This window comes from Pleurodeles waltl, chromosome 4_2 (genome assembly GCF_031143425.1).
Source record: "Pleurodeles waltl isolate 20211129_DDA chromosome 4_2, aPleWal1.hap1.20221129, whole genome shotgun sequence".
Taxonomy (NCBI): domain Eukaryota; kingdom Metazoa; phylum Chordata; class Amphibia; order Caudata; family Salamandridae; genus Pleurodeles; species Pleurodeles waltl.
Genome location: NC_090443.1, coordinates 596,420,331 through 596,492,419, shown reverse-complemented (window position 1 = coordinate 596,492,419; position 72,089 = coordinate 596,420,331).

Genomic DNA, 72,089 nt, shown 5'->3' with positions numbered 1-72,089 from the left:
ATGAGACTTCCCTAACCCTACTCTGTCTTCTAAATGACAACCCTTATTCTTCTTCTGCTCTGGCCTAGATAGTCTTCTTAATTCTCTCTTCCAATCAATGTAAATGTCTTTAATGTCTCCACAAACTAAGTGCAGTGATGGCAGTCAAAATTTAAGATGCAGTTCAACCAAAACGTTCAGTCCATGGAGTTTCAGCTGAACATGGAGGTTCAGCCAAACCAGTATGTTGATTCTAATATTTCCAGAACTCTTTATCTGCTTTGTTTGCAAAGTAAATCCACTCACACGAAGAATGCCTATGACTAGGCACTCTTGTTCTTTTTGACGTACTTAGTGCCACACGTCTTCTTCACTTTCACTCAAGTCAGAGTTGTAAGCCTATTTAGCAATCGTCTGTGGCACACATTCTTTGGGCAGACTCACTTTCCACACTTCTTATCTACTGGGCCGACGGTCTCCAGTTTCCACTCGCTTTCATACAACAATAAATCCTTGGTTAGGGTCTGAGTCTGAGCTTGACTCATTCACCACAGGACAAGACGCATTTATTTCTGCTTCAGCTTCAATGGTGTCTTGCTCAAGACCCCTTTCAGAAGGATCAAGCGCTGTTTCAAGCTCAGTTTTGTCGCCAACAGTTTCACTAACCTGCTCCTGTCATCTTTCTCTTAGCACAGTTTTTTCTAGAACAGGTGCTTTTGTATCAAGGGAACGTTCAACTCTGCGAGTGTGGGGAGAGTGAATCCAGCTGGGGAGACCTCCACTCTCCAAAGCAGTCACTGTGATACAGATCACTTGGAATGGCTCATGCCAGAGAGTTCCAGGCATGTCTTCCTGAAATGTTTCTTCACCAAGACCCAATCGCCAGAACTGATGTCATGGCATTTTTCTTGATGCAGGGGGGCTGCAGCTGCTCTGACCTGATGAGACACAGAAAGCACCACATCACCTAGTACTTATAGTGCAATAATCTAGCATCATATCACCTGTAATATTCACTAGTGCATTTGCAAAAATCCCTAGCAATCTCCTCATCCTCCCCAGGGGGACATTCCAGTCTTTCAATCAGTTACACTCCGAAGTCTCATCGATACAAAAGGTAAAGCATCAGGCCATTTTAAAGATGTCGAAGCACATGCCTTTGACAACCAGGATATCAGCATGCCATTAACCTGCGCTACAAGCCCAAAGCCTCATGTCGATAGCTGCAGTGCAATCTCTCTTCTACTTGCAATGCTGCACACAACTATTTCAGCACCTCCTTCTTGAAATGAGTTCCTTGATCTGATTCCAAATTGGTCAGACAGCCAAATTTGGGGATGAGTTCTTTTAACCGCAGTTCGGATACATTTAGGCTATCATTCCATCAAGTTGGGTATGCCTTGTCCCAACAGGAAAAGATGCATACAATGACCAAAACATACCTTAAACCATTGTACATAGGCATCTTAAAGAAATCCATCTGTATCCCATTTAAAGGCCCTCCTGACCTTCCTGTTTGATTCAACATAACTACAGTTTCCTTCCCAACATTGTTCTGTTGACGCTCAACAAACCTGTGACACAACACTTCAGCCATCAATCTGAATTTAGGATTGAACCAAGTCTGTCTGAAAAATCTCACCATAGCGTCCCTATCATAATGAGTTGGACCGTGGAAGTGTTGAGACATAGAAGGTAAGAGACTATTTGGCAACACTGGTCTTCCATCGATTGAAACACAAATGTTATCAACTATTTTGACACAACCTGTTTTGATCCAACATTGATGTTCCTGCTCAGACACTATCTCTTGACTCCTTTTTACTTAATCCCAAGTATCAACTATCGTCAACAAAAAGTTAGTTAGTCCCATCCATTTCCTCATTTTTGAAATCGCCAGTAAATGTACACACCTTATCAGCACATCATTCTGCTACCTCATATGTGTACTTATTGCCCAAAGTCACATGATTGTCTCCAGAACAATGCACAGGACACTTGATCACTGGGATATGCTCAGGCAATTTTAATGCATCAAGATGGTTTCCCACTTGTTTGCCATTCCATATTGGAGATCCAGAGGATATCATAAAACCGCTCTAGGACCATAGTTGTCCAAAGTCATGGATAACATCAAAGACGTACTATAGATAAAGAGTATTATTTTCAATTGATTAGAGACATAGCATGCTTTAATGAGAGCAATCAATTCAGCTACTTGGGCAGAGAAAACTCCTTGAAGCCAAGAAGCTTCAACAACTCCAGACAAAATACAAACAGCATAAGCTGCTCTCCGACTTCCTCCATTGTCTCTTAAACATGAACCATCAACGTAGAGGATATAATCAGATTCTGGTAATGGTTCATCTTGTATGTCTGGTCTCTGTTTGGTTCACAGTTTAGTAACACCAGGACAATTATGGCCCCCTTCACAATCGTCATTCCTTCCTTGACCCAGCACTGGCAACAGAATAGCAGGATTCAAAATCCCACAATGTTTGAAAGTCACATTCTCTGAGGCCAGGATGATATTTTCATACTAAGTAAGTGGACCACTTGTGAGGTACTTTGTTCTTTTTCCTGTCAAAAAAAGCTCAATGGAATGGGGTATGTACACAGTCAATGGGTAATATATAACAATATTCTCACATCTCTCTATGCTAACACTGGCTGCAGCTACGGATTTAAGGCAGCATGACAATGCAGAAGCTACTAGATCTAACTGGGTGAAAAAATAAGCCAGAGGTCTCTTGGCATTTCTTGCGCTTGATTTAGCACTGAGAGAGAACAGCCCTCCCTCTCATTGCAGAAAAGTGCAAACAATTTGTAATAATTAGGTATTCCTAAAGCCAGGGCAGGGCAGAGACATTCTCTCAGCTCTAGAAATGCAAACAGGCAATCATTATCCCATGGTACGGGATCAGACACATCTTTGTGTGCCAGCCTCTGTAAAGGCTTGGCTACGTGGGAAAAGTTGGATATCCACTAACTACAGTAGCCCACCACTCCCAAAAACATCCTGACTTCCCTCTGTGTAATTGGTGGGCTCATTCTCAGTATAGCTGAAATCCTCTTGTGTGACACTTTTCTCACTCCTTTCTCAATGTGATGTCCAAGATATTGGCCCTCTTTTTCACAATACTGTAACTTTTCTGGGGATCCCTTATGTCCATTCTCAGCCAGGTGGTTCAGCAATGCAATAGTATCATGTTTGCAAGCTTCCTGAGTATTTGACGCGACCATTAGGTCGTCGATGTACTGGATCAGGACTGAAGCATGACTAAAGATTCCCGATTTTTCATTAGAATCTGATTAAAAATAGATAGAGACTCAGTATACCCCTGTGCAACTCGGCACCATAGCAACACCCTATTTCGAGGCTGAAATGCAAAGAGTAACTGGCTGTCCTCGTGCAACGTTATAAAAAAGAAGGCTTGACACAGATCAATGACAGTGAAACACTCTTTCTCACATGGAATCTGAAACAATATCACAGCTGGACCTGGTACACAGGGCAACAAAGAACAATGTTATTTATTTTCCTGAGATGCTTCACAATTCTGTTTTACCACTTGGTTTCTAAAAACCCATAATGAGGCAGTTACAAGGGCATTCCATTATCTCCTTCAGAATCCCCTGCTGTATCATGCACTCAATTACAGGAGATATCTCTGCAATCTTTTCAGGGGTTAAATGATATTTTGGGGTTCTCAGGAATGAATCATTAGATTTAACAGCAATTTTGACAGGTTCTACAACTTTCATCAGTCTGATGTCTTTCCCTGAAAAATCCCATACTTCATATTTAGCTATCTGTTTCATATCTGGAGGTAAATCATCAATTGTTAGCAGGGTGAATATCGTGCAGTGTGATTCATTTTTTACTAATTTAAAGACAGCATCTGCATTGTGGATGTGTACTTCTATTCCGGCTGGAGCACAAAAGATAACACAATTCATTTTAGAAAGCAAATCTCTTCCCACGCGATTCACCGAACTGTGATCACATTTTATGACCTTGAGTTTATCCTCTAAAGATCCTATCTTCACTGTGACTGGGGAAGTTTATTGAGTCATCATCTGTTTATTCTCTACACCCAAAACTTGGACTGTTTTTCCAGGGAGGGGTAGGTTTGGGACTTCTACTGTTCTCAGAGTAGAAAGGGTAGCACCAGTGTTGCAGAAGGATGACATACGATTGACATCCACTTCACTTTCTATGAATGATCTGCTCTGGTCTACCTCCAAGGTTGTGCCAAGTATGCAGTCTTTCTCCCCTACTTTGCATTGTCAGGCTGACTGATCTGAGCCATTTCTCTTATTTGAATCAAGCAAAGGAAACTGCTGGAAAAGGCTATTATCTTGTGTGACATTCAAATTTGTCCTCAAACCCCGATTCATATTCTGTCATTGCCCAACGGCATTCGGCTGTGGCATTGGCGGTTGTGGGACCTACATTATTGGAGCTTGGGGCACATTGAAATGTTGACTTTTGGGTCTTTGTGCACCTTGCATCCAATTGGAATTACAATTCTGAGAGGGTACAAATCCTGCATTTTGAGTCTGATTAGCTGGATTTAAACAACAGTCCCACTTCTAATGTTCAGTTTATTGAGGCGGTGACAAGGAGTTGATCTTTTTAGACTATTTACATCCATTCCTGTAACAAGAACTACAGGGACTTCTCAACCACATGCTTGAATTGTATTTGTGGATTTTGATATACACCTTGCATCATACCCACATCATTTATAGCTGTGAACATCTGATTAGTTCTGTGAGTTGCTTTCATCTGAGCAGGCATCAGCTTTTCCTTCGGCTTTTTCTGCTTTTTCTCTATCTCATCGTGACAGTACTTTGCAGATCGTAAAATCTTGCCAATCGCTTTGTTTTACCAGCAAATCAAATGCTGTTGTATTACCATGCTGATTTCAGGTCTTAATCCTGTCACAAATCTTGACACAATGGCCCTCATTCTGACCTTGGCGGGCGGCGGAGGCCGCCCGCCAAAGTCCCGCCGTCAGATTACCGTTCCGCGGTCGAAAGACCGCGGCGGTAATTCTGACTTTCCCGCTGGGCTGGCGGGCGGTCGCCTTCAGACCGCCCGCCAGCCCAGCGGGAAAGAGGCTTCCACGATGAAGCCGGCTCGGAATCGAGCCGGCGGAGTGGAAGCTGTGCGACGGGTGCAGTTGCACCCGTCGCGTATTTCACTGTCTGCGCAGCAGACAGTGAAATACATGTAGGGGCCCTCTTACGGGGGCCCCTGCAATGCCCATGCCAGTGGCATGGGCACTGCAGGGGCCCCCAGGGGCCCCGCGACCCCCCCTACCGCCATCCGGATCCCGGCGGTCCGACCGCCGGGATCTGGATGGCGGTAGGGGGGGTCGGAATCCCCGCGGCAGTGTAGCAAGCTGCGCCGCCGCGGAGGATTCAATGGGGCGGCGGTACACTGGCGGGACCCCGCCAGTGGTGCCGGTCCGACCGCGGCTTTACCGCCGCGGTCGGAATACCCATTGGAGCACCGCCGGCCTGTCGGCGGTGCTCCCGCGGTCCTCCGCCCTGGCGGTCAAAGACCGCCAGGGTCAGAATGACCACCAATGTGTCTGATATCCTTTGCCTCTAAGGACTCCATACCACTGTACTGTTTGAATGCATGTAACAACCTCTATATATAAGCATGGATTGACTCCTTTGACTCTTGAGTCATTCTGTCAGTTTTGAGCCAAACAGCATCTTGAGGAGGCACCTTTTTTTCAGGATTGTCATGACCTCCTGATAGTTCTTCATTACCAAGGTGAAGGACTTCTTTTTTGCCCATTTGTCTCCCCCTTGTCTAATTCATTCAATTTCTTGATATTATTAATTCATTCTTTCATCTGAGTTTTCAGTTCTGATGTTCTCATGTCAGCAATGTTTTTTTTTACTGAAGCACACTTGATAACTCCTCTGGAAAGTTTTTTAAGCCTACTAAGTACTTTTGAGCCAATTCTGCCACTTTATTGTGAACTCAGCCAGCTCACTTGGTGATATTCCTACACATAAATGAAAGCTCTTCTTCTTGATAAGTCCCTAATTGCTCAAGACCAAGATTTAAAATAATCTTGGTCTTAAAATAATTATTGGATCCGATCCTATTGTACGTTTTGCAACACCCAATGTTCTCTCTTTCGGTGTTGCTGGAATTGTTCCCTGACTCACTTCTGTATCCGTACTCTCTCTAGATGGAGTACCTCCATTAAAAAATTGTACTCCATCATGTATCTCCTTCACACTAATGGATCTAGTCACCACAGGAATCTTATGTGTGGAATTGTTTCCCTGAGCACCATTTCCTAAATTTAAAGGCAGTTCCCGATACAGGAGTAGTACAGATGGGTACCTTCTGATAAGTACTTATTGATGTAAATCCTGACATATTCAAAGTCGTGTCTGCACCTGCCCCACATGGAGCGCTAGTTTGTGTTGGAATTTAAAGGACAAAATCCCTAACATCTGGACTATTTGGACTCCACTCTGTCCTCCAACATTATTAGGTACAGCCAAATTGTAAGTATTTTTGCCAGAACTTTCTGACTTATACATGGGAACTACTGGGCCAATAGTTACTGGAACTGTAAAAGCATCAACAGTACTCACAGTAGGATCAATTGGGACACATTCTCTCACTCCTTCCAGCAGTTCCTCTTCTTTACAACCTGCATGCACACTTCCTCTACAATATCACGCACACGTATAAAATACAATATAATTTCCTTTGTCTGCTCCACTAAAGAATTAATAGTTTCAAACACCAAGAAAGTTTTCCAATCACTTCAGATGAAACCTCAGCCTGCGGGGTATCATCTTAATCAGTACAGCTTCTCTCTGTGCATTAAGATCCACAAAATCACAAATATTGTATTTTATCTCACATTCACACAAAGTATTTCCCTATCTTAACTATGCCATTGTCAACATCTCACAACAAACACAACCGCTTAGTAGACAATATAATATGGTGTCCTAAACACCTTTTAATCTATACCGGGATCTTAGGCCATGTTGGACCCGATAAGCATTTCAACTTCTTTATGAATCACCACACTCACATAACTTTCACAACATCTCCACAAGACACCATCCAACTTCACAATCACTGCAAACTAAATATGCACTGCTGCAATCCACAGCCCTACTAATACTCACACTATGGCTGCTAATACAACATCCTTTCAGTTCTCAGTGACTTCACCGATTCTCCAACTCTGGAGATGAGCACTAGGGGTTGGACTCTGGAGGCTAACTGCTCTAGAATATGTTTCCAGTTTCCCTTGCTTCAGAAAAAAGAACCATCTGTATCAGCTACCATCTGATCTGGCTCTCACTCTATCTCTAGATCTGCGGTCCAATGAATCTATTCTTTCGCAGTTTCAAGGGGTGAGGAGAAACATAAAAATTATTCAAATTAATTACAGTGTAACTTAATGAGCCACACATTGAATCCGGAGACCAAATTCAAGTTTCAAAGGGCTTAATTACAGACATAAATGAGTCTGAAAACCCTTGCATAGATGTGCTAAATTACAAAAGGAGAATTAGAGCGTCACACAACATTGAATTTAATCAGCATGTGCAGAACCAATATTTCAATACCGATAATGCAGGAAATCAGAAAATATGCCTGATGCTTAAAATCCAAAATCAAATTCTACTGCCTAACCACAGAATCTAGATTCCTAAGTACTCTAACTAGAGAGATTTCAGAGAAAAGGTCAGCATAACAGAACTTCTGTAGAAAGCTCTTTCACGAGAGGTGAGAATAGCACAAAACTTCTTAGAAATTAAAGTGTGAGGTGTGTACCTCAGAGAGGTCTACTCTGTTCAAGGGACGAGGAGAATCTGAAACTACCACCAGCTAAACCAAACTTAAATCTCAATTCCCCCATGGGGGGACATCACCGTCAGAACTTTCCAATGAAAAACAAAGTTACACAATTTAATTGGTATATGAAAAGCCTTTCGTACATGTTTCCATATGAAAAGAATCACTCCTTTGCTTCATATTTTATTAAACATAATATCACAGGCAAGTTATGCTATCTCAATGGCCATGAAGTAAGATTATGCTGCATGGCCTTGAAAGCATTTCTGAGAAGCCACTCCATAAGGTACTCACAGTGCAGCATGACCTAAACAACGCGCACAGTCACTAAAGCTCGCAGCAAGTTTTTGTGGTGAAGATGCAGCACCTGACTAATGCAGGAGCTTGTGGCAAGGGGCAGAGTACCTCCAAATGCCCAAAGGAGTACCTTCAAATTCCAGAATAATGCAGCCGGTGGCTCTAGTGTCTTTTTTGGTTTCACTAACAACATGGAAGGCTGCTTCACTAACCACCAGCTTTAGAAATGCTTCCAACCCCCTAGAAGTCCATCGGAGGATCCTTTGAGGTACATAACAAAGCACATAAAAGTTCTTGTCACCAATTTATAGTGACAACAGGGCACATCTAAAGTTAAATCAATATTTGTTGGAGAGCATGCATCCACCTGCACACTGAGAGCAGTTTAAGCTTGACATTCTGTTTTTCCACCTTGAAATCCCCATCCCATTTACAACTGTAATTTCAGATCGCACATTAACCATGCTGTTTAATGAGGTAGTTCTTTTTTGATTAAAAAAATCACGTGTGTTGTACATAATTTTCGAGAGACAAAATAGCAATTGTGTGTTTTGAAGACACATGGAGGAACCGGTTTTCACTAGACAACATCATAGTTGACAAAACATAAGTAGTTTCTAATTTTTATATTCACACTGACTAAGCACAGTTTCCGGAATGCATAGATGTCTTCTGGGTCACAATCACCAGTGCCATTCATACACCTTCCAAAGATTGTTTGCAGTCTACCACAAGAACATTCCTTTCATGATCAGCAGCTTGGATCTCATCATGGTATAAGCATACATATCGCACAGAAATGACATCATACCCATGTGGTAGTTTCTGTATTTTGTAGAAGTTACAACCTTCCTATGAAATACTGCATCTGTCCAAAGTGAGGACTTGTCTCATTTCCAAGTATGGTTTCTTAAGACAACTTCAAGCATTCTGCTAGGCTTTATCAATATCCATTGCTTAATCTGATTTATCTTCTTGAATTGAAAAAAATTATTCTAAGTTCAGCTTGCAACTAGGGCCCTCATTAGCTACAAAAGCCTGAGTTGTGCAGACAGAATCCATATTCTAATACACTAAATCATTTATTTTTGGAATCTAAACATTCATGACTACATGTTTAAAATTGTTCTCTTGCTTATCCCAAAGGCAACCAAACAGGTTTATCTCAGTATTTCTTTCACTGTTTTAAATAAACATTTATTTTGAAAACACATTTTTTAAACTAACCACTACAAAATAAAAAAATAATAAATGATTAATGAGTAATTCAGTCCTATATTATCAGCTCTCTGTTCTAAAAACTGTTAATGGTTATTGATTTGTTAATAACGTTGACACTATTTAATAACAGTGAATGAACTTTGAAATCCACCATATTTGAATATCTTTGGGCAAGTCAAGATCATGAAGATGTCTCTGTGGGTATGTGGTGTTCAGTGGGACTGCCCAAATTTATGTGTTTTCCATTTTTGATCCAGTATGAATATTTGTTTTTTTAATGCATTTAAATGTTTTGAAAGAATTACACAAACCGCTACACAATATAGACCTTCTTTGGCTTGGTATAAATCAATTCAGTGTTTTTTGAGATATTAAGCTTCAAAGGTTACAATATAGAGATTGCTTGACTTAATTTATGTATGGTAGAATGTTTTAAATCAATGTAAAATGTACTATGTGACAAGAACATGTTGTCCTTAGCATTTAAGTGATTTACCCCCCCCCCCTTTTCATGCATATAAGTCAACCCTAAGGTAGGTCTTAGGTAGCCTGTAGGAAAGCATGCATTGTAATTAAAAGTTTGGAAATGTTCTTTGTAGTTTTACATGTCCAGGTTGTGAAGAATTCCTAAATGTGTTACTATGAGGCCTACCTGTCCAATAGGATAACATTGAGTTGCCCTATTACATTTTATAAGTGCTAACTTTTGATTGGGAACAGGTAAGCTCTTCATGTTTCATATCTATGAAATTGTAATTTAAAATCCTCATTAATGGAAAAGTTGGATTTTAAATTACAATTTTAAAAATCCCAAGTTTAGAAAGTTAGCATTTTTCTGCCCTAACTATTAGGCCACTGCAGTCTTTTCCTGGGTCACATGACTAGTAATAGCTGACAGTTTGACTTTGTATATTCCTTCCAGAAAGCCATATAATTGAGGAATTAGCTGTGCCTGTTTGCACCATCAACTGACAAGATGGGGGAGGCAGAGTTGGGCAAAGCCCATTTGCAACTGAATAGACTATGCTCTACCTTCACACAAAGGACTTGTCACGCCTGTGTTGTTCATGCAGCCAGCTTGAAGCCAGGGCAGGGGAGTCAGGAAACTTCTATTACTTAAAAGCAAATTCTCTAGAAATGCCTCCTACTTCAAAGGAGGCATGAGGTATAAAAAGGGGACCCTCAGACCCACTCCTCAGTTCACTTTCTGAACCTGTGGAAAGATTGTCAGAAGACTGCCTGCTGCTGTGGCCTGCTGTTTATTTCACAAGACTGCTTTCCTGAATCTGGAAGGACTGCTTTGCTGCCTGACACCTTCCTTGAACTCTCAGAGGCCTGCCCTGCTGCTTGAACCCTGCTTCACCACTTGAACCCAGGATCACCAGAGGGGCTCCAAGGGCTAATGTGCTGGCCTCCTGAGCAGAGCCTCTGGAACATAAAAGGCTTCAAACATCTTGAATTCATACTTGGGCCCACCCTAAATGAGTCCTGAACCCCCAAGTGGTGCTCCTCCTGGTGTTAAAGGTGCCCAGATAGCCAAAATCTGGTCGTCTGCAGACTCCAGCCACCTCCTGCTGAAGATTTCTGACTTCCAAAAATGGGACTCAGTCCAAATATAGAAATCTTCACCACGACCTTGTCCAGTTGATCCTCCACGATGACGCTCCCTCCTCAGACACTGCCTTCAGCCTTGCCCCACTGAACTATACCTTCTTGGAACATTTTCTCCATGATGTCTACTATGTCTGAAGATAAGTGCTCTATCGCGGTCGGCCATATTTGTTGACTTTGGCCTGGTCTTGCGCGACTAGATTTCCGTGGTTGGCATTTTAATCTTTCAGGCGCTAGTTTTTACTTTAAACTTTAAAAATTCAGTACTCTGGTTCTACTGATTGATTTTTTTTGTTTTGTTGTCAAAAAATGTATCAAGAGTTACTCTATTTTCCTAAAATTGTTGTGAGATTTTTCTTGCATTGTGTTCTCACTTTATTACTGTTTGTGTGCTGTATAAAAACTCACATGTTGCATCTAAGTTAAGCCTGACTGCTTCTCTGCCAAACTACCAGAGGTCAAAGCACAGGTTAATTTAGTGACTTTTGTTGTTCACTCTGGAAGGGATTGTGGTAGTTGCTTGTATAGGGGTCACTCTCTCACACTGCATTCAATCAATAGTCCAATTACTCTAAAGTTCAAATCTTCATACTTCAGAGAGAAAGGCAGTCCTTCTTTTGAATCTTCCACTAGCCCAGGATTGTTCTAATGATAGACTCTGAGGCCCATATTTATACTTTTTGACGCACAACTGCGCCAACGCAGTTGTGCGTCAAAAATTTTACCGCCGGCTAACGCCATTCCAAAGCGCCATGCGGGCGCCTTATTTATTGAATGACGTTAGCCGGCGCTGCGGACTGGTGTGCGTCAAAAAAAATGACTCACACCAGGCAGCGCCGGCGTAGGGGAAAATGGAGGTTGGGCGTCAAAAAATGGGGCAAGTCAGGTCTGAGGCAAAATTCAGGCCTCGACCCGATTTGCGCCATTTTTTTTTTTACGCCCAACCTCCATTGACATGACTCCTGTCTTAGCAAAGACAGGAGTCATGCCCCCTTGCCCAATGGCCATGCCCAGGAGACCTATGTCCCCTGGGCATGGTCATTGGGCATAGTGGCATGTAGGGGGGCCCAAATGAGGCCCCCCTATGCCACAAAGAAAACGAAAAAAAATACTTACCCCAACTTACCTCAACTTCCCTGGGATGGGTCCCTCCATCCTTGGGTGTCCTCCTGGGGTGGGCAAGGGTGGCAGGGGGTGTCCCTGGGGGCATGGGAGGGCACCTCTGGGCTCCTTCTGAGCCCACAGGTCCCTTAACGCCTGCCCTGACCCAGGCGTTAAAAAACGGCGCCCATCAGGCTGGGCGCCGTTTTGCCGTTTTTTAAGGCCTGCCCCCTCCTGTGCGTCAAAATGACGTCAGAGTATAAATATGGGGCACAGGCCTTAAAGTAATTTTTTGGAAGGGAACGCCTACCTTGCATATAATTAACGCAAGGCTGGTTCCCCCTTCCAAAAAATGACGCACATGGTGGAACTTTGACGCCCGCTGGGTCGGACGTCAAAGTATAAATATGGGGCAGGGTTTGCGCCGATTGTGCGTCAAAAATGTTGACGCACATTTGGCGCAAACAGAGTATAAATATGCCCCTGAATGTGCCACATTTATACCTAGTACCAGCCTGTATGTGGGAATTTTCTGGTCCCCCAGAAAACTGGTTCTGATCACTTCTTCTTCCTCTGGTTTTGGTTCCAAATTCTCTAGGATGACAAAAGCAAGGGAAGACCTGGTGTCAGTTCCTTTGTGTGTGCTGCAGGCAGGGTCCTTAGAAGTGAAAAACAACAAGGTACAACCTCTCCCCAGCTATTCTGTGAGGAAGACCCTCTCTCTTCACACTTAGGCCTTTTTCATCTTTGTGACTGGAAGCAATACACAAACACCACAAGAGAGCAATTCACAGTCACGTGACCATGGATGCATGCAGCAAAGGTACATTTTGTTTAGGACAGAAACTGGTATTATGCTAGAAGTGGCATTTTCAGAGCAGTAACTTGAAATCCAACTTTACCATGGTTTTAAATTGCTATTTGGTTGAGTATAAACAGCATTTCTTTGCCGGGTTCCAAACTGAAGTTAGCACTTACTAAGTGTAATAAGTAACCCCTTTTTAGTCTACCAGGAGAGATTGCCTTACAGCAGTAGAAAATAACTTTATGAGTTTCTGCCTGCCACGACGTGTAGAGCTTAAACCTATATGCCCTACTTTTTCAAAGCCATGAAACTTGCCCTATGCACCATTAATGCCTACATTAGGAGTAACAGAAGTATTACAAAAGAAGGTTTAGGCCTGAAAAAATGTTTATTTTCCCAGGTCAAAATGTCAGGTTAAAGCTGCAGTAGCAATGCTGAGCCCTTTTCCCAGTACTACTTTAGTGGATAGTACAAGTGCTGCAGCCTACTAGTAGCATTTAATTCATAGGCCCTGGTTACAGTTAGTACAACATACTAGAGAATTATAAGTAAATTAAGTGTTCCAATCAGGTGTGAGTCAATTTTACCATATTTTGCATGAGAGACTACAAACACCTTACCACCTGTTATCAGGGGTGAAACACAGAGTCCTAATGCCAGCAAAAATGGATTCCTCAGGAACAGGAGGAGTCAAGGCAAAATGCCTGGTGGAATACCACACCATGGATGTCAGGTCTAACAGAAATCATTAGAACCTTCCGTTCTCACCAGGATAATTACATATTGAGTGCAAGTGACAACATTTGAGCAATAATCCTGGATTTCTTTTATGAACTCATCTTTACTAAATCACAAAATTACACATGCACATTTTTGCATTTGCTGACGTTTTTCTTCCCAGTGAAAAATATATTTCCTGTAGAGAGCCCCTTTACTGGAAAGCCCAGAGATGTTGGCTTGGGGGTTTCACCTTCACTTGGCAGGAACAAATCTTGAAAATGTCCAGGGTTGAAAATGGTTTGTCTGTACCTCCCAGTGCTTCATTTGTAAATAAAAAGGTGCCTGTGCTCAAAGCCCTCCTCTTAAACCCGCGGCTGCTGAAATTAAATGTGTGAACATGGAATACTGAGGCGGCGCAATCCTGAAGCCATCTCGGCCTCTTCAATCCATATAAAGCCACTTCCTGCCCCTTTAGCTCACTCTTGCAGCTTTATACTTTCTCCCTTTGTGACGCTTTTTCATTTTTCCACTCATCCATCTTTCTCATATGTGTCTTTTGCTCGCAGCAAATGCTTGAGACAGAAGAGTAAGCCCCGGCCCTCAAAAATAAGTGCAGGTGCTCAGCACCGGACACAACAAGCACAAATTAAGATCTGGTACCTACATTCGTGTGTGTTCACAAACACTCGAGACATAACTGCACTTGAACACCCATTCCCCACCTGCACAAGGGATTTTTTTTTCACATGGAAACCTCTGTTTCAGTAAATTATTTTATGAGAGCAAACATGGCTTAAAATATATAGGAAATGTTATTTGCTCGCATAAACTAGACTAATAAGCAAATAGCTTTATGATATGAGACCATTTTCCTGATTGGGCCGCCATCTCTATAGTGTAAAGGGGCATTTGTTCACATGGAAACCTCTGTTTCGGTAAATTATTTTATGAGAGCAAACATGGCTTGAAATATATAGGGTGTGTTATTGCTCGGCACATATATCTGAATCATTATCACTACACGCACAAGTGCAAAGATCAGTGCAGTTTGCTCAGTTTTTGTAGCCTTACTCTGAAATGTTGGGAATTTATTTTGCCACCAAAGGTCACTAAGTGTGGCCCTTTATATAATCCAAATAATGATGCGGCAAGCAAAAAATGACGATGGTTCATTGTAGTATTCCTGAGTCTACTAAACATTTGAAATGAATGAAACAGGCAGCTGAAGTAATTTTGGCTCTGTTTCTCCTGCCAAGCCTCCGTGGTGAGAATAATGTTTATATCAAAGGGCCTTGACTAAATGAATTAGGAAACTCGAACCAGCCTTGTAAATTATGATACATTAGATAATAATAGAGATCATATTCCACAGTCAAAATAGTATTCTAACATGAAAAGATTGCATATTATGATCAATCAATTTTATTGCTTTGATTTTTGTCCGAGTCATTCTGTGCCGTGGATTTATAAAGAACGGACAGGAGGCACATGGAAATATGTCATTATTTCTTAATGGAATCAGTTTCACTTTACTCTAGGAAGCGCTTTCAAAAAATTACTGTTCGGAATTTTACATCATGAAATCTGATCATCAGGTACAGCGCAGGCACTTTTGTGATAATTACCGGATAATTATCGCCGTTCAAGCTTTATGAAATGAACATATGTTATCCATTGTCATTAATGATTTTCTATTCCTCCTGAAGCTTTTTTCGCTGCAGTTTAAAGGTAGCCATTGCATTTCGGAGAAATACACCAATTTACAAATCGTAACCCTTTGATTCTTTTTAAGCAATTAAAGATTGCAGAAGCCTAAAAATTCAATATGGAATGCACTCAGGGAGTGGTAGGCGAGGACAGATCTTAAATTGCTTCAAGTTGTATCACTAAAGTGTATGCAATAAAGGCGTTAAACATTTAGGACCTCATTAGGAGTCAGGCAGACCAGAATTACAGCATGGAATGCCGATTTCCCGGTGGATGGATTTGTCCACCCCAGGTTTTTCTGGATGTGAGAGAACCAGACCCGATTTTACCATGCTGTAATTCTAAAGGCAAAATCACAGAAGGTTTAGTCAATGGTAGCAGTCAGTCTTCTTCGCCATGATCTTATGGAGGGGAGCATGCCCTTCAACAAAACACCTTCCTTTCTTAGTTAGCAATCCCGCCAATATTTACCACCTGCTACACAGATTTGGGATTAATCAATCCCACATGGTAATTCACCCTTCCGTGAAGTGAAGCTTGTAGCTTGTAATTGCGCAGTACCTGGTCAGACTTAACTATGGAAATATATATGCAAATTTACAATGCGGCAAATCCTCCACAGTACCATGCAACTTGCAAGTAGGACCAAAGAAGCAAGTGACTATGAAGGCAGTGTGGGACATCAGCAAAAATAAAAACAAAGTTGAAATTTGTAATCATAATACAACATTGTTTCAAAGGCGCACAATTTCAGCATCAGTTACTACACAGTGTTTTTACCCTGCTTCTGCAGGCAGGTCGCTCCCCGCTCCGCCTTCCGCTCCACCTCCTTCCCGTTTCCTTGTTGCCTTCGTCTTCCCGCCGCTGCGTCCTCTGTGGCCCCTCCCGCCTCCCCCCTCCTTCTTCTCACTGTTTTCCTTGTTGCCTTTCTTTTTCCCGCCGCTGCGTCACCTGCGGCCCCTCCCGCCTCCCCCCTCCTTCTTCTCACCGTTTTCCTTGTTGCCTTTCTTTTTCCCGCCGCTGCGTCCCCTGCGGCCCCTCCCCCCAGCCCTCTCATTCGCCAGGCCCTCCCGCCTCCCAGCTGCCACTCCCACCCTCCCCTCCTCTTATGGCAGCCGCGGCACCAAAGGCAAGCCCATCTGCGCCCATCCGCGCCTGGACCGCGCCCAGTGCCAGAACCCCTGGCCCTGGCAACAGCCACCCCGCCAGCATTTGCTACAACACCGACACCCTTCACGCACTCAACACCAGCCGAGACACCACCTGCTTCCATGCCTCTCCAAAGAGCACGCACTGACCCTTCTCCTGCCACAACTGCAGCTTCACCTGCAATAGAGTCCACATACCTCCAAGGATCAAGACCAACCACCTCCATTGCATACTCCTCAACACCCGCTCAGCACGCAAGCATGCCATCGTAGTCTGGGTCCTGCTCGACTCCACCTCCCCGGACGTGGCCTTCCTAACAGAAACCTGGTGGAACGACTCCTCAGCACCTGACATCGCCATAGCCATCCCGAACGGATACAAAGTCGCTCGCCGAGACCACACCAACAGAACCGGAGGAGGCATAGCCATCGTCCACAAAGCCAACCTCGAAGTCAAAAACACCCCGGACGACTCCTTCAGTGCCGCCAAACTCCTTCACTTCCAAATCCGCACCGACCCCAACACCACGCTCAGAAAAACACTCATCTATAGACCCCCAGGACCCAGGGCACCCTTCAGCAACGCCATCGCCGACCTGGCCAGCACCCGTGCACTCACCTCCACGGACTACATCCTCCTCAGGGACCTGAACTTTCACCTCGAAAACAACAATGACACCAACTCAACCACCCTGACCGAAAACCTCGCCAACCTAGGCATCACACAGCTCGTCAACACACCCAACCACACAGCCGGTCACACCCTTGACCCCATCTTCTCCACAAGCAACCATGTCACCCTCAACCATACCACCGAACTCTACTGGACCGACCACCACTGCATCCACTTCACCTGCAAGAAACAGACAAAACTCCACCTCACCGAACAACCACCACGTCGCCGATGGGGCAAAGTCACCGAACTTTAACTAATCAACGCCTTAGCCCAGAAACCGCCCGTCAACCCCACCGACCCTGACATCGCGGCACACAACCTCAAGCTATGGATCACCGACTGCGCCGACCGCCTTGATCCACTCAGAAAACCCTCCAACAACCACATCAACAAAAAAGCCACCTGGTTCACCGACAACCTCCAAGCCTCCAAACGCCACTGCCGAAAACTCAAGCAAATATGGCTACTCGAACGCACTCCAGACAACCACACGGCCCTCAAGGATGCCACATGCAAACACCACCAACTCATCAGGCTAGCAAAAAGATCCTCCTTCAAAACCCACCTAGAAAACAACGCCCACGACTGCAAAGAACTTTTCAGCATCGTAAAAGAACTCTCCAACCCAAACGCCACCATCAACGACATCACCCCCTCCCAAGAACTATACGACGCCCTAGCCACCGCTTTCCACCGAAAAATCACGGATATCCACGACAGCTTCAACTCCCCTCACACTCCAGACGCTCCTACCCCACCCACCATGAACTCCACCGCTCCAGCCGACTGACCTCCTGGACCAACATCAGCTACGAAGAAACCCGCAAGACCATGAACTCCATCCACTCTGGATCACCATCAGACCCCTGCCCACACCACATCTTCAACAAAGCAGATACGCCCATCGCATCACACCTACGGAAAGCCATCAACATCTCCTTAGAAACTGCAAGATTCCCAGACAGCTGGAAACACGCCGAAATCAACACCCTTCTCAAGAAACCAAAGGCGGACCCCAAGGACCTGAAAAACATCCGGCTCATCTCTCTGTTCCCGTTCCCGGCGAAGGTCATCGAGAAAATTGTCAACACTCAGCTCACTCGGTACCTCGAAGAAAACAAAATCCTCGACCCCTCCAAGTCCGGCTTCAGACGCAACCACAGCACCGAAACCGCCCTCCTCGCCACCACAGACGACATCAGAAGCCACCTCGACAATGGAGAAACATCAGCCCTCATCCTCCTAGACCTATCAGCCGCCTTTGACACCGTATGTCACCACACCCTAAAATCCCGCCTCCATGCAGCAGGAATACAGGACCAGGCCCTCGAATGGACCGCATCCTTCCTCGCCGGCAGAACCCAAAGAGTCCGCCTCCCCCGTACCAATCCAAAGCGTTCAACATCATCTGCGGCGTACCCCAGGGCTCATCCCTCAGCCTGATGCTGTTCAACATCTACATGGCCCCCCTCGCACAAGTGGCCCGTCAGCACAACCTCAACATCATCACCTATGCCGACGACACCCAACTCATCCTCTCCCTCACCAAGGACCCGCACACCGCCAAAACTAACCTCCACGAGGGACTGAAAGCCATTGCCGACTGGATGAGAGACAGCCGGCTAAAACTGAACTCGGACAAAACAGAGGTCCTCATCCTTGGGCGCACCCCCTCCGCCTGGGACAACTCATGGTGGCTGTCCACGCTGGGTCCGAAACCGACGCCCACCGACAGCGCATGAAACATCGGCTTCACCCTTGACTCCTCACTCTCCATGTCAAAGCAGGTCAGCGCCATCTCCTCCTCCTGCTACAACACCCTCCGCCCGCTTCGCAGAATTTACAAATGGATCCCAACAGAAACAAGAAAAACAGTAACCCAGGCCCTTGTCAGCAGCAGACTCGACTACGGCAACGCCCTCTACACCGGTATCTCATCCAAACTCCTCCAACGCCTCCAACGCATCCAAAACGCCTCCGCCCGACTCATCCTCAACATCCCTCGCCACTACCACATCACCCCCCACCTAAGAGACCTTCACTGGCTCCCCGTCAACAAGAGGATCACCTTCAAGCTCCTCACCCACGCACACAAGGCACTCCACAACACCAGACCATCATACCTGAACAACAGACTCATCTTCTACACCCCCACCTGGCATCTCCGCTAACCTCGCCCTCGCCTCCGTCCTCCGCATCTGACGCAAATCTTCCGGCGGCAGATCATTCTCGTACCTCGCTGCCAAGACCTGGAACACCCTCCCGCCGGATCTACGAAAGACCCAGGACCTTCTTTCCTTCTGAAAACTACTCAAGACTTGGCTCTTCGAGCAGTAGCAGCACCCCCGCCCAGCGCCTTGAAACCCTCACAAGTATGTAGCGCCCTTTACAAATTAATTGATTGATTGATTGATTTATAATTCAGCTTAATTACACTAGTTCTCAGTGCCAAACACTGTCTGTTTAAGGGAACGTTTAAAACTATCTGGTGGTTGCTTCATATAAACTGAGTACTTCAAGTGCTAAATTAAGATGTGAGGCTATATCACATACATAGAGTGTAAGAAAATGGTCCCTTTTTTGCATGGGCACCCCCATTTTTTGCAGTGTTTATTGCTGATTTTCAGACTTGGCACACTGGGGCACTGCTGTTTAGTGCCAATTGAATGTGCTCTGATCCTTAAAACATGTAAACATTGGCTATTCCCTGATTCTCCTATTTACACTTTCTATAAGCAATGGCATATGGTGGAAATATAACCATGGGATGAAAAGTAAAAAAAAGTAGCCTGTGACACTTATTTTGCCATCATTTAGCGTGACAGCACAAATCATGGCTTCAGGCAGTGCATTGTAGCATGGCAGCTAACATATAAAACTTGGAGTGACCTGTTAAAAAAAACCTTTTTTACAGGTTAAACCTGCCTTTTCAATATTAGTATGCTAGCCCTATGTAAAGCATGTAACCTAAAAGGTAGGATGCATGGTACTTGAAAGTAGGGCATGAAAAAAAATAATATTACCATCTCCCTACACTGACAAGACTCTAAAAGCTATCTGCACTATGGCAGGCTTTAGTGCCCCATGTAGAAAACCAGAGTACAGATTAAAGTACTAACACTGCTATATTGGGAATGGCACAAGCTAGAAAAATAACTATACTAATATTTTGAATAGTTATTCATAGTTAGTAACAATACACCTCCATATTTAAGTTGTTTTTTATAAAATATCAAGAGAAACTAAGGGGCATATTTATACTCCGTTTGCGCCGAATTTGCGTTGTTTTTTTCGACGCAAATTCGACGCAAAACTAACTCCATATTTATACTTTGGCGTTAGACGCGTCTAGCGCCAAAGTTCATGGAGTCAGCGTCATTTTTTTGCGTGATCACCTTCCTTGCGTTAATGATATGCAAGGTAGGCGTTCCCGTCTTAAAAAATGACTCCGATGCATATGCGTCGGATTTATACTCCCGGGCAAAAATGACGCCCGGGAGTGGGCGGGTCTAAAAAACCTGCATTAGCGCCGGATTTTAGCGCCTGGGTCAGGGCAGGCGTTAAGGGACCTGTGGGCTCAGAATGAGCCTAGAGGTGCCCTCCCCTGCCCCCAGGGACACCCCCTGCCACCCTTGCCCACCCCAGGAGGACACCCAAGGATGGAGGGACCCACCCCAGGGACATTAAGGTAAGTCCAGGTAAGTTTTTTTTTTTTTTTTTTTTTTTTGTGGCATATGGGGGCCTGATTTGTGCCCCCCTACATGCCACTATGCCCAATGACCATGCCCAGGGGACAGAAGTCCCCTGGGCATGGCCATTGGGCAAGGGGTCATGACTCCTGTCTGTGCTAAGACAGGAGTCATTTCAATGGGGGATGGGCGTCGTAAAAAAATGGCGCAAATCGGGTTGTGGCGATTTTTTTGCCTCAGCCTGACTTGCACCATTTGTGGACGCCCATACGCCATTTTCCCCCTACGCCGGCGCTGCCTGGTGTACGTTGTTTTTTTAAACGCACACCAGACAGCGCCGGCGGCTAACGCCGGCTAACGTCATTCAATAAATACGGCGCCCGCATGGCGCTTCAGAATGGCGTTAGCCGGCGCTAATTTTTTTGACGCAAAACTGCGTTGGCGCAGTTTTACGTCAAAAAGTATAAATATGGGCCTAACTTTTCAAAACTTAGGGGCATATTTATACTCCGTTTGCGCCGAATTTGCGTAGTTTTTTTCGACGCAAATTCGACGCAAAACTAACTCCATATTTATACTTTGGCGTTAGACGCGTCTAGCGCCAAAGTTCATGGAGTCAGCGTCATTTTTTTGCGTGAACACCTTCCTTGCGTTAATGATATGCAAGGTAGGCGTTCCCGTCTTAAAAAATTACTCCGATGCATATGCGTCGGATTTATACTCCCGGGCAAAAATGACGCCCGGGAGTGGGCGGGTCTAAAAAACCTGCATTAGCGCCAGATTTTAGCGCCTGGGTCAGGGCAGGTGTTAAGGGACCTGTGGGCTCAGAATGAGCCTAGAGGTGCCCTCCCCTGCCCCCAGGGACACCCCCTGCCACCCTTGCCCACCCCAGGAGGACACCCAAGGATGGAGGGACCCACCCCAGGGACATTAAGGTAAGTCCAGGTAATTTTTTTTTTTTTTTTTTTTTTGTGGCATAGGGGGGCCTGATTTGTGCCCCGCTACATGCCACTATGCCCAATGACCATTCCCAGGGGACAGAAGTCCCCTGGGCATGGCCATTGGGCAAGGGGTCATGACTCCTGTCTGTGCTAAGACAGGAGTCATTTCAATGGGGGATGGGCGTCGTAAAAAAATGGCGCAAATCGGGTTGTGGCGATTTTTTTGCCTCAGCCTGACTTGCACCATTTGTGGACGCCCATACGCCATTTTCCCCCTACGCCGGCGCTGCCTGGTGTACGTTGTTTTTTTTAACGCACACCAGACAGCGCCGGCGGCTAACGCCGGCTAACGTCATTCAATAAATACGGCACCCGCATGGCGCTTCAGAATGGCGTTAGCCGGCGCTAATTTTTTTGACGCAAAACTGCGTTGGCGCAGTTTTACGTCAAAAAGTATAAATATGGGCCTTACTCTTTACCTGGCTGAACTGTTAGAGGCTAATTAACAGAAATATCTGCCTGTTCCCAGCCTGTGCTCAAGTTCAAGAAAAGGTGTAAAAGACGTGTGAAAGGCCTCCCAGGAGAAAATGTTAGTCTGACCTGAATAGAGAGAGATGATTCCTCTAAACTTCACAGAATATTCAGAATGGGGGCTGTGGGCATCCTGTTGATACCACAGTGTCAACTATTGCCTGGTCTGTTGAGCCACATGTAACGCTTAGGGCACACTTGAAAGGGAGAGAACAGGATGTCAAATTAATTCTTGTGTATCGCTTACCTGGCTGCTGAAAAACCCTGCATTTTCCCTTACAAGACATCTGTCTCTGTGTTTTTGTGGGTACAGTGCCAGGTTCAAAATGGATTTTAGAGTCAGATGTGGGAAGAGACTGGTGATTTTCCTATGAAAATCCCATACACTGGCCCAGCACCAGGAGCCCATATGTAGTGTGGCAGGAGACTTTTGCCATCTTGAAAATATCTTGCCAATGGCACTTTGTGCCTGTCTGCGGTAAAACAAAGAGGAACTACAGAAAAACTTGGTTATGGTTCCCCCTGTGAAATTGTACCCATCTGGTTGGGGAGTGCATTTGTGCCACCCCCCATCCACTAGCTAGTGCCAGGCATAAATGTGGCAGCCAAAGTCACCCCACAAGAACACTGATGAACGTGCAACAGGATAGATTGTACCTGTTGTTGTTTGCATATTCAACCCATGATAAGCACCATAGAAGGATTGATCCCCTTCCGCTAAAAATTAAAGTCACAAGTATCTCCCAGGATCATGAGGCTGATATCGTGGGTGGTTCCAGCACGATAAAAGAGCTGACATTGAAACTTCTGTGAAGAATCTCAGCTGCCTCATGGCAAATGGACCTGTGCTAATTTTGCTGTTGCCATCTGCCTGACAAGCTGATAGCCTCTAAGTGCTCACCCTGAAGTCCTGCAGTCTTCAAAGTGTACTCCTGGGTCTGTTAGGCACCATCAGATGCTTTAAAAAAAATTGAAAACTTTTGTTCCAGAGACTCAAGAGTGTGAAAAGTATCTGGCTTGCAGGTCCTTGGCATCAGATCAAACTTCAGGTTAGTCCTACATGAAGAAGAGTTTTTCATTGGAAAAATGACAAAGTCCCCAAGAGAAACTGTGTGTTTTTGGGGGGTCAGCCTCATGTTTTGTGGAATGTCTCTGCTGATTTTTTTATTCTGTGCACTGGAACACTATTAACTAGGGGCTGGAAAAAATATTCGGTTCTGCCACCGGACTTGGCAGAATTTTGGTGACTCGACGTTACTCTTACTAAATTCCACAAATCGCTGTGTGGTCATGTTTTTTATCAAGCACACACCAAAACAGTAAGTTGGTAAGCAAAACTTTGGTATCCCTAGCGCAATTTTCAGTTTCTAGGAGGACATTCGGCAAAATGTTTCCAACGCAAGCAGTCACAGGCTGTCACTACCATTTGCAGTCTGAAGCTGCTGCTCGAGTAGAACATCTACTTGAGCAGCAGCAAAATCAAATTGAGCAGCTGTACCCTTTGGCACACCATGTGGTGCAGTTAGCACTGATTTTTCAGTGCAGAACATACTTCCGGCACTAAATCACAGCACACTCTTTGCAACATGCCTTTTCCACGAGTTGGCAGAACTCTGTAGAATGTCTCAGAGTTTTTTGGTAACTCTGTGGAATTCTGCACAGTCAAATCCACGTGTTCCACCTACCCCTACTGCTAACCAGGCCCCAGTGTATGTGCTCTGACTCCTAAAAGAAGGTAACATTGTCCAACTCCTAATCACATATTTATCTTTCCTTTAAGAACTTAACACAGTTCCCACTCATGGCAAGGAATGGAAATGTCACCTATGGACACCAACACTACTGTGCCATCCACAAGTGTGACCAGGTAAACATGACTCCAGACATACCGTTGTAGGCTGGTTGCAACAGTTTTAAAACCGTAGCCTGACTATCAAAATAGCCTATCTTCGTTTTAAATATTATTAAGTCATCCCTTGCAGCAAACAAAACAGGGTGCATAGTATTTAATATTAGAACCTGTAGAAATGCAATGCTCACATGTCCCTACAGTGTGGCACCCACAAGCTATTTTCACTGTATCAAAGGCTGTCTGGCTCATAGAAAAACAAAGGAAAGCATGAGCAAATAATGATTTTACTACACCTGAATTAGGACCAGCTACAAATGTAGTTAAACCACTCTTTCTAATTTTTATTAAAAGCCCAACCTAATGATGAAGTTGGGGTTTTTAATAGATATTAAGGAAAATAATTTCTTAGAAAGTTACATTTTCCATCATTGAAGCGCCTTGAGTATAATTTGCATTAGCTCTCAAGCAACAGCCCAGTGAGTGCTTAGCCCTGATGAAGAGTGAAACCTGCTCTAGAGTAGAGACAATGGCTTAAAGTGCACCAATGAACTTAGGGCCAGATGTAGGTAGGCTTTTGCACCTCGCAAACGGCGAAAAACGCCGTTTGCGAGGTGCAAAAGCCCTCAAGCGATGCAGAAACACATTTTGCGAGTCGGAACCGACTCGCAAAATGTGTTTCCGACTCGCAAATAGGAAGGGGTGTTCCCTTCCTATTTGCGACTCGCACCGCGATTTAAGTTGATTTGTGACCGCGAAAGCGGTCGCAAATCAACTCGCAGTTACCATCCACTTGAAGTGGATGGTAACTCATTCGCAAAGGGGAAGGGGTCCCCACGGGACCCCTTCCCCTTTGTGAATGCTCACAAAATTATTTTTTCAGAGCAGGCAGTGGTCCTATGGACCACTGCCTACTCTGAAAAAAACCGAAACAAAAGGTTTCGGTATTTTTTTCTATTTGCAGCTCGTTTTCCTTTAAGGAAAACGGGCTGCAAAGAGGAAAAAAAAAAACTGCTTTATTTAAAAGCAGTCACGGAGATGGTGGTTTGCTGTCTCCAGCAGGCCACCATCCCCGTGAGTGCCTAGACTCGCTATGGGGTCGCAAACTGCGACCCACCTCATAAATATTTATGAGGTGGGTCTTTGCGACCCCATAGCGAGTTGCAGAAGGTGTCTGAGACACCTTTCTGCATTCCAAATTGTGACTTGCAATTTGCGAGTCGCAGGGACTCGCAAATTGCAAATCACAATTTGGAATCTTTCTACATCTGGCCCTTAATTCACTTAATTTCAACAGGTTCTTCCCTGTGACTAGCAAATGTTAGGTGACACCTGAAAAGACTCCAGTCTTTTATCCTCCTTCCACCAGTCAGGTAGTCACCACACCCAGTGGGAGAAGTAGAGTGTGGGGAAACTAGTTCAGAACTGGGTTACAGTGAAGAAGGAGGAGGGTACTGAACATTACCTTGGCCATACCTCTGGTTAGATACACAGGTTCTACACAAAGAGAGAAAAGTTTCTCCATGTTGGCTTTTTAAACTGAGGAGCATTGTGGGATTGCTCACAGTAGGGCAAACAGGGACTGCTGTAAATAAAGGTAGGGTTACCTCTTGGAAAATGTATGCCCAGTGGTTGGGGAGGGGCCAGGATTGACCCTCATCCACTAACTAGAGTCAGTCTTGAATGTGGCATCCTCAGGCACCCTCTTCTGAACACTTTCTGAAGCTATGGAACAATAGATTAGGACAGGACTTGCTGCGAACTGAGAGGAGCCGTGAATGACTTAGCATGCTCTCTATTGTACCCAAGACGAGGAATTGGACTCCAGGGGTCAGTTGGCTGACCTCATAAGTGACTACAGGGCTGCAAAAGGTGCACAAGGCCTTTGTCCTGAAAAGTCCAGCTGACCAATTTCAACTGGGCGTGACCTAGACCCTGAAAGTGACCTATGCTGTTCCTGAGGTCCTGGGACCCTTAGCTTTGTCTAACTGGACTTTTCCTATCATATCTGAAAACCTGAGGCTTGGGAAATTTTTGGGCTTCCACATTTTTGGAGGATAAGGACAAACCCCCTTAGCGTATCTGACCAAGTTGTGATCTTCCTGGGCCACGAAAACTGTTTTCTCTTGCTTGGAGCTTCTCCTCTGCAGCAAATCTAATTCAGAAGACAATCAGTGAGATGGTACCCTGCACCGTGGAACTCAACATTGAGAACTGCTGCAGCCTTACACAAATGAATGATTCTGAGCACCAACATTTCTTGCCTGGGCAAATGTGGCAAAATAATTCAACTGGAAATATGACTTCCATGGATGCGAAATTTGGGTTTCAACCACTTTGAGTTTTTCCTGACTAAAAGCAATGGCTTCTGGGGTACCTCACCCAATACCTATCTGACTTTTTGAATACGTCCTTGGATTCAGCTGTCTGCTTTACCATGCTGTAGGATTTTCACTTCAAGAAAAAAGAATAGGTTGCAAGGTTAAACCTTGCACCACATCGAATAAGGTTGGTGCACCTGACCTGTGATCCACTGCGGTCAGCCTAAAATTGTGCCTACGTTCCGGTCTACTACGAATATGTACTTCCATTCGTGCTTTGTGCTTTTTGGCTCAATTTTTCCTTAAATCTTAAAAAATCGTTTCTCTAGTTCCCCCTATTGGAATTTGGTTGTTTTGGCGTCATGTTGTTCATTAATGTTTACTCTATCTTCATAAACTGGAGAGAGATTTTATAGTGTTTTGTTTTTGACGATTTAACTAGTTTGGTACTTCTAAATGGTTTACACATTTTCTCTAAGTTAAGCCTCTCTGTTCTGTGCAATATATATCAGGGTCTGAGCTCAGCTTTAAATTACTGAAACATTTAGCTGGATCTAACATGATAGTGCCTTAATCACTTGTGGTGGACCTCAATCCACCGCTGCTAACAAACCACTTTCTTACAATCCCTATTGAGACTGGTATTCATTTTTTTTCAAACTTTCCTACTTCTGAGCTCTAGTGGGGCCAAACTATGAAACCCAGTTCCTGGTGTACCCCGACCATTGACTACCTTTGGCATTTAGCACCTTTTGGAACTATTTTCACTTAACTCTTGAAAAAATCATAACATCTGTTCTGGTATTGGATTTTGTTGTTTTGGTGTTTTATTGTTCTTTGAATTTCACTTTTTTTTTTATAGATTCAGGAGGAATGTTTTTGTTATATCGTGTTTTGGCTTTTTAATTATTTTAGTACTTCTAAAGGTTTTATACATTTTCTCTATGCTAAATCTGTCTCCTCTGTGCCATAGCGACAAGAGATAGAGGGTAGGTTTAAGTGACTGAAACCTTTGACTGACCCTAATAAGTTAATGACATTATTAGTTGCGGTAGATCGCTATCCACCCCAATTAATAATTCACTTTTTCGCATTGATCACTGGGGCCCAGATCACAAAACATATTTCACTGATGCTAGTTCATGGTCCATGATAATAAGTTAGGGCAGAGTGTGGGGCAAACTCTTTTGATCACTATATTATTAAAGATGTCTTATAAGGATGGTAATATAAGACAAAATGTGTGTGCATGTTTTAGTGTGGTAACTTGTTGTACTTATGATGTATTCTGTTGCTTTTTGTTCTGCTTTAATGCAATGGAATGCTGTGTCTATTGTCATTATTGTGCTGCATTCGATTTGTTTTACAAAGTTCTGTTATGTTGTTGTTCTGTATGTCAATGCGTGTCAATGCGTGTATGTTATTGTATTGTGTTCTGTTGTTTACTTTCATAATGTCAACAAATACAGCTACAATTACAGCCAAGAGCAAGACATGCCTTTCACCTTCCTGTGAGAAGCACCCATTTCATACCGTTTATGTTGTCAAAAAAACATTGCTCCAGCCTGTCAACTATTCCTAAAACAGTGAGCCCAAAACTTTGAGACAAACTCTCTTAAGTCAGTGCTCCCACTGCTCACTTTATGCGATTTGCTTTGGAAGTCACACAGGGGGTTATTCTAACTTTGGAGGAGTGTTAATCCGTCCCAAAAGTGACGGTAAAGTGACGGATATACCACCAGCCGTATTACGAGTTCCATAGGATATAATGGACTCGTAATACGGCTGGTGGTAAATCCGTCACTTTTCCGTCACTTTTGGGACGGATTAACACCTCCTCCAAAGTTAGAATAACCCCCACAGTCTTTGTCACAGATTTTGGATGCCTGTTGTCTTAACTAATTGAAGAGCAGGAACAGTGGCATTACATTACCCTAGACTGCGGGAAATAGTTGTGTGTCATGGAAACGTTAAATGCTTGTGCTGCTTTCAGCTGAAAATATGACTGTAGTTTCTGATACCCATAAGGTGAGCAACAGAACATGACAGAATAACATATGCAAAGCAACAGAACATCAAGTTTAAAACACAGCAGGGCTCAACACAACAAAACAGTTCAACAGAATTAAATCCCCAGTACAAAAGAACATCACATAGTATTGTTGCAGTACAAAATACATCAGCACAAAAGAAACAGAACACATCACTGCCACAGCAAATGCTACACAACAAATATGTGCAACTAGTAGTGTCACAAGTTACCAACTCAAGAAGCCAGCATTCATAATAATGTGGTAAATATGTTTGCAGCAAGTTCTGTTTTATTTTCCAACGAGGGTATGCAATGATACCATTCAAAATGTTTTGTGATCTCCCCCTTCATTTCAGTCAGGGGCATAAAACAATTTGGTACATGTGACTTTGCTTTCTCAATATAAGTCCGAACCTACAGGGCTAGTTCTGTCCTTTGGAAGCTCATCAAAAAAGACATGGTTGCTTCATGTTCTAACCATTGATTTATGGAGGGTCTCTTAAGAAAACAAGTTAATAAAATGGTCTGTGCCTCAGTGCTGTGAATTAGAAGCAATTTATATATTGTACTCTGATATACTGTCATCAGATTGTGAGCGGGCATATTTACCTTTAACTAAGATGTCAAAACATGTTTTGGTGTTTTTCTTCCATAGAAAGCCATTAGCAAGAATCCCATTTCAGAAACTCAGTTAGTGTTTGCTGTGACTTCAGAGAAGTGAAAATGAGTGGCTCTATTGTCTGAAGCTCTGGTGGATGCCGATCCACTGCCTCCACAGAATCCAGGGATTTGATGGAAGAAATGTAATGGTGCATGGTTGACCGTGGTCCCATTTGCCTTGTCTCTTATTTCTCACATCTCTACAAACTGTAGTGTCAACCTCACTCTATGTCATCATGAACAGTTTTGTGGCATCTAATTTTACTCACAAATCATTGCTCTTAGGTGTGTTATTTTAATTAATCAATGAAAGCAGTCCAAAACGTTTACACCCAGAATGCATTAGGGTCTCATGTGAAAGCCCAAGAATTAAGTCACTGAGGAAGATGATATTGAAGTAGATGGCTATCTTTTCACAGTCCCAAGCAAATCAGAGAACACTCTCCCATGCCTCCAAATGCCATATTCTCTGTCAGCTGTGGGTATCTGCAAGCTCTTGGTAGTAAGTATCCACTTACCACAAACCTATAAATCTGAAAGTTGCTGCTGGAATGACATGGGATATACCAGTTTCTTTCCCCCTCGACAGTGCCAAACGTGAGGATAGGGAAATGATAAAAAGGCATATAAGATGCATCATTGTGTTGCAGTCACATAGCTCAGCTCCTCAAATGGATAATTCCTCTGGTGTACTACATTCTGTCACCACTGATCACTATTTTGCAATAAACTACTGTTAGTTTGCACGTACATCAATTTCAACTTTCTGTTACATGGATTTCACGTGATCGGTTACATGCTACAGAAACTTACAAAATGCCCAATAATCACTGTAGTAACATTTCCAATAGAGTAAATAATCATTGTTAGGCTTGGCCCTCTCTGCAGGGTCACCCCAAACATTTTGCCTTTACTACTCCTATTATTGCTAAATTTGTTTTTGTTGGGCTTAAGACTCTTCGCACTTTACCAATGCTAACCAGTGTTAAAGAGCTTATGATCACTCACTAACAGGTGTGCAATACCCATAGGGCTGAAAGGGCGTTAGCCCTCCCCCGTCATTTGCCTTAGCCTGGGCTGATGCAGCTTCCAGGACATACATCCAATACTAGAGCTGCTGTGGGCTCAGTTGGGCAGTAGCTGGTGCCTTATCTCAGCCTCATCTGAGTATTTCATAGGTTTTTATGAGACTATTTAAGGGTTAACAAGGCTTTGCCTGTTTCGTTTTCACTGGTTCCCATACCCCCTTCGATCCCCACACTGCCTATTCCTTCTATTTTCAAATTACTTTTGCTGCCACAGCAGGAAAATGCATTTCGTGAAAAGCAACATTAAGAATATCAAGAGTCTGAATGTTTGTTGCAGAATCAAAAGATCATTTATTTCCTCCATCCTCCATCCCTGTGTGATGCCATGTTAGCAATAGTTTAAATTATATCTGAAACCCCAACAACCTTTGATAATCTTCAGAGTTACTCAAAGTTTATGGGAATACATACATACATTCAGATGACTCACCCATCATTCTCACTCTTCACTTTCATGCCCACTGAGGAAATTCGATTTTTAATACGATCGTATCGACCCGCCATTTTGTGGCCCGCCGCCATTTTATGTTGCCTTCACTCAGGCAGCACAGCGAACGAAGTCCATTCTGCCTTTTCTGCTTATTCTGCAACATGGTGTTCAAAACAGCCTTCTGCCTCTATCTTTACAAGGCTGGTATTAAGGTCTGACCGAGTACACTAATCCCTGTCTGGTTTTCTAATCCTTGTTTCAACTATCTGTAGGCTCACACTATTCTCCGCCGATCTTATCTTATCGTCTGGCCTTCGCTGTCCTTTGCTAGTATTCTCTCATTTCACAACTGTCCTCCAAACGCACACAAACTTATCACACCACATGCAACTTCGTTGTGGATCGGTTAATGAATTAGTTCAAGGGAGGGGTGACAAACACAGCTGGAGGGGAGGCAACCTTAAGTCACTTGATACTTTGTTTTCCAATTCCTTCTATTGGTGCTGTCTTGTTTTCCGACATTTCTATTGGCTCTGTTCTATCTTTACATTATTCTTACTGGCTCCTTTCTATGTGTTCTGGGAGTGTATGTAGTTAATAAATGGTTTTTATACGGTATATAAGATTGTGCGCCACAAAGTAAAGTGGCAGTCTCCTGAGAACATACCTTGTGTACTTCTTGGACAACTGTACTAGCTGCAGCTAATAAAATCTGATCTTTTACGCCTGACAGAGTGTCCCGTGTCTCTGTTAGTTGAGGCAGGTGAATCCAAGGAGATTTCAGGCGTACCCTGCGCCGCCAGGCCCATAAGGTTCTGGTTCTTCAACTGGCGCACAACGTGGGGCGGCTTCAGCGGTACCGGTTCTGCCTGAAGGTCGTGAGGAACCCCGCAAGAAAATTCTGGAGGAATCGCGAGCCACGTCAAGCGACCCCTGTATGTCGAAGTGGTCCGAAGGTCTTTTTCAGCGCGGTTACTCCTTCCTGACGGCTACTGACGACTGCTGCCCTGACTGCCGCCCTGCCTTGGCCCTTTCTTTGATGATGTATGGTAAAGCGAGCCGATAGACGGGCCTCTGTTGGTGTAAGAAGACATCCTTAGTTAAGTATTTGGTGGGTCGCGCCCACAAATTTTGGTCTTTGTTTTGTCCTTAGGTCCTTAGATTTGGCCATTGCAGTGGCCAAAGCCGAGGGGTAAGTGCATTTGTGCTGTGTTAACTGAAAGTTTTACCCCCTTGATGTTTGTGAACAGCCAGTAAAAATCGTGAGATGTCTGGTCTGACTAAGTTTGGAAAACTTTGTTGCTTTGGTTGTAATAGGGACTCCCAGCTTGAGGACTCCTGTCCGATTCCTTCGGTTGGAACTCCCACATATGAGCTCTATTCTAAACATGGTGTTGGTCCTATTGCCTTTAATAAGACATGGACCCGATATACAAAGAAAGATGGTGTTTTAAAATGGCCAGAAAATGGTAGTTTCGAAACTGATGTGCTAGATAATTTAGAAGCAATGTTATTTAAAAGAAAAGCCCGGCCGGCAATGTTTGACTCTTTTCGCCTTTGGCGTAAGGAAGCCAAACAGAGAGAAATTAAACAAGCGAAACGAGATAGGAAAACACAGGGAATGACGATTATACAGGCTGCTCAGCAATTCAAAGATGATTAAATAGATAATGCAATGGAAATTTCAGACAGACAGCATCGAATGGCAATAGATAAATGCTATCCGACGTTGCCTATCTCTTCCCTTGATAAGAGAAAAGATTTTGAGGAAGTTTCCTTAATGTCCCACTTATTGAAATTGCCTCCGCCCTATGTACAAGGTGCTAATGCACCCCCGATGTTACAGCCTGTTCAGCCGCCAGTTGTGCTTCCGCCTGCTCCAGCTTTTCCACATTTGCCTCCTCAAGTATTGCCTATGCCAGCTTTGCCTTTAACTCCTTTGCCTTCTGCTCCTTTGGCAATTCCTAATGCTCCTTTAGTTAATTCACCTAATACCTTGTCCCCTATCCTTATGTCAAATTCTCCATCTATGCGTAAGCGATTTGCAGATACTGTCTCTGGTCTCTTATCACCTTTCTTTGAAGCTTTAAACGTGTCTCCAGCTTTTTCTCGAAGACAGTCTCGTAGTCAATTCCCAGACTCCGAAGAGCGAGAAAAATTGGACTCACTTGCTTGTAGATGGATCAAGAAGGGTCCCCAATATAGTACGTCTGATATTATGTCCACCTTTCTGCAATGGAATGCACCTACGCAGAGATATGTTTTTAAAGTTATGTGCGATACTCTCGCTAAAGAATGGGAGGATATGAATTTGGGTTCGGTCCCACAGGATCTGTTAGATGTTCAGGCTGACTTTGACAAAGGACTTATTGTGGGTCCTAAGGTTGAAAACGCTGTCAGAACACTTATTTCTTTCAGATCCCTATTGTTCTCACAGACTTTTCCTGATTCTGATCCTTCAGTTAGGACAGCACTGAAAAACTATCCCATGAGAGAGGTTTCTCCAATATGGAAGGAAGAAGTTGCAGCAGCAGGTGCTAATCCAGCTATTCCTGCGCATTTTCAGCGCATATGGATACATGTCCCCTGGAAAAGGTCTGAAGTTTTAGCACTTAAACAGTCACTACCAGATCCACGCAAAAATCCTGCTGGTTACTATAAAGAGTTGTCGCAAACAGTTGATGCATGTACTATGAATCTAGCAGATATTGACATGTTGATGGGAAATGTAGTTCCACAGACAATATGGGCTAAAATTCGTAGAGAGGATCACGCTCAAGAATTAGGCGGCGATTGGAACGCTATTATTGCCGCAGATAGAGGTCAAGTAGGTGGTGCAAAGCCCGACGCTTTGATCTCAGAACTCCCTGGTAGGATTATTACATTAATGAAAACAATGATGCCTGCTTTGAGAGTTAATTGGGATAAGCTAGCAGTATGTAAACAAAAGAAAGATGAAAGTGTTTCCGATTTCTTTACCCGATTCGAGGAGACATTCATTGATCACAGTGGTCAAGATATGGCTACAGAAGGGGGACAGCGATTATTTGTGGATAAGTTCGTATATAACTTGCTTCCTGAACTATCACACAAGCTAAAAGACTCCGAGAGTTCATGGGCAGTTTCTTCTTCCGCCCAGATATTGGCTACTGCACAATATTATGAAAATAGAGACAAAGAAGAAAGGGAAAAACAAGAGAAAAAGACGAAAGAATTAAAAACTAAAGTTCTCTTGCAACAGGCTTATCCTCCTCGTTATGTTCAGCCTCAGTTTCAACAGCCTCCGCAGTTTCAGAGGTTGTATCAAAAGCCTGAACCATTCATTCCAAGACCTTTGCTAGGTCCCAATCAATGTGCTTACTGTAGGGAGGAAGGTCATTTTAAGAACAGTTGTCCGGCATTGTTGCAGCGTAATGGAGCAACATCTGCTTCACGAGGTCGTGGTGGTCTTCAGTCAGCAAATAGAGGTAGAGGTCGAGGTGTGTTAACCCAAGAGCAGCGTTCTTTTGTTCCTCCAAATTCCGGAAATTACTTTGACCAGCAAAATGTTAGGTCTACACAGTATTACAGTGAGGATCAGTATATTGAAGGAGGGAATGAAAGTCTTCATTTTGAATAGGACAGCCATGGACAAAGTAAGGGGGTTACGTCAATTCCAGTGGATCAGAATGGACCTTATGTTAATGTCACTACAATGGGTGTTTCAGAGCCATTTCTTTTAGATACTGGTGCCATGAGAAGCTCTATCATTCATTCTAAACTCCCTGGCGCACCTTTGTCTGGCTTAACGAATGTATCTGTAGGATTTTCTGGCGCCCCTGTTCGCAATCCAGTTTCTTGCCCTTTGCCTGTTTCAATAGGCCCTTATGATTTAGAAGCTCCGCTTCTTCTGACGAATGGTTGTGGTGAAAATCTGTTGGGTTTAGATCTATTAAAAAGAATGCATGCTACGATATATTGTTCACCTTCTGGTGTATACCTCACTCTAGGACAGAAAATGACTAGTCCAATGTACTTATCAAAAGATCAATTCCCACCTGAATTGCTTTCTCTTCCCGAAACGCTTTGGGCTACGGGTCCGAATGACGTTGGTTGTCTTGAGATCCCACCTTATGTTGTTACTCTTAAGCCCAATGCTGAAATGCCACGTATTCCGCAATACAGAATCTCTACTGAAGGTGAGAAAGCACTTCTGGAAATTGTCCATGATTTGATTCAGAAGGGTGTGGTTGAGGAAACGAGAGGAAATACATGTAACAGTCCTGTTCTTCCGGTTCTTAAACGCACTGATCCTTCTCAGCCTCCTGTTTATCGTTTTGTAATTGATCTTCGGGAGGTAAACAAGATTGTCGTACCGCAGTTTCCTGTAGTCCCAGATATCACTGCTCTGTTGACGATGATACCTTCTACAGCGACTTGGTTTTCAGTTATTGATCTAAAGAATGCTTTCTTTAGTATTCCCATCGCCGAAGAGAGTAGAGATATTTTTGGTTTTTCCCTCGGAGGCCGAAGCTTCCGGTTTAAACGCGCACCTCAAGGTTATTGTGAAAGTCCCTCTATTTACAGTCAAGCTCTAAAATGTCATCTTGATGCCTTTTCCTTACCGTCCGGTGCCGCTCTCATTCAGTACATGGATGACTTATTAGTTGCCGCTGATTCAGAGGAGATTTGCAAAAACGTGACCGTTGCACTGTTGCGTCATTTGTTTGATCTGAATCACAAGGTTTCTCCTTCTAAATTACAATATGTCTGTCGCGAGGTGACTTATTTGGGTCATCTCTTGTCAAAGGAGGGACGACGATTGACCCCCGAACGAATTCAGGCAATTGCACAAATGTCAGTGCCATCCACACAAAGAGAGGTACGTGCTTTTTTGGGCATTACTTCTTATTGTAGACAGTGGATTCCGAGTTTCTCTTTATTGGCTAAACCGCTGTTGGCGCTAACTTTAAAAGATACGCCTCAGCCTCTTCCGTGGACTGACGAATGTCAGAAGAGTTTTACTGATTTGCGTATTGCTTTGTGTTCTGCTCCTGTATTGGGTACTCCTGATTACAGTAAGCCCTTTACGCTCTATGTCCACGAAAGAGAGGGTTGTGCATTGTCAGTCTTAACGCAGCGTTTTGGAGATCAACAGCGACCATGCGCATATTTCTCAGCTACGTTAGATCCAGTAGCTAAAGCATTGCCTAGTTGTCTTAAGGCGACAGCGGCAGCAGCAATTTCTATTCGACAGTCTGCTGGAGTAGTGCTAGATAATACTCTCATTGTTATGGTGCCACATGCAGTGGATACTTTACTAAATAGGACAAAAACGCAGCATCTTACGAGTGCTCGGTTGTCCGGATATGAGCTGACGCTTTTGGCTAGTCACATACACATCAAACGATGTAATACCCTGAATCCAGCTACTTTGTTGCCTCTTCCAGAAGAGAGAGATGTCTCTGAACAGCATGATTGTTTTCTCCGTACTGAAGAAGAGACTAAGGGTAGAATTGACCTAAAAGACACGCCATTAGTGAATCCAGATGGAACACTATGGGTAGATGGTTCTTGTTTCAAGCTCCCGAATGGAGATACAGTTTCAGCCTACGCTATTACTACTTTGCATACGATTGTGGAGACAGCACGCATTAGACATAATTCAGCTCAGGCAGCTGAATTGATAGCCTTAACTAGAGCGTGTGTGTTATCCAAAGGAAAAAGAGTAAACGTGTACACTGATAGCCAATACGCTTTTGGTGTAGCGTTTAACTTTGGGCGTTTATGGAAGGAAAGAGGATTCTTTACTTCCCATGGTACTAAGATACAACATGGTCAATTAGTGACTGAACTTCTTGAGTCACTTACAATGCCTACTCAGATAGCGATCGTGAAGTGTAGTGCACACAAAAAGATTGTGGACGATGTTGGTCGAGGAAATACATTTGCAGATGAGGTAGCGAAAAAGACAGCCAGAGACAACACAAGTCGAATGTATGTTGCAGGTCCCGCAAACTGCGTAAGAGAAAAGGGAATGTGTGAAGATACAGTAGAGAGTGTGAAATCAATTCAAGGAGAGGCTACGGAGAATGAGTTGAGAAAGTGGAAGGAAAGTACAGGAATGTTAGATGAGATGGGATGTTGGGTTGAATTATCAGAACATCAACGTTGGCTGTTACCAGATGCTTATGTACTACCTGTAGTTACTATGGCACATGGTCCAGCTCACCTAAGTGCAAAAGGAATATGTAGACTTCTGGCTCCAGTGTGGCAAAATGAGGGGATCCCAAAGTGTGCAAATAATGTAGTAAAACATTGTATTGTTTGCTTGATGTACAATCCGGGAAAGGGAACCCCAACTCCAGCAGGTCATTTTGCTCCTCCAACATATCCATTTGAGGTGTTGCAGATCGATTATATTCACATGGAACGATGCAACAACCTCAAATATGTTCTGGTGGTAGTATGTGCTTTTTCTAGATGGGTAGAAGCCTACCCTCTGAAGGACAATACTGCTTTATCAACTGCCAAAATACTTTTGAAAGAATTCTTTCCTAGGTTTGGTTTGCCGCGCATTGTCTGGAGTGACAATGGGAGCGAATTTGTGGGTCAAGTCATGCAAAAAGTTTGTGCAGGTCTTGGCATAAAACAGAAGTTCCACGCGGCGAATCACCCACAGTCGGCTGGTTTAGTAGAATGCTACAATGGAACCTTGAAGCTTAAAATTGCTAAGGTGCAAGCTAGCACAGGACTTAATTGGCCTGATGCTTTACCATTGGCTCTTCTGTCCACCAGAACAGCAGTACACTCTCGTTTGGGGCTTAGCCCTTACGAAGTGATATTTGGTCGCCAAGCTAATGTATGGGGAGTTCCTCGCCCTAAGAAATACTCAGACTTGCCATACCCGATGTTGATTGACTACTTGCATGACCTTACAACTAAATTGCGTGTTCTTCATCAACAGGTTCAGAGTGCTCTACCAGAGGCTTCCACAGACCCAGGTCATTCCATCCGACCAGGTGACTGGGTCTGCACGAAAAATTTCCAACGACAGAGAAATTTGGAGCCCAGATGGAGAGAGCCACGCCTGGTTCTTTTGACCACAAGAACAGCAGTTAAAGTCGAAGGAAAGAAAAACTGGGTGCATGCCGTGCACTGCAAGAAAGTGCCTTTGCCCTTGCCTTTCGATCAGTGGGTCCGTAGAGGCATCAGTGACTCTGAAAGTGAGAAAGTTCCGCAATTTGTACCATTCAGTGATGCGCGTCTAATTGGAACACTTTCTGAGAAAGAGGACGACGACATCCTTCAAGAAGCAATACCATTGCATCGTCGCTTGAACACGACAAATCCAGGAACATTGTTTCAAAACCAGACTGCCTCTGGACAGGAACGCTATAATTTGAGACCAAGACCAAAGAACCTGTAAATTTCTCTCCTATGTAGTACTCTATCCCGGTTGCAGGGTCACGGTAGGAGTCTTAGTTACGACCTGAGTAAGTGGCAATAGGCCTGCAGGACCTCACAGTGTCATAGGACGGTAGATAATCGTGACTACAGTGATTGAGGAAGATTGCCGTGAGCATCCACTTAGAAAGATGGAGGCTACATTAGATAAAAGAGAAAGTAAAAATGTAAAGAATAATTGTAAAGAAATATATAGTCGTTGTAGTATTGCTCTATGCGTCATTATATTGTCGTGTATTCTTTTGGCATCTGTAAACTGGATCATTATTACTCTGCAGCAAAAAGTTGTCTCTTCTCCTACCTCTACATCTTCTTCTACTATCTCTCCGCACCTATTTCACACTCTTCCCCAGCATGAACTCATCAGAAGAACTGAATACTTTAACAATTCCTTCGTCCAGTTGTTACATCAACATCAGTTAGTGATCAATACAACTGACTGTTGGGTGTGTGGACTCATACCACATACGGTAGAAAAAGGAATGCCATATTTAGTTCTTCCATTCTCCTATGAAGGTTCCGCTTGGGCTTATTTTGTCATTTTCAATAATGCATATCAAAGTAAAATTAAACAACCTGTCAGTTCACATAGTGTTGGTTCAGATTTCAGTCATAGTTTATTGATAAAGGGAATGGTAGCTATGGCTAAAATCATGGAAAAAAGTGAAGCTTCCATAGATGAAAGAAAAGCATATACCAATTGGAACATAACTAATTACATTTCCAGCCTCAATGATAAGGTTGAGCAAGGAAAATCTCCTCCGATACGGGTCATACCCCAACAAGGAAATTTCTGTCTGCAAATAAATGGTAGAACTCCAAACACCGGACAAAGAGAAAGTTTATGTTCCCATACATATGTTTATTCAGCCCTGAATTCACTGCCGTTAGTACCATCTCAAGGTACATACTTCGTTTGCCACGATAGGGCTTATACATGGTTGCCAGCTGATTTCTCTGGTACTTGTTATATAGCCTTTCTTCTTCCCCCTACATACACCGCTCCTGCGAACCATCATAAAAATAGATATGGCAGAGGGATTGTGGATTCGAAAGACACAGCAGGACAAGAGGGAGGAGATTTCCTCAAAGGATTTCTTCCCTTCTGGGGTCCAATGGCCAACAGCAGAAATATAAGGCAATTGGTTCGTGTCGTAGAAACCACCATAGACATCACTGTAGGAGCTTTAAGTAACATTACAGCTGAACTACAGGCTGATCGTCTTATGACCTTGCAGAACCGTGTTGCCTTAGACTTTGTTCTTGCGGACCGTGGTGGAGTATGCAAATTGATCGGATCAAGTTGCTGTATTTTCATACCTAATGACGCTCCGACAGTATACCAAGCTATCTCTAAGTTACACATAATCTCCGAGTCGATTCATCAGGACGAAGGAGATTGGTCCTTTTCAGAGTGGTTTTGGGGATTACTGTCCAAATGGGGTTGGAAGGTATTGACATTCTTTGGAGTAATTTTAGCTTTTATATTCTCTTGTTGTCTTTGTATGCACTGCGGTCCTGCCATCTGCAACCTATGTGCTACTGCATGTATTCCCAAACCCAAGTCACAAAGAGCAGAGAATATCAAAATGATGGTACAGCAACAGCTTGATGACCTCATGGCCATAGACATCGACTCAGATTAACATGAGTTTGTGTATCTTGCCTGAGTTCTGGCAAAAGGAGGGTCTGAGGAAATTCGATTTTTAATACGATCGTATCGACCCGCCATTTTGTGGCCCGCCGCCATTTTATGTTGCCTTCACTCAGGCAGCACAGCGAACGAAGTCCATTCTGCCTTTTCTGCTTATTCTGCAACATGGTGTTCAAAACAGCCTTCTGCCTCTATCTTTACAAGGCTGGTATTAAGGTCTGACCGAGTACACTAATCCCTGTCTGGTTTTCTAATCCTTGTTTCAACTATCTGTAGGCTCACACTATTCTCCGCCGATCTTATCTTATCGTCTGGCCTTCGCTGTCCTTTGCTAGTATTCTCTCATTTCACAACTGTCCTCCAAACGCACACAAACTTATCACACCACATGCAACTTCGTTGTGGATCGGTTAATGAATTAGTTCAAGGGAGGGGTGACAAACACAGCTGGAGGGGAGGCAACCTTAAGTCACTTGATACTTTGTTTTCCAATTCCTTCTATTGGTGCTGTCTTGTTTTCCGACATTTCTATTGGCTCTGTTCTATCTTTACATTATTCTTACTGGCTCCTTTCTATGTGTTCTGGGAGTGTATGTAGTTAATAAATGGTTTTTATACGGTATATAAGATTGTGCGCCACAAAGTAAAGTGGCAGTCTCCTGAGAACATACCTTGTGTACTTCTTGGACAACTGTACTAGCTGCAGCTAATAAAATCTGATCTTTTACGCCTGACAGAGTGTCCCGTGTCTCTGTTAGTTGAGGCAGGTGAATCCAAGGAGATTTCAGGCGCACCCTGCGCCGCCAGGCCCATAAGGTTCTGGTTCTTCACCACCCTGCACTCAAAGCGATCACTCTGCATCACACGACTCACCATCCACTCCGACCATTCACCCAGCACTCACGCCGTTCACCTCCACTCACCCCGCTCACCCGGAGCTCACATGAGCACACCACTCACCATGCACTCACATGATAATCCACTCACCTGTCACTCTCGATGCTCACCTTTCAATCTCCCTACTCACCCTGTACTCAGTCCTAAAAAAGCACATCACTCACCATGCATTCACACCACACATCTATTCTGCACTTTCACCCACACCCAAACTCAAAAGCTCATCACTCATCGTGCACTCACTCCTTTCACCCTACTTTCACACAGGCACATCACTCACCACACACTCACATAGGCACTGCTGTCACTCACACAGCTCAACCTTCACTCATGTGGGCACACAAATACCTCTACATGCCGTCTTCTCAACCTGCACTGACATGGGTACACCCTGCACTCACAACAATAACACTGCACCAACATTGCTCACCATGTGCTCACATAGGAAGTCCCGTCACTTACCCAGCTCTCCCTTCACTCAGATGGGCACATCTTTAACCCTGCACTCACACCAATTAAACAGGGACATCATTTACTCTAGACTCATATCACTCACCCCCAGTCCCCATGCTCACTCTGAGCTCACAAATGCACACGGTTCACCCATTACTCATGCAGCTCACCCTACCTGCACACAGGCAGAGCAGCTTGCCAGAACTTGCAAGGACACACCACTCACCCTGCAATAACTCCTCTCACCATGCAATCACCAGTCACTCCTGCTGCTCTCCGTGCACTCATTCAGGCACACTGGTCACCCAACACTCACCCTACAATTACACCACTCTCCCTGCATGCGCCACTTTCACCCATCAGTCACATGGGTCCTCCTCTCACCTTGCACTCATGCAGCTCACCCTGCAGTCCACTAAAAGAGGTAGTAGTAATGAGAACCGCAAATAGGAGATATTGTATCTGTGGTAATTAAAAGTGATACAATCTGCGACTGCTTAGAAAATTAAATAATGTTAACAGATTAGGTCCCAAGTTTACAGTAATGTCTCAGTGGGGGTCCCTGAATTCCAATAATGATTCAGTGGGGGTCCACAGGTTCCAATAATGATAAAGTGGGGGTCCACAGAAGTCAAAAGGTTGAGAACCACTGCCTTAGAGTGCTTCGAGTGCGTCTTTTGGCGGGCAGGGAATGTTTGGTGTTTTGGAACTTTGATATTTGCTTTTTCGGCTCATCTCCTATTGTATCTGAGAGTGGTGATGGGAAAAACAGAGGGGCCACTTCCTGTAGCCTAACTACCCACCGTTGTGGGGCCCAGCATCGATCTGCAGGTAATTCATGACAGACAAGCTGAATTTTGCTTTGCCAAATTAGGGCGAGATCATTTCTTCCGCATTCACAATCGGCAAACTGTCTCAAGTTTAAGAGAGAAGTTTAAAGTTGCACTGCACCCTCGAAGTCATGTAAAGCACTGCAGTACACCATAAGAAGTGTTGTTGCGGATTAGAATATATTGTGCTTCTCAACTCAAAATGTTGCAAAGACAGAGTATCACGAAAGTTCACGATAATGTGATTTTACTTTAAGTCACTTTTCTTGTTTTTGAGTGCTGCTGGTAGCCTCGATTGAAAGTGCAGCTATGTGAGGTTCTGTGATATGGGATTCTCCTATTGTGACTTGTACTGTGCATTGTTCCAGTGGAATTAATTATTTGTTTCATCTTGCCAATTTCAATGTTTTATGGCTTTATTAACGTTCTGTTACTTGATCCGGGGCTTAGCATTGTAGTTTCAGAGATTAGAGGTGACTGTTTTTCTGTTAAGGTAATTTGTTAGTTTCCAACTCTTTCTCATTTGAAGCTAATTTACATTTTGCGTGGTTTTACCGAAGTTTGGCTGACGTTTTGATTCCCGACATGATGAAAAAGAACGTTTTAATTCAGTCCCCCCTTCTTTATTGAACATTTGGAGTCAGTTTTGAATGGTTTGCCTACTCCTATAACAAGACTGTTTTCTCTTACCCATGTCAATATGAAAATTGTAATGTCCAGCTGAAGGCAGCCTTTATTTATTGAAAAGCCAAAATATCGACGACAACAAAAATGGTTCTGACTGAAAACGTTGCATCAAAAATACTTTTGTGAGCCGTTTTGGGGTTTCTACATCTCACTAGATTCACCAAGGTACAGCATTCATTAATTTTGGCTTGATGCCTTAACCTTATGAAGCTAATTGATTTCTATTCAGTTTCGTATTACAGTAGAGCGAACTTAAGTTACATGTCGACTTTTATTTAAATGATAAATTATTAAATTCTACTTGTATTTATTGTTTGTTTTGTTTGGCCCTGTCTTTGATACATATGTTGTTTTAGTTGCCGCACAAAACACTTGCAAGCTATTTTCTAAGTTAACTTTGTTAACCTAGAAAGAACTTTTGATCTTTAAATGTTCTTTGGTTTCCCTATGAGGTGAATTACATGACCTCGGCAATCTTTGTGTCTGATTACATTTTCTGTACACGTTCTTCACAGGGACATCATAAGGATTTTGGGGGACCTGGGCAAAACGTATTTTGGGGTCCTCTGTTTGGAACAGCTTCAAATTTATGATACAATTTCGGGTCTTTTATGCCCTGTTTGGTCAGCTCACTGACGGTGCACTGACACTGTTGTCTAAATTCGTTGTGTTTACATCAATATATCCAGGGATAGTGATGTGTGTTTTCGGTATTGTAACACAGCAGCAGCTCAGTAATGTTACTCTAAAAAATCTCTGTGACACCCTTTCATTTCTTATAAATGAAGTCCTTTTTTGATCTAAAAAACATTTTTTAATGGACGTTGCATGAAACATAGACATTTCTCGGCAAATTGTCTTTAACAGATTCTGACACATCACCCACATTAAAATTAAAACTAAAGGAAAACGATATTTAAAACAATCTGTTTAAGAAATATTCAAGGTCATCAGGGCAAGACTCTGCAGAACTGATCTGGCTTTATCAGGGGGCCCCCTTGAAAGGCTGTGGCCTAGTGCCAGAGCCCACTATGCCCATGCATTAAAAGTTCTCTGCTTCCCCATTTGTCTTTAGTTTAGTGGTGCAGCGCATGCTGCTATACTTTATGGCTCTAAGCCATTAATGAAGAATCATCAAAATGGTATCAACTCCTTAGGCACTAGGATGTGTTTTATGAAGACCTTTTCCTTTTGATAGCATTATCACAAAGGCAGCTTCCTTTACTTGAAAGCTAAAAACCACAGTTAAAAGCTACCATCAGCCTCACTAGTTTGTATTGTGGATTTAAAAGAAAACTGTCTTCGAGAAACCCTCCTTTTTCTTTAGATTGGTTTGAATACTAAAGATCAAACCCAATAACTTCAATTAGAATTCAATTTTGCCATGGAAGCCAATGAATAGATACAATCTCAGCAATGCCAGGATCTACCTAGCAAAACAAGGCTGATGAGCCCTACTAGGAAGAACCCATCCTGGTTTGCTTGTTTTTCAGTTTAGGGAGGACCTGGGCTGACAGTTCGGGCTGAACTGCTTCCACTGCAGCAGGGTCAAGACTGATTTGCATAAGTGTGGGTCTAAACTGGGGTGGCATGGTGTGCAAAATAAGATGAAACTGGGATTCAAACCCAAGTAATTAAAAGTAGCTGAGATTAATTTGAGCATTCCATCCATTACTTCTTTGTATGGTTTTGTGTGCCTCCCTAAGTGGAAAGAGCATGCCCAGATGTGGGTCTCATACACAATGTGGCACTGGTATCAAATTATACCTGGCTGATAAGCAATAACTAGAGTGAAACTGGTCCTTGGTTGTTTGTTATCCAGTTATGGGAGGACCTGCCCTGGTAGATGAAGCTGGACTGTTCCCATTGCAGCAGGGTCAAGATATTTGCATATGGCCTGGGCAAACTGAGGTGGCATGATGTGCAAATAACGAGGGACTGAGATGAATCCTGAGTAATTATCAGTGGATGAGATTAATTCAAGCAAACCATACATGTTGGTCCTGGCCTTTTTTGCAGGGTCATTCCCAGTCTTTTTGCCTTCCTCCTCATATTTTTTCTGATCTCTTGTTGGCTCTAGTACTCTGAGCACTTCATTACTGCTGATCAGTGCTAAAGTGCAGGTGCTCTTCCTTCAAAAGTTGGTATGATTGGCTTACACCTAATTGGCACATTTAATTGACCTGTAAGGCCCTTGCACAGTGGTATCCCTATACCCAGGGTCTGTAAATTAAATACTACTAGTGGGACTGCAGCACTGCCTGTGCCACCCACCAAGGTATCCTTTCAAACCTGTCTTAGGCCTGCTAGCGCAGGGCCTGCATGCACAGTTTACTGCCACAGGGACCTGGCATCTAAATTTACTTGCCAGGCCTTGAACTCCCCTTTCACTACATGTAATTGACCCCTAAAGTAGGACCTAGCTAGCCCTATGACCAAGGTGCTATGTATGTAGAAGGCAGGCATGTGCCTGGTTGTGTGGCCTATCCTAGTATTGACAAACAGCCTATTTGGTTTCTCACTGCTTTGAGTGCTGCCTTGCTTGTAGGATTGCATTGGAAATGTCCTGCCATATGTCCATGCGAATTGTCTGATCTATGAGGGGTAGCGTAGGCATGTTTGGTATGGTTGTAATGGCAGTGAGAAATGCTGCTTATTGGTGTATGTGAGTTTATTATTACCATTATAGAAATTCCATTCTAGAAAGTGGGCGTTTCTCTGTGCTTATGACTCTGGTGTTTTGCAGCTTGACTTCAATCCACGTCTGTGGCAGAGTGACAAATAGGCTTTGTGCATACTTTTCAGACAGCCGGTACACAGGGAGAGTATAGGGGTCACAGAGGTGCATCTGCATATTGAATGGTTTTCCTGGGCTGAGAGAAGGAGAGGCGGGGCTGTAGGAAAGTACCATCTTGCCTGGCATGTTACCCCCATTTTTCACTGTATATATGTTGTTTTAGTTGTATGTGTCACTGGGACCCTGCCAGCCAGGGCCCCAGTGCTCATAAGTGTGCCTGAATGTGTTACCTGTGTTATGACTAACTGTCTCACTGAGGCTCTGCTAATCAGAACCTCAGTGGTTATGCTCTCTCATTTCTTTCAAATTGTCACTAACAGGCTAGTGACCAATTTTACCAATTTACATTGGCTTACTGGAACACCCTTATAATTACTTAGTATATGGTTCTGAGGTACCCAGGGTATTGGGGTTCCAGGAAATCCCTATGGGCTGCAGCATTTCTTTTGCCACCCATAGGGAGCTCTAACAAATCTTACACAGTCCTGCCACTGCAGCCTGAGTGAAATAACGTCCACGTTATTTCACAGCCATTTTACACTGCACTTAAGTAACTTATAAGTCACCTATATGTCTATCCTTTACCTGGTAAAGGTTAGGTGCAAAGTTACTTAGTGTGAGGGCACCCTGGCACTAGCCAAGGTGCCCCCACATTGTTCAGGGCCAATTCTCCGGACTTTGTGAGTGCGGGGACACCATTACACATGTGCACTACATATAGGTCACTACCTATATGTAGCTTCACAATGGTAACTCCGAATATGGCCATGTAACATGTCTATGATCATGGAATTGCCCCCTCTATACCATCCTGGCATAGTTGGCACAATCCCATGATCCCAGTGGTCTGAAGCACAGACCCTGGTACTGCCAAACTGCCTTTCCCGGGGTTTCACTGCAGCTGCTGCTGCTGCCAACCCCTCAGACAGGCTTCTGCCCTCCTGGGGTCCAGCCAGGCCTGGCCCAGGATGGCAGAACAAAGGACTTCCTCTGAGAGAGGGTGTTACGCCCTCTCCCTTTGGAAAATGGTGTGAAGGCAGGGGAGGAGTAGCCTCCCCCAGCCTCTGGAAATGCTTTCATGGGCACACATGGTGCCCATTTCTGCATAAGCCAGTCTACACTGGTTCAGGGACCCCTTAGCCCTGCTCTGGCACGAAACTGGACAAAGGAAAGGGGAGTGACCACTCCCCTGACCTGTACCTCCCCTGGGAGGTGCCCAGAGCTCCTCCAGTGTGCTCCAGACCTCTGCCATCTTGGAAACAGAGGTGCTGCTGGCACACTGGACTGCTCTGAGTGGCCAGTGCCATGAGGTGACCTCAGAGACTCCTTCTGATAGGCTCCTTCAGGTGTTGCTAGCCTATCCTCTCTCCTAGGTAGCCAAACCCTCTTTTCTGGCTATTTAGGGTCTCTGTCTCTTGGGATTCTTTAGATAACGAATGCAAGAGCTCATCCGAGTTCCTCTGCATCTCTCTCTTCACCTTCTGCCAAGGAATAGACTGCTGACCGCGCTGGAAGCCTGCAAAACTGCAACATAGTAGCGAAGACGAATACTGCAACTCTGTAACGCTGATCCTGCCGCCTTCTCGACTGTTTTCCTGGTGGTGCATTCTGTGGGGGTAGCCTGCCTCCTCTCTGCACTAGAAGCTCCGAAGAAATCTCCCGTGGGTCGACGGAATCGTCCCCCTGCAACCGCAGGCACCAAAGAACTGTATCACCGGTACCTTGGGTCTCCTCTCAGCATGACGAGCGAGGTCACTTGAATCCAGCAACTCTGTCCAAGTGACTCCCACAGTCCAGTGACTCTTCAGACCAAGTTTGGTGGAGGTAAGTCCTTGCCTCCCCACGCCAGACTGCATTGCTGGGAACCGCGACTTTTGAAGCTACTCCGGCCTCCATGCACTTCCGGCGGAAATCCTTTGTGCACAGTCCAGCCTGGGTCCACGGCACTCTAACCTGCATTGCACGACCTCCTAAGTTGTTCTCCGGCGACGTGGGACTCCTTTGTGCGACTTTGGGTGAGCACCGTTTCACGCATCCTTGTAGTGCCTGTTTCTGGCACTTATGCGGGTTCTGCCTGCTGCTGAGAGGGCTCCTTATCTTGCTCGACGCCCCCTCTGTCCCCTGACGCAATTGGCGACATCCTGGTCACTCCTGGGCCACAGCAGCATCCAAAAACACTAACCGCACAATTTGCAGCTAGCAAGGCTTGTTGGCGGTCTTTTGGCAAGAAAACACTTCTGCACGACTCTCCACGGCGTGAGGGATCCGTCTTCCAAAGGGAAAGTCTCTAGCCCTTGTCATTCCTGCAGAAACCTAAGCTTCTACTGTCCAGTAGCAGCATCTTTGCACCCACATCTGGCATTTCCTGGGCATCTGCCCATCTCCGACTTGCTTGTGACTTTTGGACTTGGTCCCCTTGTTCCACATGTACCCTCGACTGGAAATCCATCGTTGTTGCATTGCTGGTTTGTGTCTTTCCTGCAGTATTCCCCTATCACGACTTCTATGTCCTTTGGGGAACTTTAGTGCACTTTGCACTCACTTTTCAGGGTCTTGGGGTGGGCTATTTTTCTTACCCTTACTATTTTCTAATAGTCCCAGCGACCCTCTACAAGGTCACATAGGTTTGGGGTCCATTCGTGATTCGCATTCCACTTTTGGAGTATATGGTTTGTTTTGCCCCTATCCCTATGTGTCCCCATTGCATCCTATTGTAACTATACATTGTTTGCACTGTTTTCTAATACTATTACTGCATATTTTGGTATTGTGTACATATATCTTGTGTATATTTGCTATCCTCATACTGAGGGTACTCACTGAGATAATTTTGGCATATTGTCATAAAAATAAAGTACCTTTATTTTTAGTATATCTGTGTATTGTGTTTTCTTATGATATTGTGCATATGACACTAAGTGGTACTGTAGGAGCTTCACTCGTCTCCTAGTTCAGCCTAAGCTGCTCTGCTACGCTACCATTATCTATCAGCCTAAGCTGCTAGACACCCTATACACTAATAAGGGATAACTGGGCCTGGTGCAAGGTGTAAGTACCCCTAGGTACTCACTACAAGCCAGTCCAGCCTCCTACATTGGTTGTGCAGCGGTGGGATACGTGCTTTGAGACTACTTACCACTCTTGTCATTGTACTTTTCATAAGAGAAAAATATACAAAACAAGTTCAGTGTATGTACACATAACCAAAAAGTTTTGCATTTCTTTTCTCACCTCTTTTCTAAAGTGCTGAAAAGTACCTCTAAACTTTCTTAAAAGTTCTTAAAAGTTTAAAAAGTTTTTTTTTTCTGTCCTTCTAAAAGTTCTGAAAACTTTTTTCTCTTTTTCTATCACTTAAACTCTTTCTAAAAATGTCTGGCACAGGCCAAAATGTTGATCTGTCCAAACTTGCATATGACCACCTTAGCTGGAAAGGAGCAAGGAGTCTCTGTGTAGAAAGAGGTTTGAGTGTAGGGAAGAATCCTTCCTTGGAATTATTGCTTAACATGCTTAGAGAACAAGATAAGGCCACAAGGGCCCCATCTGTTGAAAAAGTAGCTAATGGTTCCCAATCTGATCCAGGGACTCCCCTAGGAAAAGATTCAGGAAAGAAACTTCCTAGCCTGCCCAATACTAGACAGCCTAGCATAGTAGGTACTGAGGTTGAGTCACACCATACAGATAGTGTTGTCTCACATCATAGCAAGAGCATTCATTCTCACCACAGTAGAACTGATGTTTCTGTTAACCAAGCTGTTAGGATGCCTTCTGTAAGGGACAGGTCTCCTTTTGTCCATTCTCACCACACTTCTGTGTCAAGGAATGTCCCTCCCACCCACCCTGATGACAGATTGTTAGAAAGGGAGCTCAATAAATTGAGAGTGGAACAAACCAGACTGAAGCTCAAGAAGCAACAGCTGGATTTGGATAGACAGTCCTTAGAAGTAGAGAAGGAGAGACAGAAACTGGGTTTAGAAACCCATTGTGGCAGCAGCAGTATTCCCAATAGTCATCCTGCAAAAGAGCATGATTCTAGGAATCTGCACAAGATAGTTCCCCCTTATAAGGAGGGGGATGACATTAACAAGTGGTTTGCTGCACTTGAGAGGGCCTGTGTTGTACAGGATGTCCCTCAAAGGCAGTGGGCTGCTATCCTATGGCTATCATTTAGTGGAAAGGGTAGGGATAGGCTCCTTACTGTGAAAGAAAGTGATGCCAATAATTTTACAGTTCTTAAGAATGCACTCCTGGATGGTTATGGCTTAACCACTGAACAATACAGTATAAAGTTCAGAGAGACCAAAAAGGAGTCTTCACAAGACTGGGTTGATTTCATTGACCATTCAGTGAAGGCCTTGGAGGGGTGGTTACATGGCAGTAAAGTTACTGATTATGACAGCCTGTATAACTTGATCCTGAGAGAGCATATTCTTAATAATTGTATGTCTGATTTGTTGCACCAGTACTTGGTGGACTCTGATCTGACCTCTCCCCAAGAATTGGGAAAGAAGGCAGACAGATGGGTCAGGACAAGGGTGAACAGAAAAGTTCATACAGGGGGTGACAAAGATGGCAACAAGAAGAAGGATGGTAAGTCTTCTGACAAGGGTGGGGACAAATCTAAAAATGAGTCTTCATAAGGCCCACAAAAACACTCTGGTGGGGGTGGTGGGCCCAAATCCTCTTCAAATCAAAACAAAGAAAAGAAACTATGGTGCTATTTATGTAAAATAAAAGGCCATTGGACAACAGATCCCAGTTGTCCAAAGAAAAGCACCAAGCCTCCTACCACTACAACCCCTACTGCTACTCCTAGTGTCCCTACTAATAGCAGTGGTGGTGGGAGCAAGCCTACTAATAGCCAATCCAAGGGAGTAGCTGGGCTCACTTTTGGTAACTTAGTTGGGGTTGGTCTGATTAGGGAGACCACAGAGGCTGTGTTAGTCTCTGAGGGGGCTATTGATTTAGCAACCTTGGTTGCTTGTCCCCTTAACATGGATAAGTACAAGCAACTACCCCTAATAAATGGTGTTGAGGTTCAGGCCTACAGGGACACTGGTACCAGTGTGACTATGGTCATAGAGAAACTGGTCCACCCTGAACAACACCTACTTGGTCACCAGTACCAAGTAACCGATGCTCACAACAACACACTTAGCCACCCCATGGCTGTTGTAAATCTCAACTGGGGGGGGGGTTACTGGTCCAAAGAAAGTTGTGGTAGCCTCAGATTTACCTGTAGACTGTCTACTAGGAAATGATTTGGAGACATCAGCTTGGTCAGATGTGGAGTTGGAGGGCCATGCAGCAATACTGGGCATCCCAGGGCATATTTTTGCTTTAACAAGGGCTCAGGCCAAAAAGCAAAAAGGACCGGGTGACTTGGATCCTGGAACAATGGACCAAGTGCTCCCTAAAGCTAGGGCTAGTAGAAGTACAGCACTTCCTACTATCCCTCCCTCTACAGTGGATTCTACTTCTGAGGAAGAAGAATTTCCACCCTGTGCAGAACCTTCACCAGAGGAGCTGCAAGCAGACACTGCTGAGCTTTTGGGTGAAGGGGGGCCTGCCAGGGAGGAGCTGAGTGTGGCACAGCATACCTGGCCCACACTAGAGGGTCTAAGACAGCAAGCTGTCAAACAAGCTAATGGGGATGTCAGTGACTCTCACAGAGTTTACTGGGAGGACAACCTCTTGTACACTGAAGCAAGGGATCCTAAACCTGGAACTGCCAGGAGGTTAGTGATTCCTCAGGAGTACAGAAAGTTCCTCCTAACTCTAGCCCACAACATTCCCCTAGCTGGACATCTGGGACAAATGAAAACTTGGGACAGGCGTGTTCCCTTGTTTCATTGGCCTAGAATGTCTGAGGACACAAAAGAGTTTTGTAAGTCCTGTGAAACCTGTCAAGCCAGTGCCAAGACAGGTGGTACTCCAAAGGCACCCCTTATTCCACTGCCTGTGGTTGGGGTTCCCTTTGAAAGGGTAGGGGTTGACATAGTTGGCCCCCTTGACCCTCCTACTGCTTCAGGCAATAGGTTTATCTTGGTGGTAGTGGACCATGCCACAAGATATCCTGAAGCAATTCCTTTAAGGACCACTACAGCACCTGCAGTGGCAAAGGCCCTCCTGGGACTATTTTCCAGGGTGGGCTTCCCAAAGGAAGTAGTATCAGACAGGGGAAGCAATTTCATGTCTGCTTACTTAAAGGCCATGTGGAAGGAGTGTGGTGTGACTTACAAGTTCACTACACCCTATCATCCACAAACAAATGGACTGGTGGAGAGATTTAACAAAACTCTCAAAGGCATGATTATGGGACTCCCTGAAAAAATCCGCAGGAGATGGGATATCCTTTTACCATGCCTCCTTTTTGCCTACAGGGAGGTACCCCAAAAAGGAGTGGGCTTCAGCCCCTTTGAACTCCTATTTGGACACCCTGTTAGGGGTCCACTAACACTTGTCAAGGAGGGTTGGGAACAACCTTTAAAAGCTCCAAAGCAAGATATTGTGGATTATGTACTTGGCCTCAGATCAAGGATGGCTGAGTATATGAAAAAGGCCAGTAAAAACCTTCAGGCCAGCCAAGAGCTCCAGAAGCAATGGCATGATCAGAAGGCTGTTTTGGTTCAGTACCAACCAGGGCAGAAAGTGTGGGTCTTGGAGCCTGTGGCCCCAAGAGCACTCCAAGATAAATGGAGTGGACCCCACATAATTGTTGAAAAGAAGGGTGAAGTCACCTACTTAGTTGACTTAGGCACTGCCAGGAGTCCCCTTAGGGTGCTCCATGTCAATCGCCTGAAACCCTACTATGACAGGGCTGATCTCACCCTGCTCATGGCAACTGATGAGGGACAGGAAGAAGACAGTGATCCTCTACCTGATCTCTTCTCTTCCACAGAACAAGATGCTCTAGTAGAAGGTGTAGTTTTGGCTGATTGTCTTACTGCTGAGCAGAAAGACCATTGCATAAATCTCCTGGGTCTGTTTTCTGAACTCTTCTCTACTGTGCCAGGTACCACTTCTTGGTGTGAGCACACTATAGATACTGGAGACAGCTTGCCTGTCAAAAGTAAAATCTATAGGCAGCCTGACCATGTCAGGGACTGCATAAAGCAAGAGGTGCAGAAAATGTTAGAACTGGGAGTGGTTGAGCACTCTGAAAGTCCATGGGCTTCTCCTGTAGTACTTGTACCAAAACCTCATTCCAAGGATGGAAAGAAAGAAATGCGGTTTTGTGTTGACTACAAAGGTCTCAACCAGGTAACCAAAACTGATGCTCACCCTATACCCAGGGCAGATGAGCTCATAGATACACTGGCATCTGCCAAGTATCTAAGCACTTTTGATTTGACTGCAGGGTATTGGCAGATCAAATTATCAGAAGATGCTAAACCTAAAACTGCATTTTCTACCATTGGAGGCCATTACCAATTCACAGTAATGCCTTTTGGATTGAAAAATGCACCTGGCACTTTTCAGAGGTTGGTGAACACAGTCCTGCAAGGGCTGGAAGCTTTTAGTGCAGCATATTTGGACGATATAGCTGTCTTTAGCTCCAGTTGGGATGATCACCTGGTCCACCTATGGAAAGTTTTGGAGGCCCTGCAAAAGGCAGGCCTCACTATCAAGGCTTCAAAGTGCCAGATAGGGCAGGGGAAGGTGGTTTATCTGGGACATATTGTTGGTGGGGAACAGATTGCACCACTTCAGGGGAAAATCCAAACTATTATAGATTGGGTTCCCCCCTACTACTCAGACTCAGGTGAGAGCCTTCCTAGGCCTCACTGGGTATTACAGGAGGTTCATTAAGAACTATGGTTCCATTGCAGCCCCTCTTAATGACCTCACATCCAAGTAAATGCCTAAAAAGGTATTATGGACAGCAAACTGTCAGAAAGCTTTTGAGGAGCTGAAGCAGGCCATGTGCTCTGCACCTGTCCTGAAAAGCCCTTGTTACTAGAAAACATTCTATGTCCAAACTGATGCTTCTGAATTAGGAGTAGGGGCAGTCCTATCACAACTTAATTCTGAGGGCCAGGATCAACCTGTTGCTTTTATCAGTAGGAGGTTGACCCCTAGAGAAAAGCGTTGGTCTGCCATTGAGAGGGAGGCCTTTGCTGTGGTCTGGGCACTGAAGAAGTTGAGGCCATACCTGTTTGGCACTCACTTCATTGTTCAGACAGACCACAAACCTCTACTTTGGCTAAAACAAATGAAAGGATAAAATCCTAAATTGTTGAGATGGTCCATATCCATACAGGGAATGGACTATACAGTGGAACATAGACCTGGGAGTAGCCACTCCAATGCAGATGGACTCTCCAGATATTTCCACTTAGACAATGAAGACTCATCAGGTCATGGCTAGTCTTATTGTCCTTCGTTTGGGGTGGGTTGTGTAGGAAAGTACCATCTTGCCTGGCATGTTACCCCCATTTTTCACTGTATATATGTTGTTTTAGTTGTATGTGTCACTGGGACCCTGCCAGCCAGGGCCCCAGTGCTCATAAGTGTGCCTGAATGTGTTACCTGTGTTATGACTAACTGTCTCACTGAGGCTCTGCTAATCAGAACCTCAGTGGTTATGCTCTCTCATTTCTTTAAAATTGTCACTAACAGGCTGTAGGAGGCTGGACTGGCTTGTAGTGAGTACCTAGGGGTACTTGCACCTTTCACCAGGCCCAGTTATCCCTTATTAGTGTATAGGGTGTCTAGCAGCATAGGCTGATAGATAATGGTAGCTTAGCAGAGCAGCTTAGGCTGAACTAGGAGACGAGTGAAGGTCCTACAGTACCACTTAGTGTCATATGCACAATATCATAAGAAAACACAATACACAGATATACTAAAAATAAAGGTACTTTATTTTTATGACAATATGCCAAAAGTATCTCAGTGAGTACCCTCAGTATGAGGATAGCAAATATATACAAGATATATGTACACAATACCAAAATATGCAGTAATAGTATTAGAAAACAGTGCAAACAATGTATAGTTACAATAGGATGCAATGGAGACACATAGGGATAGGGGCAACACAAACCATATACTCCAAAAGGGGAATGCGAACCACGAATGGACCCCAAACCTATGTGACCTTGTAGAGGGTCGCTGGGACTATTAGAAAATAGTAAGGGTTAGAAAAATAGCCCACCCCAAGACCCTGAAAAGTGAGTGCAAAGTGCACTAAAGTTCCCCAAAGGACATAGAAGTCGTGATAGGGGAATTCTGCAAGAAAGACAGAAACTTGCAATGCAACAACGATGGATTTCCAGTCGAGGGTACCTGTGGAAGAAGGGGACCAAGTCCAAAAGTCACAAGCAAGTCGGAGATGGGCAGATGCCCAGGAAATGCCAGCTGTGGGTGCAAAGATGCTGCTACTGGACAGTAGAAGCGTAGGTTTCTGCAAGAACGACAAGGGCTAGAGACTTCCGCTTTGGAGGACGGATCCCTCACGCCGTGGAGAGTTGTGCAGAAGTATTTTCCCGCAGAACGCCAACAAGCCTTGCTAGCTGCAAATCGTGCGGTTAGTGTTTTGGGATGCTGCTGTGGCCCAGGAGGGACCAGGATGTCACCAATTGCGTCAGGGGACAGAGAGGGCGCCGAGCAAGACAAGGAGCCCTCTCAGCAGCAGGCAGCACCCGCAGAAGTGCCAGAAACAGGCACTACAAGGATGCGTGAAACGGTGCTTAGCCGAAGTCACACAAAGGAGTCCCACGTCGCCGGAGAACAACTTAGGAGGTCGAGCAATGCAGGTTAGAGCGCCGTGGACGCAGGCTGGACTGTGCACAAAGGATTTCCGCCGGAAGTGCACGGAGGCCGGAGTAGCTGCAAAAGTCGCGGTTTCCAGCAATGCAGTCTGGCGTGGGGAGGCAAGGACATACCTCCACCAAACTTGGACTGAAGAGTCACTGGACTGTGGGAGTCACTTGGACAAAGTTGCTGGATTCAAGGGACCTCGCTTGTCGTGCTGAGAGGAGACCCAAGGTACCGGTGATGCAGTTCTTTGGTGCCTGCGGTTGCAGGGGGACGATTCCGTCGACCCACAGGAGATTTCTTTGGAGCTTCTAGTGCAGAGAGGAGGCAGACTACCCCCACAGCATGCACCACCAGGAAAACAGTCGAGAAGGCGGCAGGATCAGCGTTACAGAGTTGCAGTAGTCGTCTTCGCTACTATGTTGCAGTTTTGCAGGCTTCCAGCACGGTCAGCAGTCGATTCCTTGGCAGAAGGTGAAGAGAGAGATGCAGAGGAACTCGGATGAGCTCTTGCATTCATTATCTAAGGAATCCCAAGAGACAGAGACCCTAAATAGCCAGAAAAGAGGATTTGGCTACCTAGGAGAGAGGATAGGCTAGCAACACCTGAAGGAGCATATCAGAAGGAGTCTCTGATGTCACCTGATGGCACTGGCCACTAAGAGCAGTCCAGTGTGCCAGCAGCACCTCTGTTTCCAAGATGGCAGAGGTCTGGAGCACACTGGAGGAGCTTTGGGCACCTCCCAGGGGAGGTACAGGTCAGGGGAGTGTTCACTCCCCTTTCCTTTGTCCAGTTTCGCGCCAGAGCAGAGCTAAGGGGTCCCTGAACCGGTGTAGACTGGCTTATGCAGAAATGGGCACCATGTGTGCCCATGAAAGCATTTCCAGAGGCTGGGGGAGGCTACTCCTCCCCTGCCTTCACACCATTTTCCAAAGGGAGAGGGTGTAACACCCTCTCTCAGAGGAAGTCCTTTGTTCTGCCATCCTGGGCCAGGCCTGGCTGGACCCCAGGAGGGCAGAAGCCTATCTGAGGGGTTGGCAGCAGCAGCAGCTGCAGTGAAACCCCGGGAAAGGCAGTTTGGCAGTACCAGGGTCTGTGCTACAGACCACTGCGATCATGGGATTGTGCCAACTATGCCAGGATGGTATAGAGGGGTCAATTCCATGATCATAGACATGTTACATGGCCATATTCGGAGTTACCATTGTGAAGCTACATATAGGTAGTGACCTATATGTAGTGCACGCGTGTAATGGTGTCCCCGCACTCACAAAGTCCGGGGAATTGGCCCTGAACAATGTGGGGGCACCTTGGCTAGTGCCAGGGTGCCCACACACTAAGTAACTTAGCACCCAACCTTTACCAGGTAAAGGTTAGACATATAGGTGACTTATAAGTTACTTAAGTGCAGTGTAAAATGGCTGTGAAATAACGTGGACGTTATTTCACTCAGGCTGCAGTGGCAGGCCTGTGTAAGAATTGTCAGAGCTCCCTATGGGTGGCAAAAGAAATGCTGCAGCCCATAGGGATCTCCTGGAACCCCAATACCCTGGGTACCTCAGTACCATATACTAGGGAATTATAAGGGTGTTCCAGTAAGCCAATGAAAATTGGTAAAATTGGTCACTAGCCTGTGTGAGAAAGTAGGCTCTTTCTAGCCTTGTTACCCCCACTTTTGGCCTGTTTGTGAGTGCTTGCCTTTATTTTTTTAAAGCGCATTGGAGCGCTTTCTGCAATTTCCCTGAGGGAGTAATCACTGCCGAGACCCAGGATGCTCTAGCACATCCAAAACATGCTTTGTGATATGCCCCAAGGGCACAGGAGAACAAAGTCTGGAGCGAACATGCTCCTTGTAGTGCCCCTGAGGCTAGGAGCTGTGTTGAAAGTGCCCCCAGGGCACAGGGAGGCACCTCCTTTGGTGCATTCACCACTGCCTCCCAGGAGGGCTAGAGAAGGAGGCATGGGCACCATGTCGGGTGTGGCACATCACCTAGCAGAGGAGTGGCTGCCTGGAGGATAGGAGACCCCATCGGAGGTCCCTCGCTCCTGCCAGGCCCCCCATGCTGTCATAGAGGCTCAGGAGGGAAGCCTCTTCAGAGGCCCCCCATGCCTGCCAGGCCTCTTTGTTCTGGAGGCTCATCGGAGGCCCCCGTTACTACTGGGCCCCCATCCTCATGATTGTATTTTTGGTGGCATATAAGCAGGTCGGGTGGTGACCCTTGAGGGAGGTCCCCAGTCCTGCAAACAATTAACCTACCATGTCGCAGGGGCAAGGATCGGAGCATAGGTACTCCCAGGTTGGGACATGGACATCCCCATTTGAACAGCACTCCTTTGTTTAGCGCCTGGGTCGGTAGCAGATTGTACTTGCTGGCTTTGGGTGAGTGCTATGACCTATGCCACATGAGAATGTTTCCTTGAGTGTACAGCCATGATGTTGTAGTTACATTTACGCAAGGTAGTTCTCATATGTACATTCATTATGATGTTTTGGCAGTTGTGATTATGTGCTTATTATGACATGTGCATCTTAGGTGATAACTGCTTATGTTGCAGAACAACCAGTAACCTATATGTGTTTTATGTGACTAATGCTGGCTTTCACAGAGTAATGGTACTGTGAAATGTTCTGACAACTGTTGGGTAGTAGGGTATTATTGGAATGTTGTGTTAGGTCTAATGTTGTGTACAATACAGTTTATTTTTTATATAACTTGGTGTTGTGTTTCCTTTATGGTGGGGATAGTGCGTCACAGGTATTTTGTGTATTGTGCAATCGCTTTCAACATTGCCTCTGACTGCTCATGCCAAGCTACCAAGGGGGTGAGCAGGGGTTATCTTGGGTATGTAACTCCTTCGCCCTGACTAGAGTGGGTGGGTTCTGCCTGGCTTAGGGGCATACCCTAGCCAAACAGATACTCTAAAAATCTATCACTTTTTTGTATACTTTTATCCTTCTATTAGGTAGAGCAGTTTCCTTGTGCAATGTACAATGTCCTCCATACCTAGTCGGATAGGAAGAGACAAAGAGGGAGTGAGGGAAATAACATATTAAAGTGAGAGAGTAGAGATCAGAGTAATGCAAATAACAGTAAGTAATCAAGGTATTACCTCATCAGCCCTCACTTGAATCCATAACATGTAATATATAGAAATATACCTACGAGAAATAAGGTTTCATGCTTATACCATTATTGCAATACATTGCATACTGATATGTAATGTTCCTCTCTTCATTTTGCTTCCCACGCCTCCAGGTTTGACTGCAATTCATAAAAATTGCATCTGAACCCATAAAGGGAGAGACTCTGCCCAAATAATTGAGGAGAGCTATTATTCCAACAAACGTATGGAGCCTAATTTCTTCCTCTGACTTAGGAGACAGGAAAAATGTGGGCGAAATTGCTTCCTGTTCCATATGAAAGGCAGCATAAATCTTGGGTAAAAAATAACCTGGAGGTCGAATTACTTAATCTTCAAAAGGTGTATGAAATATTTGTCCACAGGAGCAGAGATGTAGCTCTAGGAGGATGTTTTTTGGGGGGGTATTACACCCCCTAAACAATTATTTCTGCAATAAATAGTTGGGGACATGTCTTTTTAGTTGGGTATTGTGAAGTGTCTCTCAGATTTTTACATGCCCACACTGACAAAAAACACACAGACTCTATGTTTAGAATAGTTTTTTGGTTTGAAAAACATTGTGTTTAAAGTACTCCTAAAAGTCCACACTCCTCTCTCTGTCCACTATTCCTTAGCCCCCCATATACCGCTTCTCATATAATGTTTTTAGAAAGATGTCCCAGAATGATTGTTGGAATATCTGAAGCTCACAAACCCCCAATCATACGGTCTAAGCTGCGCAAGAGAGGACCCCAATTCACCTAGCCTCGTAGCAGACACAATTGCTGTCAAAATTAAGACTTTCAGTTTCAAAATCTTAATTTCACCAACTCTAGAGCTTTAAAAGCTGGATACTTCAAAGAATCTAAAATAAGCAAAAGATTCCATGCAGAAAGCAGTGGAGAAGGCAATGGACATACATTACTAAATCATTTGAAAAAACTGCACTGAACACTCCTTATCAGGAAGTTTACCCTCAAGAAAACATGAAATCCTTAATTGCTACTCAATGAATCTTTGATATAGAAACTCTAGAACCTAAGAGAAACTTCTCCTGTAGAAAGGAAAGCTCATGAAGCAAACACACATTCTGACGAACCAACTGATTAGAATCACACTATTTGCTAAAAAAAACTCAATTGCTGCATATGATTTCAGAGTTCATTCTCTTCTTGGTCTGAAGGGCAGCATTTAGCAATAGACCAGCCTCTATTTGGAATCCCTAGATTTGATCCCTAGGTGCCAATCTGAGCCTTGACAGAACTTCTTGACATACCCTAGGAAAAGCAAAGAGAGAGATAACTGGGGGATGAGGTTCCCTTGTGAGCCTATCAGAAGGAGTCTCTGACGTCACCTGATGGCACTGGCCACTCAGAGCAGTCCAGTGTGCCAGCAACACCTCTGTTTCCAAGATGGTAGAGGTCTGGAGCACACTGGAGGAGCTCTGGGCACCTCCCAGGGGAGGTACAGGTCAGGGGAGTGGTCACTCCCCTTTCCTTTGTCCAGTTTCGCGCCAGAGCAGGGCTAAGGGGTCCCTGAACCGGTGTAGACTGGCTTATGCAGAAATGGGCACCATGTGTGCCCATGAAAGCATTTCCAGAGGCTGGGGGAGGCTACTCCTCCCCTGCCTTCACACCATTTTCCAAAGGGAGAGGGTGTTACAAATAAAGGCAAGCAGTCCTTATGCGCTTTCCCAATAAGTAAAGTGCTCACACAGGCTTCAACAAAGGCAACAAAGTTCCCTTGTGATACTTCCATTAAAATTAGGGGATGAAACCGTTTGGGAGGAGCCATGCTGGAGCTGTCAAAACCACTCTCCCTCCTCACTCTGATCAGGAATCTCTGTATAAAGGGATACATACAGAATACTTCTAGGCCACCAGCAGAACAGAACAGTTCCTGCCCAGGCCTTTTCCGGTTTTTCCCCTAAAGAAAATGTCCCAACTTGTGCATTTTCACTGGAGGCAAACACATCTATCACTGTTTGACACCAAACACTGAATTACGTGTGACTAGATTTGAGGATTGAGACAAAAGTCTTGAGAAGCTGGAATTCACCTGCTCAGGTTGTTTGCCATTGTATTACAGATCTCTGGGGTGTGAACTGCAGAAATCGAGCACACATTTCTCTCCACCTATGTAAAATTCCGGACTGCTATCTAAACTAAAAGGAGAGACTGTGTCTCTCTCTGCTTGTTGGCGTATGACTTTGCCATCATATTGTCTGTTCTGACCAATACCATTTTCTACTTTAACAAGGGAGAGAAAGCCCTCAGAGCTAGATGGACAGCCTACTGCTCTATCCAATTGGAGTACCACTGTTTCCATGCCGGAGTGCATAAGTCCTGAATTTGATGGCATCCAAACAATGTCTTCCCAATCCCTTAGGTTTTCATCCATTGTAATGGTCACCACCGGGGAGGAGATAAAGGAACCCCCTTGAATATAGTATCCAGCCACCAAACCATTTCTGGTCTCAAAACATCTAATACTGGAATTCTTAGAGAAAGATCCTGAGCTATTGGGTTCAAAATGAATTGGCTAGAATATATTCATATCATGGCCCATGGAGCTAGAAATATTTCTGCCACTAGGTTCCCCTGCACCTACAACTAAAGAGCCACTGTCAGAACTGACTAGTACAGGAGACTGAGCTTATGAGATTCAATCTTGACTGCCCTTTATTCTTACAGAGAAATAAATCCCACATCTTTCCTAAACCTTACTCTGATGAAGTCTTGAGATGGTATGTTGTTCAACCTTTTGAAGTTTATCAAGAAACCATGTGACTGCTGCACTGCAAAGACAGGTTGTGTTTGTTGTTCCAACAGTTCTCATGACAATGAGTAGATCAGCCAATCATCCAAGTTAAGATGAAGGAAGATTCCCTTTGGTTAAAGTACAGCTGCTAAAAGAACCTTTGTGAAACTCTCTTGACCAATTTCAGACCGAAGGGCAGAAACCTGATCCGTAAATGAAAGTCCTCCACTTTAAATCACAAGCACCTTTGACATAAGTTGTGGATCACAATATGCAGGTGAGCATACTGAAGGTCTATGGAGGTCAAAACACCCTGGCTGTTTATAATTGGGATGATAATTTAAGTGGAGAGTTCAAACCTAGGAAGTTACCTTCTTTAAGTCTACACTGGCTTGTAAGACCACAAATATTTTTGAACTAAGAACAGCATCTACTAAATTCCTTTGCCTTGCACTATTTAAGGTATTTCAACAATCACTATCTTGTCCCATAAAATATGAACTCCTTCCATAGTGCTTTGATCTTGGAAGGATCTCTGGGAACAGAAGTGTGGATGAGCCCCATGCCTGGAGGAAAATCTAAGACATCTATGTGATATTGAGATCCTACAGGCATCCCCTTATAAGTTAAGCTGTCATTCCTGTACTTAACACTTTTTATTTTTACATTGCACCCATTTCGTCCCTAAATAATTATTCTCTTTGCAAATAATCTTTAGCTGGGCTGATTTTCTGAGGCATCTGCTTTAAAGGCCGTCATCCAGGGATGCCTTATTGCTAACATTGCAGGCCTTGCTGCTACTGTCATAGATCTCAGCAAATCAAAGGCTACATCAACTAAATACATGGTGCCTGTCGAGACATGATGAGGAAGAGGAAGGGGAGGAGCCAGGAGGGAAGCCCGTGACCTGCGGTGGCTTCCAGCAGCTTTCAGTGGTTCAGCAGCAACGGCCACCTGTGGTGTTTGTGTCGTCCTGCTGTGGCTACCAGAAGTGAAGTGACTTCCAGCGGGAGCGCAGTGCAGTGTGGCACAGTGACACAGTGCAGCCAATGGCCAAGCAGCGAAGCCCTGAAGCCGAGTAGGAAGGAGGTGCTGGTGAAGTCTAGCGGCCCTGCAGCCCAGCGGCAAAGTGGCAGAGTTGGGAAAAGTGAAAGATGCAAGGTGTGTGGAGACAGTGAGAGTGCCCCCCCTGTTTTTACTGCTGCAAGGGGAACGGTGTGGAGCGATGGCGCTAGATAGGTCAGGAAGTCAGGAAAGGTACAGGGAGGAGTGTGGAGATGGTGTGGGGACCCCCCGTTTAGTTTAGTAAGCTTGCTACAAGCTGTCAGTCATATCTTCGAATTCCAGCTCCCTGTTTTCTGTCTTCACCATGTTTGGCCCGTCTGGAGGCCATTTGGACAGGACTGTGTCTGATGCCTTCGCTTCCTGCTTACCAGTAATTCATCTTGGAGACTCGGTAGACACAGCAGCATGTGTCTAGCAGCCCGGGTTTTGGCACCAGTGTTGGCTCACTGCTGCTGAGATGCAGCAGTGTAGAGAAGTTGACTACACAGCCCGGGTTTTGGTGCCAGGAGGCATTGGTAGTATTGTAACCAGGACAGGATGAGGAGACCTGGGAGATTCAGGTCAGGGCCAAGGGATGAAAAGCTTAGAGCCGCAGGTTTCCTGTGGTGGGCAGAAGTGACTGACATTAGGCTAGTGCGGCTTGCTTCATAGGGCGGCCCACCCTCACTGATATCTAATGTGAGGTTGCTTCAAAGATTGGCATTTGGGGTTACTTCTTTCACCTAATAAAGATATGTTGCCTGCCGGTTTACTGCAGTGCCCCTTTTATTTTGGGCTCGGACTCCAAATTTTTTTGGGTCCAGAATGACAGATACATTTTTTTGTATGGGTAGAGTTCTTCTTACCAGAGCATGTAAAAAGACCAAGTACAACCCACTTAGAAATGGGATATATACCAACTGCAGGCAAAAAGCTATAATTCTATTCTTCCCTTTCTTCAGAAGGAGTTGCCTGATAATCTAGTAGTCAAGGAGGTTGGACTGGCGGTAGACACTGTTGTTAGGGAAACTGATTTAGTTGAAAAAAATGCCTCTCCTATCTAACCAGCTGGAAAGCTTTTAACTTCAGTGGCAGAAAAAGTGAGCAATATACTTTTTGCTTTTAGTGTCCCAGGTGATCTGGTTGTAGGTGATTTTACTCTTCCAGACATTGATGTGACTGTAGCTGTAGATGTCAGGAGTTCCCCTTCCTGCTGTGGAACTAAGTCTCTGGCTGGCACAAAACAATCCTCTGGGTTGAGACAGTTCAACAATAAACCATCAGATTGAGTGTTTTCAGCACTACAGTCAACTCTAGCCCCAGGTCTTATATTCTCAGGGAATTTGTTCAGCGAGTCTCCAGATCAATATACTTTCTTATCTGAGTCTCTCTAACCACACAAGAGGTATGTTATTGGTCATATTGAAAGTACTGATGGGTCAAAAGGAGGTGGGGTAAGCTCCAGGTGAAAATTTTCTGTTGGTCACTAATGAGGCTTGTAAAAAATTGGGATGTGCAGCTATCAGCCCCTTTTCAGTGGACCAGAACTTCTGCCCTGCAGTACATTCTCATAAGCAGTTTTTATTTTCTGATCAGGGAACCCAGGCAGGTAAGCCTCAAGTGTCCCGTAAGTTCACTTATGCTAAGAAGGTTTCTCATCAAAACAATGTTGTCTATTCACTGAAGAATCTTTTCTCAAACTCTCCCACCCCTGTACAGTCGACTCGGAAATTCCATCACAAGAGCTGATCTCTGAAGGGGCCCCTTTTCCCATTTTTTTATCAAAAGGTAGAGTACACACTGAACCTGTGGGATCAGCAAACAATGGAAATTATGGACAAAATGCAAATCAAGGGAAAAAAGCTGTCTGGGGAAAAAGGGCAAGCAGCGAATTTAAAAAAAGAAAGCAAGGAAAGTTAGGTTCTTGGAACTGGGATCCTCAGGAGCTACACCTTCAAAGGATGTACTAGAGCAGACCACTTCTTTTGGATTCTCCAAGGAAAAGCCTTCTGTTGTACAGAGGGGTTTCTCATCCCTAAATTCATGTGCTGATTCTTTCTATTTGGTCTCTAATGCTGTGAAGCCAAATGTTGAGTTACCTAACTATTTGGCAGGTTATCGGGGGCGGGGACACTGTATCCAAGGAAGTTGGCTCTACGTGTGCCATTGGAAATATGGCGTGCTTGGAGTTTATAGTATTATTTGACTCAGATCTAATTTTGAACCATACATTTTTAATATCTTGCTTTTCAGATATTGATGAGCTAAAACTCATTGAAAGTAAAGACATTTCTTGTGTGTTTTTTAACATATGCTCCAGAAGTAGTGAAGACAAGAGTCTGGTTTCATTCTAAAATCATTGCAAAACTGATTTTAGACAATTGCTAACAGCTGCAATGTAGAGCTATAGATGTGATCGCTATATGGAAAGAAGAGCATCCACTTAATAAATATATTGTTTCTCCAGTTCCACAACAGTATGGAGGTGAGCAAAGTCCTCTGCGAGATCCAATAAGATCTTCTCTTTAAAATCTTAGGGGGTTATTCTGACTCCCGCGGGCGACGGAAGCCGCCCGCCTGGCGGGAACCACAAGAAGACCGTACCGCGGTCAAATGACCGCGGCGGTCATTCTGAGTTTCCCGCTGGGCCGGCAGGCGACCGCCAGAAGGCCGCCCGTCGGCCCAGCGGGAAAGCCCCTTCAACAATGAAGCCGGCTCCGAATGGAGCCGGCGGAGTTCAAGGGGTGCGACGGGTGCAGTGGCACCCGTCGCGATTTTCAGTGTCTGCAAAGCAGACACTGAAAATCCTTATGGGGCCCTGTTAGGGGGCCCCTGCACTGCCCATGCCAGTGGCATGGGCAGTGCAGGGGCCCCCAGGGGCCCCACGACACCCGTTCCCGCCATCCTGTTCCTGGCGGTAAGAACCGCCAGGAACAGGATGGCGGGAAGGGGGTCGGAATCCCCATGGCGGCGCTGCTTGCAGCGCCGCCATGGAGGATTCCTATGGCCAGGGCAGACACTGAAAATCTTTATGGGGCCCTGTTAGGGGGCCCCTGCACTGCCCATGCCAGGGGCATGGGCAGTGCAGGGCCCCCCAGGGGCCCCACAACACCCGTTCCCGCCATCCAGTTCCTGGCGGTAAGAACCGCCAGGAACAGGATGGAGGGAAGGGGGTCGGAATCCCCATTGCGGCGCTGCTTGCAGCGCCGCCATGGAGGATTCCTATGGCCAGGGGAAAACCGGCGGGAAACCGCCCGTTTCCCTTTTCTGACCGCGGCTTTACCGCCACGGTCAGAATTGGCCAGGAAGCACCGCCAGCCTGTTGGCGGTGCTTCCGCGGTCATTGACCCTGGCGGTCCATGACCGCCAGGGTCAGAATGACCCCCTTAATGTCTCCATTTCTAATGGAGAAAGAGTTGTAAAGTATGCAGGCAATCCCCCTTCCCCCTGTGTAGACAATGAACAGGAGAACTGGAGCTGGCTGGAGCTCTAAATAGTACCTGGGCAATGGGGCATGCATCACAAACGGATCATTAACAATAATTGCTGTGTGGTTTCATCAAATGTAGCTAGAATTGAGAATCAAACTGATAAACTTGATCATCCTTGTTCCTTTCAGGCTGATTTACTCTGCATCTAGGAGACCTGGTGCACAGCTGATTTTTCTTATCCAGGATATACGGTGCTGTGCCAAAAGGCACAGCCCTCATAGAAAGGTCATGCAAAAGAGGGAATTGCTATGCTTCTGAGTAAAAATTTAAATGGGAATATAAAAGCCTCAGTTCCTGCAAATTTGTATCAAATATTGAGAGTTAATCCTATTATGAAAGGTGGTAGGAGACTTTCACGTTAATAGTGAATGCATATATTCCCCCAGATATGGTCATGACAGATCACTATTACACATTTTTAATTTTATCACATCGATTGGGTTAATTGAGGTAGAATGTGAGGTTTTGTTAATGGGTGGCTTAAACTGGAAAGTTTTTAATTTATCTGTTTCTCTATTCTGTGATGCAGAGAGGGAATCCGCTTTTTAATATTCCATCTTTATAATTTCCTTCAAGAATTTGGACTGATAAAAGGGGATACACGCTTTTAAAATGTATGAGGGAATATAGCTATGTGATTTAAATTGGGAGATTTAATTCAGTTTCACCAGCAGAGCTAACTCATAAATCACCAAGGGGAGGATCTATCATTGATTATTTTCGGGAGGCTCCGTCATTGATTATATTGTTGCCTCTTATGTTATAGCTCAATCTCTGGAGGATCTGACAATTTCAAATACTTCGATTAGTGATCATAAGATCCTTAGCCTTTCATTGAAGCTACATTTGTCGGCTGTAGAAGCATGGAATTTTAATGGCCTAGGCCCTAATTTCAGCAGGAAAACAGGTAGAACTCATTGGTCCCCTTTAAAAATATTTTTTCTAAAAAATGTCTCAAAAGGGATATATTACATACTGATGAATGGAGTAGGGACCTTGTAGGAGGCTGGACTGGCTTGTAGTGAGTACCAAGGGGTACTTGCACCTTGCACCAGGCCCAGTTATCCCTTATTAGTGTATAGGGTGTCTAGCAGTTTAGGCTGATAGATAATGGTAGCTTAGCAGAGCAGCTTAGGCTGAACTAGGAGACGTGTGAAGCTACTACAGTACCACTTAGTGTCATATGCACAATATCATAAGAAAACACAATACACAGTTATACTAAAAATAAAGGTACTTTATTTTTATGACAATATGCCAAAGTATCTTAGAGTGTACCCTCAGTGAGAGGATAGGAAATATACACAAGATATATATACACAATAGCAAAAATATGCAGTATAGTCTTAGAAAACAGTGCAAACAATGTATAGTTACAATAGGATGCAATGGGGAAACATAGGGATAGGGGCAACACAAACCATATACTCCAGAAGTGGAATGCGAACCACGAATGGACCCCAAACCTATGTGACCTTGTAGAGGGTCGCTGGGACTATTAGAAAATAGTGAGAGTTAGCAAAATAACCCTCCCCAAGACCCTGAAAAGTGAGTGCAAAGTGCACTAAAGTTCCCCTAAGGACAAAATAGTCGTGTTAGAGGAATAATGCAGGAAAGACACAAACCAGCAATGCAACAACTGTGGATTTCCAATCTAGGGTACCTGTGGAACAAGGGGACCAAGTCCAAAAGTCACAAGCAAGTCGGAGATGGGCAGATGCCCAGGAAATGCCAGCTGCGGGTGCAAAGAAGCTTCGACTGGACAGAAGAAGCTGAGGTTTCTGCAGGAACGAAAAGGGCTAGAGACTTCCCCTTTGGTGGACGGATCCCACTCGCCTTGGAGAGTCGTGCAGAAGTGTTTTCCCGCCAGAAGGACGCCAACAAGCCTTGCTACACGCAAATTCTGCGTTTGGCATTTTTGGACGCTGCTGGGGCCCAGGAGGAACCAGGAGGTCGCAAATTGGACATGCAGAGAGAGGGGACGTCGAGCAAGACAAAGAGCCCTCACTGAAGCAGGTAGCACCCGGAAAAGTGCCAGAAACAGGCACTACGAGGATGCGTGAAATGGTGCTCGCCGAAGTTGCACAAAGGAGTCCCACGTCGCCGGAGACCAACTTAGAAAGTCGTGCAATGCAGGTTAGAGTGCCGTGGACCCAGGCTTGGCTGTGCACGAAGGATTTCCGCCGGAAGTGCACAGGGGCCGGAGTAGCTGCAAAGTCGCGGTTCCCAGCAATGCAGCCCAGCGAGGTGAGGCAAGGACTTAACTCCACCAAACTTGGGCTGAAGAGTCACTGGACTGTGTGGGTCACTTGGACAGCGTCGCTGGATTCGAGGGACCTCGCTCGTTGTGCTGAGAGGAGACCCAAGGGACCGGTAATGCAGCTTTTTGGTGCCTGCGGTTGCAGGGGGAAGATTCCGTCGACCCACGGGAGATTTCTTCGGAGCTTCTGGTGCAGAGAGGAGGCAGGCTACCCCCACAGCATGCACAAGCAGGAAAACAGTCGAGAAGGCGGCAGGATCAGCGTTACAGAGTTGCAGTAGTCGTCTTTGCTACTATGTTGCAGGTTTGCAGGCTTCCAGCGCGGTCAGCGGTCGTTTCCTTATCAGAAGGTGAAGAGAGAGATGCAGAGGAACTCGGCTGAGCTCATGCATTCGTTATCTAAAGTTTCCCCAGAGACAGAGACCCTAAATAGCCAGAAAAGAGGGTTTGGCTACCTAGGAGAGAGGAAAGGCTACTAACACCTGAAGGAGCCTATCAGCAGGAGTCTCTGACGTCACCTAGTGGCACTGGCCACTCAGAGCAGTCCAGTGTGCCAGCAGCACCTCTGTTTCCAAGATGGCAGAGGTCTGGAGCACACTGGAGGAGCTCTGGACACCTCCCAGGGGAGGTGCAGGTCAGGGGAGTGGTCACTCCCCTTTCCTTTGTCCAGTTTCGCGCCAGAGCAGGGGCTAAGGGGTCCCTGAACCGGTGTAGACTGGCTTATGCAGAATTGGGCACATCTGTGCCCAACAAAGCATTTCCAGAGGCTGGGGGAGGCTACTCCTCCCCTGCCTTCACACCATTTTCCAAAGGGAGAGGGTGTCACACCCTCTCTCAGAGGAAGTTCTTTGTTCTGCCATCCTGGGCCAGGCCTGGCTGGACCCCAGGAGGGCAGCTGCCTGTCTGAGGGGTTGGCAGCAGCAGCAGCTGCAGTGAAACCCCAGGAAGGGCAGTCTGGCAGTACCAGGGTCTGTGCTACAGACCACTGGGATCATGGAATTGTACCAACAATGCCAGGATGGCATAGAGGGGGCAATTCCATGATCATAGACATGTTACATGGCCATATTCGGAGTTACCATGATGAAGCTACATATAGGTAGTGACCTATATGTAGTGCACGCGTGTAATGGTGTCCCCGCACTCACAAAGTTCAGTGAATTGGCTCTGAACAATGTGGGGGCACCTTGGCTAGTGCCAGGGTGCCCTCACACTAAGTAACTTTGCACCTAACCTTTACCAGGTAAAGGTTAGACATATAGGTGACTTATAAGTTACTTAAGTGCAGTGTAAAATGGCTGTGAAATAACGTGGACGTTATTTCACTCAGGCTGCAGTGGCAGGCCTGTGTAAGAATTGTCAGAGCTCCCTATGGGTGGCAAAAGAAATGCTGCAGCCCATAGGGATCTCCTGGAACCCCAATACCCTGGGTACCTCAGTACCATATACTAGGGAATTATAAGGGTGTTCTAGTAAGCCAATGTAAATTGGTAAAAATGGTCACTAGCCTGTCAGTGACAATTTGGAAAGAAATGAGAGAGCATAACCACTGAGGTTCTGATTAGCAGAGCCTCAGTGAGACAGTTAGTCACTACACAGGTAACACATTCAGGCACACTTATGAGCACTGGGGCCCTGGGTTACCAGGGTCCCAGTGACACATACAACTAAAACAACATATATACAGTGAAAAATGGGGGTAACATGCCAGGCAAGATGGTACTTTCCTACACAACCCCCCCCCCAAACGAATGACAATAAGACTAGCCATTACCTGATGAGTCTTCATTGTCTAAGTGGAAATATCTGGAGAGTCCATCTGCATTGGAGTGGCTACTCCCAGGTCTATGTTCCACTGTATAGTCCATTCCCTGTAGGGATATGGACCACCTCAACAATTTAGGATTTTCACCTTTCATTTGTTTTAGCCAAAGTAGAGGTTTGTGGTCTGTCTGAACAATGAAGTGAGTGCCAAACAGGTATGGCCTCAACTTCTTCAGAGCCCAGACCACAGCAAAGGCCTCCCTCTCAATGGCAGACCAACGCTTTTCTCTAGGGGTCAACCTCCTACTAATAAAAGCAACAGGTTGATCCTGGCCCTCAGAATTAAGTTGTGATAGGACTGCCCCTACTCCTAATTCAGATGCATCAGTTTGGACATAGAATTTTTTAGAGTAACAAGGGCTTTTCAGGACAGGTGCAGAGCACATGGCCTGCTTCAGCTCCTCAAAAGCTTTCTGACAGCTTGCTGTCCATAATACCTTTTTAGGCATTTTCTTGGATGTGAGGTCATTAAGAGGGGCTGCACTGGAGCCATAGTTCTTAATGAACCTCCTGTAATACCCAGTGAGGCCTAGGAAGGCTCTCACCTGAGTCTGAGTGGTAGGGGGAACCCAATCAATAATAGTTTGGATTTTCCCCTGAAGTGGTGCAATCTGTTCTCCACCAACAAGGTGTCCCAGATAAACCACCTTACCCTGCCCTATCTGGCACTTTGAAGCCTTGATAGTGAGGCCTGCCTTTTGCAGAGCCTCCAAAACTTTCCATAGGTGGACCAGGTGATCATCCCAGCTGGAGCGAAAGACAGCTATATCGTCCAAATATGCTGCACTGAAAGCTTCCAGCCCTTGCAGGACTGTGTTCACCAACCTCTGAAAAGTGGCAGGTGCATTTTTCAAACCAAAAGGCATTACAGTAAACTGGTAATGTCCTCCAATGGTAGAAAATGCAGTCTTAGGTTTAGCATCTTCTGACAATTTGATCTGCCAATACCCTGCAGTCAAATCAAAAGTGCTTAGATACTTGGCAGATGCCAGTGTATCTATAAGCTCATCTGCCCTGGGTATAGGGTGAGCATCAGTTTTGGTTACCAAGTTGAGACCTCTATAGTCTACACAAAACCTCATTTCCTTCTTTCCATCTTTAGAATTGGGTTTTGGTACCAGTACCACAGGAGAAGCCCATGGACTGTCAGAGTGCTCAACCACTCCTAGTTCCAACATTTTCTGAACTTCTTGCTTTATGCAGTCCCTGACATGGTCAGGCTGCTTATAGATCTTACTTTTGACAGGAAAACTGTCTCCAGTATCTATAGTGTGCTCACACCAAGAAGTGGTGCCTGGCACAGTAGAGAAGAGTTCTGAAAATTGTCCTAGGAGATTTATGCAATTATCTTTCTGCTCAGCAGTAAGACAATCAGCCAAAACTACACCTTCCACAAGAGCATCTTGTTCTGTGGAAGAGAAGAGATCAGGTAGAGGATCACTGTCTTCTTCCTGTCCCTCATCTGTTGCCATGAGCAGGGTGAGATCAGCCCTGTCATAGTAGGGTTTCAGGCGGTTGACATGGAGCACCCTAAGGGGACTCCTGGCAGTGCCTAAGTCAACCAAGTAGGTGACTTCACCCTTCTTTTCAACAATTGTGTGGGGTCCACTCCATTTATCTTGGAGTGCTCTTGGGGCCACAGGCTCCAAGACCCACACTTTCTGCCCTGGTTGGTACTGAACCAAAACAGCCTTCGGATCATGCCATTGCTTCTGGAGCTCTTGGCTGGCCTGAAGGTTTTTACTGGCCTTTTTCATGTACTCAGCCATCCTTGATCTGAGGCCAAGTACATAATCCACAATATCCTGTTTAGGAGCTTTTAAAGGTTGTTCCCAACCCTCCTTTACAAGTGTGAGTGGACCCCTAACAGGGTGTCCAAAAAGAAGTTCAAAGGGGCTGAAGCCCACTCCTTTCTGGGGTACCTCCCTGTAGGCAAAAAGGAGGCATGGTAGAAGGATATCCCATCTCCTGCGGAGTTTTTCAGGGAGTCCCATAATCATGCCTTTGAGAGTTTTATTAAATCTCTCCACCAGTCCATTTGTTTGTGGATGATAGGGTGTTGTGAACTTGTAAGTTACACCACACTCCTTCCACATGGCCTTTAAGTATGCAGACATGAAATTGCTCCCTCTGTCTGATACTACTTCCTTTGGGAAGCCCACCCTGGAAAATATTCCCAGGAGGGCCTTTGCCACTGCAGGAGCTGTAGTGGTCCTTAAAGGAATAGCTTCAGGATATCTTGTGGCATGGTCCACTACCACCAAGATAAACCTATTGCCTGAAGCAGTAGGAGGGTCAAGGGGGCCAACTATGTCAACCCCTACCCTTTCAAAGGGAACCCCAACCACAGGCAGTGGGATAAGGGGTGCCTTTGGAGTGCCACCTGTCTTGCCACT